This window comes from Eriocheir sinensis, unplaced genomic scaffold, assembly GCF_024679095.1.
Source record: "Eriocheir sinensis breed Jianghai 21 unplaced genomic scaffold, ASM2467909v1 Scaffold1525, whole genome shotgun sequence".
NCBI lineage: Eukaryota > Metazoa > Arthropoda > Malacostraca > Decapoda > Varunidae > Eriocheir > Eriocheir sinensis.
In genome coordinates this window covers 1-61,463 of record NW_026110879.1, presented here as the reverse complement: position 1 = coordinate 61,463, position 61,463 = coordinate 1, and the positions used below count along the sequence as shown (strand labels likewise).

Sequence of the window (61,463 nt, the reverse complement as noted above, 5' to 3'; positions counted from 1 at the left end):
CTGATTTCCTGAGAAGTAGAAAATAATGACTTAGGCAATTTCTTTACATATTTTAGATGTGTCACTGCTTCAGTTTACCCCTTGCTTGAGTTGCTGGACTTTTCATGGACTGTTTTGTGATGCTGGTGATAGTTTTACACGGCCTCTACACCCTGAACGGGAAAACCACCACCCATGAAAACCTGGTTAATCTTTGCTGTGGCCTTGGGAAACCCTGGAGGCGGAGGCTGAGTGGTTAGCATGTGGACCTGCCATTCACGGTGCCATGGACAACGTGGGTTTTAATCCCCACGCTACCACCTGGGATTTTTCAGTCACCACCGAGTGGCCTAAGACTACCCACATGCTGTCCAGAGACCACACACACACACCTGTCACCCGTCAGTCAGTCCAGTGAATCAAGAATGAGTTCCGGGGGGCAGCATGAGCCAGGCATAACTGGCGCCACTATAAAAAAATTGCCTGTGCCATGATGGGCTTGGGCCAACCACCAGGCCCTTGAAGAAAGCCTACCGGCGCTACAGACCGAGATGTAAAAAAAAAAATATATATATATATATATATATATATATATATATATATATATATATATATATATATATATATATATATATATATATATATATATATATATATATATATATATAGCGTGATTTGTAAATATTTGCAGGTAACCACTGAGGAAGTCAAGGAAACACGAGAATCTTACATCTTCAGGGAAAGATACAGGAGTGAATATATATATATATATATATATATATATATATATATATATAGATATATATATATATATATATATATATATATATATATATATATATATATATATATATATAATATATATAGGTAACTCGATTTACCCGAGTATTGTGTCCTTGAAGAAGTCATGGAAATCAAAAACAATGTAAATCAAACAAGAGGTAGGTTTCTATCGAAAAATAAATATTCACTTCATTCAGTGAATATATATATATATATATATATATATATATATATATATATATATATATATATATATATATATATATATATATATATATATATATATATATATATATATATATATATATATATATATATATATATATTAGTTGCTGGACTTTTCATGGACTGTTTTGTGTTCCTGGTGATAGTTTAACATGGCTTCTGCATCTTGAATGGGAAGACCACCCATGAAAACCTGGTTAATGTTCTCTGTGGCCTTGGGAAATAGTTATAATGGGAGACTGGTATGTTGAGGAATGTGGCCCTCTATCCTAGTGTTAGGAAGTACAAGGAGCCACAGAGACGTTAAATATATTAATACAGACTTAATGACTTTTACTGTATCATGATTGTACAGGACATTAATTTACTCTCTCTCTCTCTCTCTCTCTCTCTCTCTCTCTCTCTCTCTCTCTCTCTCTCTCTCTCTCTCTCTCTCTCTCTCTCTCTTTATTTAAACATCAAGATACTATGGTATATATAGGCCAAAGGGACAGTGAAATTGTCGTCAGGCTGGGGATGACCTCTGTCCTGAGGTCGCCTATCTTAAAGCACTGTTGTGTTCAGGTGGATGTGACAACAGAACCATCTCGTGTTTCGCGCTATCCGAGTTTCATGATCCACGAGTTTCGCGGTTAGTCCTAAATTCTTATCATCCTGACTTTCACGCATTATCACTCAGAGTTTCGCGCTGCCTTGACACGTATGTGTCACGTCTACTTACCATCGGCGTCACGCACGCTACCTTTAAAGGTAGTAACACACTGGATGTTTTCCTCCAAACATTGTGGCTATGGAGAAAGAGAGAGAGAGAGAGAGAACGGGTCGTTTTGAGGCCACAGTTGAAGGCGGCTGCCTTACGATTGGCTGACAGTTCTGAAAACACGCTTGTGATTTGCTGGTCCGATGATATCATCGCCGACGCTCACCCTATCAGCGGCTTCACTGCTTTAAGGCGGTGTCACGTACAATGGCCGTTTTCGTCCAACCGTTGGGGCTACGGGCAACCCCCGTAAGCCCAATCGGGAGCAAGTTCACGGTTATCCGTAAGCTGGTGTCACACAGTGCTTTTTCATCCCACCGCTTTGCCGCCACCTAGGGCAACCAGCAACTCCAACTTTTCCTGGTGTGCGTCACACCTGGCCAAGGTTGGTTGCCCGTATCCACATCCACAACGTAAACAAAGCACTTGCCCTATATCAATATGGCGCCATCTGGTAAAGTAAGGGCTGCCACGGCTTGTGCTGCCATTACCCAAGTTATGGACTTGTTGCTGCAGTTAAATGGAAGGAAGAAACAGTTGTGGGGGTGGCGTGTCTGTGGTTCCTCCCTGCCAGTTCTCATTGTCACCACTGCGCGTGTGCGGCCAACCCACCCATCTAGACTCAACCACATAAACACATGGATCGAATAACAACACACACACACACACACACACACACACACACCAGACTCATTAGGAACCATTGCTGATGTTTCTGACATACAGAAACGACTTCACCATTTCTTGAGTGTGTTAGAACGTATCTGGTGACACACTCTAAGAAATGGCGAAGCCATTTTTGTTTGTGAGAAACATCTGCCATGGTTCATGATGAGTCTGGTGTGTGTGTGTGTGTGTGTGTGTGTGTGTGTGTGTGTGTGTGTGTGTGTGTGTGTTGACATGTTGTTGCTTGATCCACGTGTTGATGTGGTCGGAGTCTAGATGGGTGGGTTGGCCGCTCACGCGCAGTGGTGACAATGAGAACTGGCACGGAGGAACCACAGACACGCCACACCCACAACAGCTTCTTCCTGCCATCTAACTGCAGCAACAAGTCCATAACTTGGGTAATGGCAGCACAAGCCGTGACAGAACTTACTTTAGCAGACGACGCCATGTCAATACAGGGCAAGTGCTTTGTTTACGTTGTGGATGTGGATACGGGCAACCGACCTTGGCCGTGTGTGACGCACACCCGGAAAAGTTGGATTTGCAGGTTGCCCAAGCTGCCGCCAACACGGTGAGAAGAAAAAGGCCCAGTGTGACACCAGGTAACGGACAACCCACAACTCGCTCCCGGATGGGCGCACGGGCATTGCAATAGCCACAACGGTTAGAGGAAAATGGCCAGTGTGACACCGCCTCAATGCAGCAAGGCCGCTGACCGGGTGAGCGCCGGCGATGACGTCATCGGACTCCTAGTGAATCACAAGCGTGTTCTCAGAGCTCAGTCGTAAGGCTTCATCTGTGGCTTTAAAACGACCCGTTCTCTCTTCCTGTTTTCTTCCTTTTTCCAAGGTATGTATTTTGAGATAAAAAGTGAGTAATAGAGGAAAAAAAAGTGAGCTCCGGAGGGCAGCATGAGCCAATTATAATAGCGCCACTATAAACAGTTGCCTGCGCCATGACGGGGTCGGGGCCGATCATCAGGCCCAGATGCATAATCTACCGGCGCCACAGCCCACATGTAAAAAAATAATAAATAAATAAATCTCCACGGGGCAGAACAGATAAACACTTTTTCAGTGTTTTCAATACCTCGAGTTTCGCGCGATACCTTCGGAACGAAGCGAGCGCGAAACTCGAGAGGGTACTGTGGGGTGGGTAAGTGCGACTCCAGGCATGGGCCGCCACCTTCACCTGCTGGGGGTTCATTGCCCTAATGCCCACTTCACCTGTGAAGGTGTTCCACAGGTGGGCCGTGGCACTCGTGAAGGCCCACTGGCACCTGGCTGTGCGGCTTCTCGGGATTTCAAGGAGGAGGTCGTTAGCCACCGCCACTCTCGTGGTGTGCTGGCTTCTCCTCCAAGGGACCCATAGTGCCGCCAGGTAAGGTGTATGTTGGACCTGGGCCTTGTGTAGGACTGTGATGGCACTGACCCTTCTCCGGTGCCCGAGGCTGTCGAGCATACAGCGGGGGGCGTCCTGCTGGTGATGTAGCTGCTGTCGATGTTGCCACTGCCACCACTGGTGTCCATGTGGTCGCTGCTGCTGAAGGCTGCTGGCATCGCGGATGAGTCGCTCTGCACTCTGTCCAGCAGCGAGAGGTGACATTGGGCACTACTCATCCAGGAGAGAGGGGAGTATTCCATGACGGGCCTCACCTGGGCTTTGTACAGCCTCAGGAGGCCGTCTGTGTCTTGCAGGTGCCACATGTGACGCAGGAGGTTGTTTTCCTTTCCTTTTTTCTATTTTTTTTTTTTTTTACGTTGCGGCCTATTGCGCCGGTAGGCTTCTTTCTGGTGGATCCTGATGGTCGGTCCAAGGGTTCTTTCCGGTGGGTCCTGATGGTTGGCCCAGCCCGTTCTGGCGCAGGCGAGTGTTTATAGTGGCACCATCTTGCCAGAGTGTCACCCTCAGGGAGGCTCTGCGCGCCACACACTCCAGGTGGCGGTCAAAACTGAGTCTGGAGTCGACCTCCACACCCAAGATGTTGATGGAGTCCTTGATGGCCAGGGTGTCGTCCCCAAACTTCAGCCGTCCCTGTAGGAGTCTGGCGTCCTCCCCCAAACGCAATATGACCATGGCCTGGGTCTTCTCGGCAGCAAACTTGACTTGCCAACGTCGTCCCCAGGCCATGATGTCACCAAGATGGCGGTTGGTGGCTTCAATCACGTCTCTCTCTCTCTCTCTCTCTCTCTCTCTCTCTCTCTCTCTCTCTCTCTCTCTCTCTCTCTCTCTCTCTCTCTCTCTCTCTCTCTCTCTCTCTCTCTCTCTCTCTCACCTGGTGTATCTCCTTGACAAAGCCCGGCAGGTCCTTGAAGTTCTTTGGGTCGATGGTGAAGTCATTGCGGTCTTTCATGTAGTCAATATCATTCCACTGAGTGTCCTGAAATCATTGAGAATATTTATTATTATTATTATTATTATTATTATTATTATTATTATTATTATTATTATTATTACTGTAAGATTCCTGCCTGATACTCGACCTCTTTCAAAAGGGGTGCCAAACCTGGAGTATTTTTAAGTGTCTTGGCGCCTCAGTTCACCTGTTTGAAAAGCCTCTCGTAGAAGTTGCTGGGTGATAGTTTCATATAACTTCTGCACCATGAACAGGAAAACACCACCCATGAAAACCTGGCTAAGCTTCTCTGTGGCCTTGGGAAATAGTTGCTGGACTTTTCATGGACTGTTTTGTGATCCTGGTGATAGTTTTACCCGACTTCTGCACCAGGAACAGGAAAACACCACCCATGAAAACCTGGCTAAGCTTCTCCGTGGCCTTGGGAAATGGTCGTAATGTGAGCCCCTTACGTTTAAGAATATGGACCAGAGTCCTTACAGGTAGAAAAAAAAGTCATCACTCTTCACATGAGAACTCTGGATAGTGGTAGCAGTTGGTGTATGGCAGAAACAGCTCATCACCCATTAGTCCCAGCCCTTACAAGTGAAAAAGTTGCCCTTCTTAATATCAGATCTCTGGATAAAGGACCTACAGAGTGAGAGACTGATCAAAACTTGTCCCATACTGCACCTTCACAAGAATGGTCATCGGGTTCAAAGATGTATAGAAATGTGAAAGTGGGGATGAGGGAAGGAGTTCTGAGCCAAAATCAGCTCTTGAATTAGACCAGCAGGAGGAGGAGGAGGAGGAGGAGGAGGAGGAGGAGGAGACGAAGAAGAGGAAAGGGAAGAGAAGAACGAGAAGAAGAAAGAGAAGCAGAAGAAGTAGAAGAAGAAGAAGAAGAAGAAAGAGGAGGAGGAGGAGCACGAGGAGGAGGAGGAGGAGGAGGAATAGGAAGAGGAGAATAATAATAACTAAAATTTGCGGATGAACCACCTAGTCTGGACCCACCATAGGCTCGGTGTGGTCTGACTATCTATGTAAACCTCTCTCTCTCTCACACTTACAAAGGGTATCCCAGCCTCCCGTGTTTGCTGCCAGACTCCCGCGTTCTCTTGGTGGACCCGTAGCAAAACCTGCACTGATGGTGGCCCAGGAACCAACAGGGTGGCAGGAAGGGCTTGCCAACCACCGCTGTGTACCGCCGCACCACATCATTGGGAGTGGGCCCCTGGAACACACACAGGTCCAGCACCCCTCCTATTGCCCTGTAGGTGAGGGCTGGCAGGGGCTGGACCACTAGGTCTGTAAAGAGGGAGATACAGTATTATTAGAGGTTGTTTGTGTAGTTCATTAGGTGGAAAGTTAGTTAATTAGTTTACACACACACACACACACACACACACACACACACACACACACACACATATACACACACAAAATCGATGATCCTAAAGGCATGGCGGATTTACTAAACAAAAATTTCCAGCAAGTTTTTACTAATGAATCAATATTTAACGAGCCACAAGAAAACACGATAAATGTTCATATGGAAGAAGTCTCAGTAAATAAAGAGGAGATATATGAGTTGTTGGGGGAGCTGGAAGAAAGGAAAGCTGTAGGACCGGATGGAGTCTCGGGGTATATATTGAAAGAATGCAGAAATGAGTTGGTTAGACCAATATATGACATCATTAACTGCTCAATAACAACTGGTACAGTGCCTAAGAAGTGGCAGAGGGCCGAGTCATTGACCAGTGTAGCATGTAAAATAAGTGACAAAGTGATAAAGAAACAATGGATGAGATTTTTAGATAAGCATAATTTAATCACAAGTAAACAGTATGGATTTAGAAAAGGGCGCTCAAGTGTGACAAACTACTGAGCTTTTACTCAAGAGTGACAGACAAAATACAGGAAAGGGACGGATGGGTTGATTGTGTCTACCTGGACCTGAAGACGTTCAACAAAGTTCCACATACAAGACTGCTACGGAAACTAGAAAATAAAGGAGGATTGAAAGGGAAACTGAAGAACCTACATAGTTGTAAACACACACACACACACACACAGAAGGGAAAATGAGAAGGGAGTGGCAGAAGGGAGAGTCAGGTCAGTGCTTTGGTCAGGATATGACCTGACTCACTTCTGCCCCTCCCTCCACACACCCTTCCCATTTCCCCTTCTGTGTGTGTGTGTGTGTGTGTGTGTGTGTGTGTGTTCATATAATCTAATGGGGAAGGAGAAAGGGAGGAAGAGTGATAGAGTGAGAGATAAGACTAAAGATGGGAAAGAGATTAAAAGCGAGAGGTAGGGAGGGTCAGGTAAAGGTGAGGAAAGAGGGGGAGAGAAAGGGTGTGAGTGGGAGGGAAAGAGATTAAAAGCGAGAGGTAGGGAGGTTCAGGTAAAGGTGAGGAAAGAGGGGGAGAGAAAGGGTGTGAGTGGGAGGGAAAGAAGAAAGAAATGAGAAGGAAGGAGAAAAATACGGGGACGGCGAGGAAGAAGAAAGAAAGGAAGTGGGGAGGAGTGAACCAGGGAAAAGACTAACGGCGCAATAGGCCGCGACGGAAAAATGAAAAATAGGTGGGTGACGTAAGTGCTTATTTAGGTGTGTTCCTACTTACGTAGATTTATATCGTTTTCATTTTTTAGGCTAGAAAATGCTTATTTTACCGCAAAATCCCGCGATATAGCGAAAAATCCATACAATACAATATACAATTATACCATATACCATACAATTTAAAAATCCGCAATAAGTGAACCGCGATATGGCGAGGGATTACTGTATTACAGATTAATAATTGTAAAACTCCCGACACACACACACAAGGGTGGCGGTACAATCACCTCTGTCCTGGCCCTGCGTGTCTTCCATGTGGTGTGGCTGTTGTTGCCCGAGCTGAAGAGGATGCAGGAGGAGGGGTCTGGGGACATGAAGACGGCCCGCTGCGCTAAATCACTCATGTAGGCGGGACGGTCTGACCCGCTGTAGCCTGTAGCAGGAAACAGTGAAGTGACCAACCCCGCATAAAACAACAGGTCATATTATCAAACATATCGTCACCCTAGCACACACAGTTGACAGGGCTTTCGGGAAAGTTGTGGGCCTTTCCAGGGGTAGTCTTATGACCCTTTTGGTAGTCTGATAAGCCTTCTGTAACATGAACTCTAAAAGGCACTCATGAGGATGCATTTTACCTCTTTTTTGGCCTTTAGAAATAAGTGATGTGAGAGTCGGCAGTGTCTAAGCATGCCGACCACTGACCTAACTAGCAGTGGTTGTAAGAACTAAAATGCTAAAGCTATGGGAAACATGGTCACAGTACAGGAGCTGAAAATAAGTGATGTGAGAGTCTGCAGTGTCTAAGCACACCGACCACTGACCTAACTAGCAGTGGTTGTAAGAACTAAAATACTAAAGCTATGGGAAACACATTCATAGTACAGGAGCTGATATCAACCCAAGCTTATATAACAAAGAAATCCCACACCTTCAGCTGACTGGCACAAAAATTTATAGTGTTGCACATGAAAGCCACACAGGCCTAAAGATGAAGTGAATCAAGAAAGCCTGAAGTGGCTGCCTCAACCCTTCCCTTCCCTCATAACAAAACCCTCCACCTAACCCACGGCTGCCAGTGTGCCCAGTCTCCACGTACAGAAGGAAATATTCGCTGTACTAAAATGAGAAAGAAGAAAAATAAGGAAAATCGTGGCAGAACAGACTGAAAAGGAAGAGAAGGGAAGACGTGGGAAATGAGACCAAAAATAAAGGCAACAGCTCAAGGGCAACAAAGGGAGATAAAACAAAAAAGAGGCCCGGTAATCGCTGCTCACAGAGAAGCAGGCAGAGGGAGTGGCCAGAGGAGGGGTCAGTTTTGGATAGCAAGGCATCCTGGGCCCGGATCCACAAAGGCTTAGTTCGTAGTTTTGAGAACATCGAGATTCACAAAGCTCGCGCACCAATAACTACCAGCTAATCGATGACGTCACGGGTTAACACGCGGATCTACAAACGTTTACCGCGCTCTGTGTGATGCTAAATTTGTTGTTAAATAAATACTGCCTCGGAGCTGACAGTAACGCTAACAATATTATCATATTTACGTATAAATTCTTATAAATCGCGTTTTTCAACTTGAAATATAACTTTGCGAGTAGAGGAGGCCATTTCTTTATAAAATGTTGAGATATGCACCCTTTGAGAGGTATATGATAAGTGTGGGCGGTATGGCAACACCCGGCGGGGGGATTGCCAGACCTCCCTCCTCTGCCTGCTGCTGGAGGATGGCTTGGCGACGAGGAAAAGTTGCCGAACTTTATGTAATTTCTGATTTACTAGGGAGAATTTTGCGTTTTCCTTCTATATGTAGATTCAGAAAGCGTTAATTTACCCATACATGTCAACAGAACGATCTTACAATATATAATAGCGAAGAAATCTGAGGCATATAGATGCCCAGGCTCAATTCTGCCAGGCTCAATTTTGTCGATGACAGGGGCCTATATTTTTCCTTCCGTCATCATTAATGAATCTCAGGTGTCGCAACTTGGTGTGAACATGCCTAAGTATTCACCTCTGGAAATATATTGATGTATATGTGATTGGTATCCTATTTTCTGAGAAAAATGAATGTGTGATCATGGGTGTCAGTGCTGCTCTGGAGGATGAAGCTTGGCGACGAAAGCTGCCGAACTTTATGTACTTTCTTATTTAATGAGTCAAATTTTGACATGTTTTTGGTCATCTTAATAAAGTATGATGATGATGCTAGCTCTAGACGCCATATCAGTCGAAAAGAACCCCATACACGAGCTTGAGCTAAGATAACAGAGGCATGTGGATGCGGGCTTAATTTTGCCCAAGGCTCAATTTTGCCCGTGACACCGCCCCCATCCGTGGAGGGACCATGGATCTTCGTCAGGTGACAGCTATCCCATGAGTTGGGCCGCAGATATGGCAAGACAGTCTTAATTTTCCTATTCCTTCCTTCCGTCCTTCGTTCTGTCTGCCTCGATATCTGTCCCATATTTCTATTTGCTTTCTTCCTGCCTCAATCTCCTCCGTATCTTCTTTTCTTCATCTTAAGCATGTTCATGGTAATAAGACATCGAACAGCACAGTTACCTTGACGTAAATGTGCAGCAAATAACGAAATAATTGGGTTAAGATTCGTTTTAGGTCCGTGCCAGTATCTCATAATATACTTTATGAAACATCACTATCTCTTCATATATCTTTTCTACAAACCTTCAACAGTCATGGAAACATGGGCGTCCTGCAGAAAAAATGCAGGGGGGGCAATGTTGTCCTGACTCCTGAGATTGCTGTCCTGGGGAGGGTCTGAGGGAAGTGTCCCCTCCCGTTGAAAAAATTTGCTTATTCCAGGAAAGAGCTTAGATGCAAAATGGTGGCACTTTTTCATCTGACAGAGTAGCTCAGTTACATTTTCTCCGGTAGAGAAAAATGAAGAAAAACAAATATTTCGGAAACATTATTTTACAACAACTACATTATTCTATCAATTAAGAATTAACTCTACATGAACCAACTCAGACTGGAGATATTCAGAAGCTTCGGGCATGTCTGATACAAACGAAACATCGACATAGAAGCTAGAGTCTGTTCTTTCATTTTATTTCATTAACAAAACTCATGCTAATTTTCAGCTAAACTAGCTTATGGATTTTAATTAAATTTTACATGGGCTCCTTTGGAGCATGTTACATCCTAATACTAATAGGAGGCAGTGTTTCTTCGTGCGTGGCTGCGTGGCTGCGTGCGTGCGTGCGTGCGTGCATGGGTTCGTGTTCGGTTTGCAGAAAGTGAGGCCAGCTGCGAAGACAATAATGTACAGGCCCGTATCAGGAACACCTATCCCAAAGCAGTTTTTCGTGCGCACTGCTCTTCACATAGACTGAATTTGGTGGTTCATGATCTGAATGCTGTCGCAAATGTGAGGAATACGACAGGAACTGTGAAATCTATCATTACATTCTTCCGTGACAGTCCCAAGCGCAGGAGACTGGTTCCAAATATACCTTTGTTGTGTGAAACCAGATGGAGCGCAAAGTACAAAGCATCCGCATCTTTTCAGAGAACTTTGTTGATATCTATATGTACAACTGGAACAACTGAGGCAAACCAGCATGAGTCACAGAGTACGCGTCAGACAGCGCATCAGCTGAGGTGTGCAGCAGGAACCTCAGTATTCCTCATCTGTCTGAAGATCATTGCAAAAAGTACTCAGCGATGTGTTGGAGCCAGTGACCCAACAGCTACAGGCAGTCGACATGGACATGATGGGAGTCCAAGATCATCAACCTGTTGAAGAAGACTTTCCAAGCTCACCGGGATGGTGCAGACCGTGTGTTCTCAGAAGATGTCATCCTGAGGTGAAAACGCAGCAGAAAGAACTTGGCATAGGCGGCTATGCCTCGGCGATGTGCACGCCAGGTCCACCGGTCGAATGTAGGAGGCTCCATGGAGAGTACTATCGCCGCACCATCTATGTCCATACAGATTCCTTGAGTTCAGTCCAGTCTCTGGAAAGTCGCTTTGGTGAAAGTAACACGCCATATTTTCATTTTCGCACTACATCCGAGAGAAATGCAACCAAACAGAAAGAGGTGAATTCAAGCACATCGTTTCATCTGTCAAGAAATGTATGGCATTGACAACCTTTGTAGAAGAAGCTCTAACATGGTATGATGTGCAGAAGCATAAGCCAGTGGATGGCAACTCACTGGTATGATCGAGCTGGTGAAGCAGACCACTCTGCTCCCTGCTGTGCGCAAGGCTATCCTCATTGCACTGACTCTGCCTGCAACATCATGTACTGTGGAATGGTCCTTCAGCACACTGCGCAGGGTGAAGACCTGGTTAAGATCAACGATGAGTGCTCAACGTCTGTCCGGTCTCTCTGCATGCTAAGTGTCCACCGCGACAAAGTGAACAGCCAGAAGACTGAGCTAATGAACAGGGTCATTGACAAGTTCGGAAGAGATCCTCGACGGCTCCAGTTCCTGTTCTGAGAGTAATAACCTGGCCTAGCTGAATGAACTGTTGAGTAATCTTTTATGTTTTTTATTCATTTTGCATTTTCCAAGTAATTTTTTCAAAATTTTCAATTTGTGTTCCGAGAGTAGTAATCTACTCTAACTGAATGAACTGGTGATAAATGTTTTATGTTCTTTTATTCTCATTTGTATTTTTCCATGTAATAATTTTTTCAATTTTTTTTTTATTTTTTTTTTTTTTCTGAGGGGACAAATACTTACGCCCCTTGCCCCCCTACGGACGCCCATGCATGGAAACGCTCTGAAAATCCAATTCAAGGACTTTTTTACTCTTGAAAATATGGGATAATGCTTACAGAAAGCGCGTCGCCTCCTCTGGTGCTGTGCCGCAGCGACGTTGCAGCCAGTGTTGCGAGAAATACCTCCTCGCTGAAATAAGTCACATATATACACTGAGGGGGGGCGAGGGGGCGCAGCCCCCCCGTTAGTAGGTCGTGAAGTTCGGTTGGAGTAGTTTAAATATGCTCCCCGACCCTAAGCCCTCTGCGAGCTATTTTGCGGCTGCGGTGGCTGCAGCGTCGCCGCGGCCAGCACCAGAGGAGGCGACGCGCTTTCGTAAACATTATCCACTATTCTCAAGAGTAAAAAAAAAAGTCCTTGAATTGGATTTCAAAAGCGTTTCCATGATTGTTGAAGGTTTGTAGAAAAGATATATGAAGAGATAGTGATGTTTCCATAAGTAGATTATGAGATACTGGCACGGACCCTAATGCGAATCTTTACAATAATTGAATTCGTAGATTACGATTTAGTACAGTTTGCCTTGCGCCAAGAAAGGAAGAAAAATAGGAAAAGAATGGGTTTCTTGAACCAGCAGCTGGAGGGGGCTCCCTAAGATTGGCTGACGGTTCTGTAAACGTACTTGCGATTCGCTGCAAGGCCAATGACGCCATCAACCAATCAGCGGCCTCGCTGACTTAGCGCGCCTCTAACTACAATCTAAGGTTTGCTTTGTGAATCTGACACTAATGTCGGTAGCTAAATCAATAGTGCGTAGTTATGTTAGATCGTAGTTATTGAGTCTGTTTGTGAATTCGGGCCCTGATGCATGTAACACTACCCATATAAGTCTGTGTGGTCTGTGCCTGCTAACTTACACTTCTTACAACTTATATCACTCACTCAAGTCTTACCTGTGCAATAGAGCAGCGGATTGGTTTCGTCCAGCGGGTTCAGCAAACTGTAAAAGGTCGGGAGACTTTCCGGTTCATTCTTCTGGGCATCAATCTCTGAGGCCGTCACTCGCTGCTCCAGCAGGATCCCGTACCTGATTGGCCACACCCTCCTCACCTGGCGGAGAACACAAATTATTATCATTATTATGAGACCCAGAGCAGGTAGGGAGGAGGAGGAGGAGGAGGACCCTAACAGCTGCCTGGTCAGCAGCATCCAAACACCCAGTGAACAGTGAAGTAAGTGACCCAGCATAAAACACTCGGTCACATTATTAAACATTTCAGCGTTCAAGTTCGCACAACTGACAAGACTCGTCCTGTTCTTATCCTTGGAGCAAAAATACCTGTCAACATAACGAACCTGACTATCACCAACAACAAGAACGACCGTCGGGTTCTTGTTGTTGGTGATAGTCAGGTTCGTTATGTTGACAGGTATTTTTGCTCCAAGGATAAGAACAGGACGAGGGTGTGTTTCCCAGGGGCAGGGGTGGGCCATATATCAGACAGGATTGAGGCGTGTATGGCAAGCAGGATCGAACCCCATTGTCTTCTCGGCTGTGGCGGAAACGACGTTTCTCGTGTGCCAAGCGAGGACCGGTTCAGGCGTTTTAGAGAATTGTTAGGCAGGATACGTGACGCTGGTGGGTCACCAGTAGTGTGTGGCGTCCTGCCAAGGAGGGGCGTTGGCGATGGATGGCTGTCCAGGGCGATAGCAGTGAACAGCAGACTTGCTGAGCACTGCGAGCGCAATGGGTGGCTGTTCGTCGACAATTGGGACCTCTTCTTTGGCAACGACGCCCTCTACGCCCGTGACGGGATACACTTGACGTTCAAGGGTGTTGAGGCTCTCAGACTCCCTTGAGCGAGCACTTGGTACCCTGAGGGATTTTTAGTATAGGCGAGGGGAGGAGTAATGGGAGCAATGGGAGGAGTAATGGGAGGGACATCTAGCTCATAATATAACCAGGCAGCTTAGAAGTAATTCTAGAGGAGTAACAGAGGACGGGCTAAGAATCTTCTATACTAACAGCAGGAGCCTCAGAAACAAGATAGACTTACTAAGGGGTGAAGCTTGTTCAGAAAATTTTGACATAATAGCGATCACTGAGACATGGATAGACTTTGCTAATAGAAATTTTAGGTCAGAATTTGAAATAACGGGTTATCAGATGTTTCACAAAGACAGAAGGGGTAGAAAGGAGGTGGAGTTGCGCTATATGTTAAAGACTCACTTAAATGTTTAGTTAACAACTCAGTCAAAACTAACATGGATTCAGAATCAGTTTGGTGGACGTTTACAAAGGGAAAGAAAACTAACTCTAGGGAGTTATATACAGGCCACCCAACCTTAACAGGCAGGACACGAGTATATTACTACAGGAGATTGGCAGGGCGAGTATGAGAAATGTCTGCGTAATGGGGACTTTAATTATAGGAATATAGACTGGGAAGATCTGAGTGGGTGACCTGGAAGCCGAGGACTTTCTTGAAGTTATACAAGATAATTTCCTTAAGCAGGTAGTTACTGAGCCTACCAGAGGAGATAACATATTAGACTTAGTCCTAACCTATAATGGGAACTTGCTCCGTGAGTTGGAGGTGGGAGAGTTAGGAAATAGTGATCACAGAACGGTTCGTTTTTAGGTTAGACTGGGCGGTAACCCGCGATCCAAACCCAGTGTTAGTGCCAGATTTAGAAGAGCAAACTACGAGGGGCTTCGAAGACATCTTGAAGGGGTAAACTGGGATAATTTAGGGATTCATGAGGGCCAGAACTGCGGATTGGAGAGCCAGGGAGAACCAGGTAGAAATGTCTTACAATAATTTAGTTAGAGTAATAGTAGAGGGCAAGAACAGCATATACCACAGCGAACACTTAGAAAAGAAAACAATGATCCTAGTGGATGACTCGTGGACTAAAACATGAGATTGGGTTAAAGAAGGAATTTATCAGAAAATAAAGAATGGGGAAACACATCTCAGGGGCCGGTACGTCGAACTATCTAGATTAGTTAAGAAAAACACCAGGATAGCAAAAAGAACTATGAGATCAAAGTAGCAAATGAGGCGAAAAGTAATCCTAAGGGCTTCTTTCAGATGTATAGAACAAAACACGGGAGAAAATTGGACCGCTGAAAACAAACACAGGGGAGCTAGTAGAAAATTACGAAAATATGAGCACATTGTTGAACGACTACTTCCTTTCAGTATTCACACAGGAGGATCGAACGACTATACCGGAAAGAGTTCAGGTGTACGAGGGCGGGGATGGCGATAAATTGAGGGATATAATCATTACCAGGCAAGTAGTTCAGGATGAGATAGATAAGCGTAAGAAGAACAAGTCGCCAGGTCCTGACGGGATATTTCCGAGGGTATTAAAGGAGCTAGGTGATATAATCAGAGATTCCACCAACCGACATCTTTAAGATGTCGGTAAATACTGGCTATGTGCCGAGCCTATGGAAAGTAGCTAATGTGACGCCGATTTTTAAAAAGGGGGACAGGTCAGTTGCTTCAAACTATCGCCCAATTAGCTTAACATCCTTAACATCGGTTATAGGGAAGATGCTGGAGTCCATAATAGCCAGGAACATTCGGGAGCATTTAGAGAAACATAGCTTAATTCACGACTCGCAGCATGGGTTCACAAAAGGTAGGTCATGCCTCACCAATCTCTTGTCCTTCTACAATAAAGTATTTGAGGCGGTTGACAGAGATGAAAATTATGATGTAATCTATCTTGATTTTAGTAAAGCGTTTGACAAAGTTCCTCACCAACGACTGTTGTTTAAATTACAGGCTCACGGAGTAGAGGGTAAAGTTTTGAACTGGGTCAAGGCGTGGCTTAGCAATAGGAAGCAAAAGTGCAAATCAATGGTAAAAGATCTGACTGGGGATGTTACGAGTGGGGTCCCACAAGGTTCGGTATTAGGTCCACTTTTGTTTATTATTTATATCAATGACTTAGACACAGGAATTAGTAGTGATGTTAGTAAATTTGCAGATGATACCAAGATCGGTAGAGTAATTGAGTCGGATCAGGACGCTAGTATTCTCCAAGGTGAACTCAACAGATTATATGACTGGGCGGATAAATGGCAGATGGAGTTCAATGTAGGGAAGTGCAGTATTCTGAGTGTAGGTAGGAACAACCCTCACATAACTATTGCTTAAATGACACTCTCATAAGTAGGTCTGGGTGAGGGATTTAGGGTCTTAGTGAGCTCTGATCTCCGTCCAAGGGCACAATGCATTCAAGCTAGAAATCGAGCTAATAGGGTACTGGGATTTATTTCAAGGAGCGTAAGCAACAGAAGCCCCGAAGTCTTCCTCAAACTATATTTAGCATTAGTTAGACCTCATCTTGACTATGCGGTTCAGTTCTGGTCACCCTACTATAGAATGGATATCAAAATGTTAGACTCGGTGCAGAGGAGGATGACTAAGATGATTCAGGGTTGAGAAACTTGCCATACGAGGAAAGACTCAAACAGTTAAACTTGCATTCTCTAGAAAGGCGAAGGGTGCGTGGAGACATGATCGAGGTTTATAAATGGATGAAGGGCTTTAATAAGGGAGACATTCATAAGGTTTTGTTGGTAAGAGAACCGGGTAGGACACGAAGTAACGGGTTTAAACTGGATAAATTCAGATTCAACAGGACATAGGCAAAAATTGGTTTACTTATAGGGTGGTGGATGAGTGGAATAGGCTTAGCAGTCATGTGGTGAGTGCCAATACAATTGTCACATTCAAAAATAGACTAGATAAATTCATGGACAGCGATATTAGGTGGGGTTAGATACACGGGAGCTTAGGGTCAAAGGAGCTGCTCGTACAGGCCTACTGGCCTCTTGCAGACTCCTGCGTTCTTATGTTCTTATGTTGTGAGCCTTTCCTGGGGTGGCGTTAGGACCCTGGTGGTGTTGTGACCCTTCCTCTGTACCATGAACGTGGAAAAACACTCATGAGAATGCGATTGATCTTCTTTGGAAACAGCTGATGTGAGGGATGGCAGTGTCTGAGAATACAGACATGAGCTGCCTGTTCAGTGGCCCCAAACACCAACACTGTGCTGCAAAAGTCTGCTAATCTGGCTTGCAGGGAACAAGCTTCATGCTGGATAACCACAAATGCCGGACCACTGGATATCTACTGTATGAAGACACTAAAGCTCCATCTCAGGAACCTCAAGACCCAATCTCACTGCAAACAACTTCCAACTACTTCCTCAAGTACAAGACCATCTCATGCCCCTCAGGCCCACTCACCGGGCATGGGAGAGCAACAGAGTAGTGGTCTCCCTCCTTCTCCGTGACGAGGGTTAGGCAGTCATGCTCCACGATGCAGCGACTCGCCTGAAGGAAACCTGCACGGAAGAGATAAAGAACGGCATGAATCCCTGACTTTTGGACATGACGTGCTGTGAGTGGCCATCATCAGGGCTGCTGGTGATGGATATATAAGGAAGACACTATTATGTTGATACTAGTTTTCTTAAAGCTACATTGCAGACAGAAATAATGATGTGGCAAGAAATAATGTAAAGAATTCTGTGAAAGTGACCCACAAATCCACTCTCAAAATAATACTTTGGATGTTGAAGTGACTGAGAGGTGGCTTGTCACTTGTTGCACACACTAATTAATATTCAAAGGTACCGTAAACAGGGGTGACTTCGGATACGGGGTGACTTCGGACAAAAAGTGGATAAAAAGTTGACAAGTTGATAACTCGTAGCCAGTTGCAACAAGCTAGATGAATTTAGTATCAGAATTTGTCTTTTGCCTTATAGTTTTCGAATAAGAATGTTGTTTTCTTGAGACATGTTTCTGTTTTGAAAACCAGCACAATGTGTTTTTGAAATTTTTAAAAATTTACCCCCCTTGGAAAACTTCTGGCAGGAACGATCTGTATCACACACATCATCAAAACTAGAGAAAACAATCAGAAACATGCTTAACTAGAACAGTTAGAATGATTTAGGGGTGCTTAACATATCCTACACACCTGTAAATGTCACTTGAATGGAGGCATGTCAAAAAATGGCTCAAAATGGGGTAACTTCGGACACCTAAATATAACTACACATTGTGGGTGACTAAGGCGGGGTTCCCACTATTCCGTTTTCACGGATCCGTCGACCGTCAGTGACGTCACCAACGGAGCCCGGCGCGGAGCACGTCCAGAGATGAACTCAAGTTAACTTTTGGGTCCGTAATGGTGGTGGTGGTGCCAGTCCAGTGATGCTGAATGTTCTACACATCATGAAAATATGAAGTAGAAGTACTTGGCTACAAAATAACATATACAAGAATAAATTTCTAGTGAAATGCATCATGATAAAATATGATAAATGAGACGTAAAATAGTGTGCACTTCAAAAAGCCCTTGAATGTTGCCCTGCCATTATAAACATTTCTTGTGGTGATTATGTAATCATTAAGCTTCCAAAAAAAACTAAAACTGTGCTCTACATCTTATAGTTTTTTTGTAATAACATTTTTTTCAAAATTATTGACCATTTTTTTACTTCCCTGCTACTACTGACCTGAAATGTGGAACTTCTTTCCTAAGACTTTTGCCATTTCTTTTCCCCCCGGTACAACAGTGTCCGAAGTAACCCCCGGAATGTGCGAACAGGCTCAGATACGTAAACCCAATGAAATATAGCCACTGTCTGAAGTCCCCCCAAGGGTGTCCGAAGTCCACCAGACATGGTGACTTTGGACACCCATATTTTTTCACGTAGCACAAAAACTTTTAAGTTTCGTGAAAATGTTGCACCATGTAATGATAGCCCTTAACAATACAGAGTAAATGCACACTCAGCATAGATCCTAGGCCTAGAAACAAAAATTTCATAAGGAAAAAACCTTGAAAACTGTCCGAAGTCACCCTGGTTTACGGTAACAGAGGAGGGCATCAAGACTCCTCTTCACCCAAAACTGACCTCTCTTTTGGCCTTTATTCGGAGCGTACAACGGGGGTTTTTTAGTTGTTGTTGTCTTTGTTTGGTCAAATAATCAAAGAGCAAAGGCTACCTGTGGGTTCTTGAGGGACAGGTTCTCCCAGCAGGGACGGTTGGTCTGGGCAGGTGTAGAAGGTGGCAAACATGGTGTGTACCACAGCTGAGTCGCGGGTTGACAACCTAACGGGACGCCACTCGGCCAGCCTGAGCTTGGGACCACACCACTCTGGAGCCACTCACGTACAGCTCCTCCTCCGCCAGCCCATCCTTGCTGTGCCAGATGTCCCACCATTCCTGGAGAAAGGTTGTGGCCGTCAGGCAACTCATCAGGCACTGTGTTTGTCCCCCCTTGTATTTTTCTCCTTTATATCCATGTCTGCTCACCAAGGCTCTGTATCATGTTTCTATCCTCCTTTGACCTACTTTTATGAACCTCAATGATGATACTGATAATGAAAATAATGATAATAATAATAATAATAATAATAATAATAATAATAATAATAATAATAATAATAATAACAATAATGATAATAATAATAATAATAATAATAATAATAATAATAATAATAATAATAATAATAATAATAATAATAACAATAATATCAATGACACCACAATCACCTTTCCAGTTCCTTGCAGACACAGGGCAAGGAGTCACATATGAGCTCAGTTATTATTAAAACATATTACGAACAGTAATAAACATATGAAAGTAACTCATGACAGAGAAGACAGCCTAATAACATAAGCCAACTATTGTCCAGATCCCAGCAAATAACAATTACTGTATCCCTGACAATGGAAACTGTTTCTGAGCACACCCAGCTCTGGAATTTCCTGTGGTTACTGGTTAAAAAGGGTGTGATTCTATAGTTTGCTCACCATGACATTTATTCTTCCTTACAAGCCTCTTCTGTCCTACTGTCAACTGCCTAGCTGTTTTCCTGTAGGGGTGTTCTTTGCATACTGAGCTGGGCCGGACACTGATGGGGTTAAGCGACTGTCATTGCCACTCAGGATTTGTTATATGCACTGATGCCTGCTGTAAAGTGAGGATTCTGCAGACTTCTCCATCCTCTACCAATACTCTTTCACATGCCGACATACCTTGGAGCTGTTGATGGACACTGTGTTGAGTTGCCTGAGGAGCTCCATGTGTGGGGGCACCTGGCTGGGCTGTGGGGGGACAGGCCAACTTCCCCCTGGTGGTGCTCTAAGTACTCCCGCCCAAAAGGCACAGTCCTGGGCGTCCCCACACGAGATCATGATGCTGGCTTCATCCAACTCATCCAGACTGAGGACACCTGGAAGCACGCAAGAACACTCAACATTTCTGACCAGAGTGGCGTCTAAGGCTCTCCCCGTCTCATCAGCTCCCCTCCTCTTGCTGACAGTCTTCTACCTCTTAAATTCAACCACACTGTTGCAGCCTTTTCTGTCTTCTATCATATCTTCATGCTGACTGCTCTTCTGAACTTGCTAACTACATGCCCACCCCTCCCATGGCCCCGCTACACACGACTTTCCACTCTTGCTCATCCCTATACTGCCCAAATAGTGATTGTGTGATGCGTCCACGGCCTCCCGTACCATTCTTAAACTAACAGTCCCCCCGTGCACACACACACATATATATCATTACAAGGTGTCAATTATTTAAGCATTATGTGTCTCCCTTGATCTCGTTCGTTTTTCTTGTCCTGTTTTTTATATGCTGCTGGGCAAAATAAAACGGTATTATTCTAGTGTTTGCCCATACTCACCCCTCGCAACCAAAACTGGCTAGGGGGCCATTGAGACTGCGGGGAATGCGGTGGTATACATGAAATGCGTCGCAAATGCATAGTTTTTGAGTTATGGGGGGTTGAAAAATACCCTAGATGTAGGGAAATTCCTTACAATTACTTAGATGTAGGGAAACTTCGTACATTCTGGGATTTTTTTAGAACGTACGGGAAACCACACAATTTCACTCACTCTCCATACCAAAAGAGAGGTCCGAGGGGGGCGAAGCCCCTCTTCACAGTATTATGGTCATAATGAAGCATCTAAACGGTAAGTAATTTACGTCATAAGAATCTTTCAACCGTCATATACGACTATGTATTCACTTACTGGTAGCACGTACGAACGCGTGAAGGAGGTTTGGTATCTTGGCGTCGTCAGTAATGTAATAGCTAATGTTGAAGAAGGGGACGTAAGCATTTCTTTCAATGCCCCTCAGTTAGCTGTTAGGTCGTAAAGTTTGGTTGGAGTATGTTAAGAGGAGGGGGCGCAGCCCCCCTTGGTTAGCAGGGGGATCGAGGGGCGCAAAGCCCCCCCCGTTAGCAGGTCGGAAAAATCAGTAGGAGTAGTTTAAATATGCTCTCCCACCCAAATACCCCGACTTCCCGCGGGTCGCCCAAGATCGTTGGGGGAAGGGACTGGATCTGGATCCGCTACTGGCGCCGCCTTCATATTATGGTTGAGGGACATGTATTTTGTTTTTTAACTATGATAAATGGAGGCGTATTATCGTATGCTGGAGGCGCGGAGTCAATAGCCACAATCACCTTGTATACTGGGAACACAAACCCGTGAAGCAGATTTAGAATATGGTCAGTCAGGATCCACATGTTCGAACAGCTCGGGCAGGAGGTTCGAGAGCCTGCACTTGGTGTAGAACCTGCAGTACTGTTTAAGACGCGGTGTTGGACGGTTCACGGTTAGCCGGTGGTTTTGTTTGTGTCAGTGATAAACAATGAAGATACATCATGTTTGGTGCCACGGACGCTGCTATCAGGACAGAAACCTTGCGATGAGGCGACAACCTACTGGCACCGGTGCTAGAGTGGGCATGAGTGTGATGTAGGCGGTTTATGTAGGCGCAGATGGCCTCTGGCGCCACGCCAGACGGTGGTGAGATGAGCATCGTTTGGTGGGTTCACTACGCTTCTCTCCCAAAACAAGCTTGGAGATCCAGTGAGAATGCGTGGTTTCTGTATGGGGAACACTAAATTCGTCGCAAACACTCATTTAAGTGGCGGTGGGACGAAAAAAATCCCTAAATGTAAGGAATTTCGGTAAAACTAGGGAACAACTACTTCTCCCCCTCCACCACCCCAGCCCCCCCTACCCCCCAAGACAAGCCTGGGGAACTGTGGGGAACCTGGGTTTGGGGGGGAAGCCAAAATCACTGAAAAATGGGCTTTCAAAATATCCCTAGAAAAATCCCTAGATTAGGGAAAATTCCCTGTTCTTGAAAGTAAGGAAAATCCCTACCGTATACTCACATGCGTGGGCTAATCGCTAACCATCCCAAAACAGCCCTGAGCCATGACTCAAGGTCATCCGGGACTCGGGCTGAACAGGCCCGGCCCTCAGCACGGCAACCGTTGGGCTGCGCGTTCTAAAAAAAAAAATAACCACGCGTGGTGGACCTGGTCTCACATGCGTGGGCTAATCGCTAACCAAGCATATCATCGCTAACCAAGTGTACCATCGCTAACCAAGTGTACCATAACTAACCAAGCATACCATCGCTAACCAAGCGTACCGTCGCTAACCAAACGTTTGTAGAAAAAATATATGAAGACCTAGTGATGTTTCATAAGGTAGGTAATGAATGCGAGTTATTTTGCGGCGGCGCCGGCGCCATGCGGCAGCGTTAGCTCGATTAATCCCTTTAGGGAACTGTGGTTTTGGTGGTCGTTAGCTCGATTAATCCCTGTAGGGAACAGTGGTTTTGGTGGTGGACGGCCAAATCACTGAAAAATGGGCTTTCAAAATGTCCCTACAAAAATCCCCAAAATCGGGAAAAATCCCAAGTCTCTAAAGAAAGGAAATTCCCTAACGTATACTCTTGTAATCTATTCCTATATATCGTAGCAGCCGCCGCAACGGGTCTGTTGACGAGTGTAGGGCCTGTAATTGGATGGTCAGCGTAGTTGAACCCCCACCCCACCATCCCAATCGTAGTCGAGCAACTCTTGGGAAATGTCATGTTTCATAATTACATATGGTACAATACTGACGGTTAACCCGTCCACTTCTTGTAAGTTGATGCTAGATCATTTTTACCGAGTAGTTTAAGGTACAAAATAAAACAGATTTGTGACAGTTGTCATCCAGATCAAACTGACGCTCCTGCTGTTAACTGACGCGGGTGTGACCTACCGACTGCTACGTATGACCCTGGCCTCCATTTTACTCAAACTCCACTATAAGTATCGCGCACTGAATAATATCCGTTTGTTTTCTGACACGTGCTTGTCACACCATGTGACACTTGACACGCCCGTGTCTTTGTTGGACCCGGTACTGGGATAGTAGTCGGTCCTTTTGTCAACCTACATGCACACCAATAAAGAGGTTAAATATACTCAGTTAACACTTACCGAAAGGTAAAGTAGACGGATATTTTGAGGGAGTGAGTGTCGGGCCTTCCATCCATTGTGGTGGCTTGAAAACAACTGACTTCAGGAACCCGCCGTTAGGTGCCGGCACTGAAACACCCTCGCGCAGTAACATTTTACGAATGTATTCCTTTAAAATCAGAAAATACAAATAGCTGCGGCATTAGTTGCTTTAATATAGAGAAAAAAATAACGTAAAACTCTTACAAGATAGTTTTTTTCTCCGAAATCGTTATAATCCATGCGCGTTTTGGATATTACAGACTTAGGGACTAGTTTCTGTGGTGTAGTATAAGGCAGCTAAGAGGCTCAGTCTGCCCACAGAGCCCTCGTGTCATACAACAACACTGGACTTAGAAATTTTCCAGGCACCCCCACATAATCAAGCCGTTTACGCAGTAAATTGGTACGACCGGGAACTAAAACCTTCACAAATGTGAAGCAAAAGAAGTATCCCATGCAGTACCCATGCTATTTTTTTGGTATATTAGAAGCAGTTGTTAGCTAGAATTTCCCTAGATCTAGGGATTTTTTGCCCCCCTCCCCCGCAAAAAAAAATATGCGATTGCGACAGATTTCGTGTCCCCCACCCAAAACCCCGCATTCCCACAGGTCCCCAAGCTTGTTTTGGGAGGGAGGGGGGAGTATGGGCAAACACTAGAATTTTACCAATAAAACTATTATTATTTATGTTTTAACACCCGTTGCACTCTACGGCGTGACACCTTTTCTGACAGAACTCAGCACCCCATTCACCTGTCCTAATTAGCCCTACCTATGGGAGTGGACGTCTCAGAGGGTTAAGTTACTTACTTTGTTGAATCTCGTCGACTACGGACACAGCTGACAGCTTCCCACTGGCTCCTCTCCTCTTTCATTTGGTTGAATATAGAAGAGGGGAAGGAAGGCTCGCTCGGAGGCGGTGGGTGAGCGAAGCAACGCACCCCTAAAGGTATGCACGTCGTTAGTAGTTAGGGGTCTTAAGGTCGGGCACCGTGCGTTACATTAGGGCACAAGTGTCGGGTACAGTTGGTCTTGATGACTGCCTGGTCGGGCCAGGTGGTGCTGGGCCGCAGTCTTGGCCGCTCTGCACACCCGTGTCTCGGCACCAGAGGCCTCCTGCGTCATCACCGCCGCCAGTCACTCCAGAGTCACGGCAGACAGCAGCAAGCACAAATGTTCTTCTTCGTGGGTGTTTTATGGGGCTAGTTAGGCTGTGGGCCCACAGCCTCTAGAGCCCCGTGCAACTGTTCTTCCCGGCGCCAGGCGGCCAGGCGTGAGGAAAACGTGGCCTCCTACGAGCCTCGGCGGTGTTTGTGTCTTCCCAACGGGACGCTAATCTGCTGCTGCTCGTTCTGTTTCATCGTTGCTTATTTTATCGTTGCTGAGTGGTGTGCATATGAAACTTTTATTCCCATTATTTGTTTGTTGTTGATTTGCATCATCACTTTGTGGGAGTATTGGGTCCTCTCCAATCACTGGCTCAAATTTAAGATCAACGGGACGGAGGTGAACACCGAGGAAACGCGTAGCCCAATAGTGCAAGGCAAGTACTCTATACTTGCCTTGCAATAGTGCAGGCCCCAAGCTGTACCTGTTCCTTTCCTTCTCTACACACAAACAGACACACACACGCGGCACGGCCCCAGCAAACAAAAACAGAGCGGCCCTCCGCAGGCCTTACGTATGTCAAACCAGCGGCCCTCCGTAGGGTGTTGACGGAGGCCCGATGCCAGTCTTGCTCATCGGTACTCCGGAGGGCCGCCAGGGTTTCCACAGCCAAATAAATCTTTACCCTGGAATTTTGTGAAATTTACCCTAAATAGCCATATTTTACCCTATATCTCTCTCTCTCTCTCTCTCTCTCTCTCTCTCTCTCTCTCTCTCTATATATATGTGTGTGTGTGTGTGTGTGTGTGTGTGTGTGTGTGTGTGTGTTATTGTGGTTAATAAGTAAAAGTAAGTGGATTTGTTACAACACACATAGGCAACTTTCCTACTCTTTACTTGTAAGGGAATTTTTTCTATTTCGTTTTATATATATATATATATATATATATATATATATATATATATATATATATATATATATATATATATATATATATATATATATATATATATATATATATATATATATATATATATATATATATATATATATATATATAATTTGCAGGAAACTTGCATAATTTATAAACAAAATATGAAGAGAAAAGATTTACACCATCAATATGTTTTAATGATTGAATATAAATCCATCATCTACAAATATGTTCCTGACCACATGAACATTTTGCTATGAACACAAAACTTTGTTCTCTTTTAATTAAATTCCAATAAAGAAGTAAAGATGTACGCACCTGTAACTCTGCATAAAATCAAACTTGCATATGAACAAAATATCAAAAGAAAAGATTTACACCATCAATATTGTTTCAATTATTTACCATAAATCCGTTTATAAATATGTTCCTGGCCACATGAACATTTTGCTGCTAACACAAAGTAAATGTACTTTACTTTTTTACACTGTTATAAAACTCCACAAGCGGCAACAAAATTCGCTTTCCACCCCAAAATAATAATAATCCATGCACAGTAAAAGCACAATATTACCCTTATCATATACCTTCCCCCAATTCCCCTAGATTTTGCTTATTTTAGGCTTACCCTAAACTTTACCCTAAAGAGGGTCCAAATCCCCTAAAATGGGGTATTTTACCCTAAAGTGAAAACACTGAGGGCCGCTTACGGAGGGCCAACGTGATAATTACTGCCATAACCCGCTTATAACTAAATATATATATATATATATATATATATATATATATATATATATATATATATATATATATATATATATATATATATATATATATATATATATATATATATATATATATATATATATATATATATATATATATATATATATATATATATATATATATATATATATATATATATATATATATATATATATATATATATATATATACATATATATATATATATATATATATAAATATATATAATATATGTATATATATATATATATATATATATATATATATATATATATATATATATTGTCTCACCAACACCGGAGAGTAGTTCAGCATGCTCTCTAAAGACAGATCCTCTCTTTATCCACACCACACTACATTCACACAACATATACACCTTTTCCCAAAATCAAATTTTCAAAATGGCGCGCATACACCAAGCCTCGGAGTCCCCGACTGGGGGGCCACAAATTCCCCAGGAGGACTCCCTTCTGGTTGCCGACCCGAGAGGTGTCTTGATAACTCCTCGAACCTCTTTCTTCTCAATTTCTGCAACATTCGCGGTCTTCGCTCTAATTTTCATTCTGTGGAACATCATCTCTCCTCCTCTAAACCTCACCTTCTCTTCCTTACCGAAACACAGGTTTCTGAGGCTACTGACAGCAATCTCTACTCTGTTCCCTCCTACTATCTCTATCCTAAATTTAAATCCAAAGCTGGATGTTGCGCCTACGTGCGCAACGACATCACTTGCTCTCGTGCCCACGACCTTGACTCTTCTGAATTTTCCACCATCTGGTTAAGACTTCATTGTCATTCTATTACTAAATACATCTGTGCTGTTTATCTCTCACCTAACTCTACCAACTATGTAAAATTCTTTGACTATTTGAATTCTAAAGTGGAGCACATCTTGACCCACTCTCCCTTCGCTGAAATCTCCATCCTAGGAGATTTCAATGTTCACCACCAGCTTTGGCTTTCATCCTCTTTCACTGACCATCCTGGTGAACAAGCCTACAACTTTGCTATCCTCAACGACCTAGAGCAGTTGGTCCAGCACCCTACACGTATTCCCGACCGTCTTGGAGATCGGCCCAACATTCTAGACCTCTTCCTTACCTCAAACCCTTCTGCTTATTCTGTCAAACTGTTCTCTCCGTTGGGCTCCTCCGATCACAATCTTATTTCTGCATCCTGTCCTATCGCTCCTGTACACCCTCTGGACCCACCGAAGAGGCGATGCTTCTGGTATTTTGCTTCAGCTCGGTGGGACGACCTGAGGATGTACTTTTCCGATTTCCCGTGGAATGATTATTGCTTCCAGAATAGAGACCCCTCTGTGTGTGCTCAGCGCATCACAGAGGTGATTGTCTCTGGAATGGAGGCATACATTCCTCGTTCTTTCTCTACTCCTAACGCAAAAAAGCCTTGGTTTAATCACGCTTGTTCTCGTGCTGTCAATGATAGAGAGGTAGCTCACAAAAGGTACCAGAGCCTTCAAACTAATGCTAATTATGAACTTTACATTTCTGCCCGAAATCGTGCCAAATCTATTCTCCGACTAACCAAAAATTCTTTCATTAATAAAAAATGACAAAACCTTGCTTTCTCTAACTCTTCCCGTGACTTCTGGCATCTAGCCAAAAATATCCTCGAACTTCACTTCTTCATCTTTCCCTCCACTCCTCAGTCCTGACGGCAACACTGCCGTCTCATCTATCTCTAAGGCTGAACTCTTCTCTCAAACTTTTTCTAAAAACTCCACTCTGGACGATTCTGGGCATATTCCTCCTACTCATCCCCCCTCTGACTCCTTTATGCCTGTTATAAAGATTCTTCAAAATGATGTTTTCTATGCCCTCTCTGGCCTCAATCCTCAGAAGGCTTATGGACCTGATGGAGTGCCTCCTATTGTCCTTAAAAACTGTGCCTCCGTGCTGTCACCCTGCCTGGTCGAACTCTTTCGCCTCTGCCTGTCAACATCTACCTTTCCTTCTTGCTGGAAGTATGCCTTCATACAGCCTGTACCTAAGAAGGGTGACCGCTCCAATCCCTCAAAATACCGTCCTATAGCTTTACTTTCTTGTCTATCTAAAGCTTTTGAATCAATCCTTAACCGGAAGATTCAAAAGCACCTTTCCACTTCAGACCTTCTATCTGATCGCCAGTATGGGTTCCGCAAGGGGCGTTCTACTGGTGATCTCCTAGCCTTCTTAACTGACTCTTGGTCATCCTGTCTTAGCCGTTTCGGTGAAACCTTTGCTATTGCGCTGGACATATCAAAAGCTTTTGATAGGGTGTGGCACAAATCTTTGCTTTCCAAACTACCCTCCTACGGTTTCTATCCTTCTCTCTGTTCCTTTATCTCCAGTTTCCTTTCTGACCGTTCTATTTCTGCCGTGGTAGACGGTCACTGTTCTTCCCCTAAATCTATTAACAGTGGTGTCCCACAGGGTTCTGTCCCATCTCCCACTCTTTTTCTGTTGTTCATTGATGATCTTCTTTCCAAAACGAACTGTCCTATCCATTCCTACGCCGATGATTCCACTCTGCATTACTCAACTTCTTTTAATAGAAGACCCACCCTACAGGAACTTAACGACTCAAGGCTTGAGGCTGCAGAACGCTTAGCCTCAGACCTTACTATTATTTCCGATTGGGGCAAGAGGAACCTGTTGTCCTTCAACGCCTCAAAAACACAGTTTCTCCACCTATCCACTCGACACAATCTTCCAAACAACTATCCCCTATTCTTTGACAACACTCAGCTATCACCTTCCTCAACACTAAACATCCTCGGTCTATCCTTAACTCAAAATATCAACTGGAAACTTCATATCTCATCTCTTACTAAATCAGCTTCCTCGAGGCTGGGCGTTCTGTACCGTCTCCGCCAGTTCTTCTCCGCCGCACAGTTGCTGTCCATATACAGGGGCCTTGTCTGCCCTCGTATGGAGTATGCATCTCATGTGTGGGGGGGCTCCACTCACACAGCTCTTCTGGACAGAGTGGAGGCTAAGGCTCTTCGTCTCATCAGCTCTCCTCCTCATAGTGATAGTCCTCTATCTCTTAAATTCCGCCGCGATGTTGCCTCTCTTTCTATCTTCTATCGATATTTCAACGCTGACTGCTCTTCTGAACTTGCTAACTGCATGCCTCCCCCCCTCCCGCGGCCCCGCTGCACACGACTTTCTACTCATGCTCATCCCTATACTGTCCAAACCCCTTATGCAAGAGTTAACCAGCATCTTCACTCTTTTATCCCTCACGCTGGTAAAATCTGGAACAATATTCCTTCATCTGTATTTCCTCCTGCCTACGACATGAACGCTTTCAAGAGGAGGGTATCAGCTGGGCCCATACTTATAAAGCTAACACTTCGTCTCAGGCTCGTCTTAAGAGCCCAAAACGGCCCTGTGGAATCCTATATCCTGGATGTTAATCTGAGACGCGGCGCGAGTAGCAAAAGTTGGTCCCGGGCAGGCATAAATCCTGGGTCTTCGTCTGAGGCAGCGACCTTCAAATGTAAACATTACCGGGTGTTGCCAGACAGCCAGCGTGCCTCATCAAATCGTTTTACATTCAAACGCTCACTATAGTCTTACAAAACCATATTATTATGGATATGATGTACTTCTATTCAATACTTTCACCATTTTAAGGAATCTTACCCATTAGTTTTCATATGAGATAACTGATCCCGCCGTTGTTGTCAACTTTACTTTCCCCACTACCCGTTGCGGCTGGAGCCCCAGCTAGGGTACACACTCACCTCTGAGACGAGACATAAGTCAAACGCCTTACTTCTTTATAAGTATGGGCCCAGGACATCTCTCCTCCCGAATTTGACCTTGCCTTTGGACACCTCTTTTGTATCTTTTTTAGGATCAGCGAGTAGCGGGCTTTTTTTTATTATTGTTTTTTTTTTTTTGTGCCCTTGAGCTGCCTCCTTTCTTATAAAAAAAAAAAAAAAAGTGAAAGACCGATAGTATGAACACAGAATAAAATTGGACCCAGTATACTTCCCTGGGGGACTCCTCTTTGCAAAAGTTTATGAGTGGAGAACGATTTATCTATTTTCACACAGTAAGTTCTGCTCTCAAGGTAACTCCTCAGATAATCCAACGCGCTACGCTCAATTCCAATATTCTTGCAATCCTGAAGCAATAGACTGTGCTCCACCGTGACAAACGCAGCACCCAAGTCTAACAAAATCAGAACACCACACTTCCCTTCATCCATAAGCACAAGCAAGTTGTTTACCACCGAACAGAGAGTAGTTTCAGTTGAGTAAAGCCTCTTGTAGGCAGATTCATTATCCGGTAAAGCCTGCACCACTAGCAAATGCTCCATTAGCTGATTTAAGATCACATTTTCAAGTATCTTAGATAGAAACGTCAAGTTGGATACTGGTCTAGAGGAACTAAACACTGTGGGTCCAGTTTACCTTTAACGATAGGTTTCACGATTGCCGCTTTCTCACTCTCAGGGAAAGTCTTGCTTTCGATACTAGTGTTAACCATCACAGTCATAATATTTAAGAAATCACTAAAGTTTCCACTCTTAATGATGTCACTTATCGGCAAGGAATCACCATCACAGTACGTCAGGTTCACCTGTGTATGATAGTTTTCACCACAGCCACATCCACTTGTTGAAAGCTTGTTAACTTTATTTCAGGGACTGGAGTTTCCACAGCGGATCCATGGTAACCGCGGTCGCCTCTAAAGTTCATGATAACTCTCTCAATTTTCTTGTCAAAAAAAGTCTAAAAACTTATTTGCCAGCAATTCATCCGAGAAACCATCCGGAAGCTTGTTAACCTTTCTGTTTCCAGTCAAACTGTCAGGCACCTTATATAATTTATTGATGTCAGGCCCTGCCTCCACAACCTTATTCCGATAGTATTCTCTTTTCCGTTTTATCACAAGCCGGTTTTCTTTGTTTCTCGCCTCCTGGTATGCTCTTCTTGCCTCATCTGTTTTTTGCCTACGCCACAGTCTTTCTTTTTTCTTCTTCTCTCTTTTTGCCCACAGTATTTCCGCATTAAACCAAGGTGCATGATCTCTCAACACTATCTCCTTTTCAATCAGAGGACAGAGGCTGTTATACTCATCTTTAGCTAAACCATTATATAGCTTAACCAGGCAGGTAGCACAGTTTCCACGTAACACCGAGCCATGTTCACAGATTTCACGACAATTAATAGTAATTTCCTGTATCACAGAGTTAATCAATATTTCTGGTTGAAAATTCTTTCGCAATCTGAACGTAATCTTTTTTCTCTGCACTGCTTCCCTCACGTATGAAATTTCAAAGGTTACCAATTTATGCACCGGGGATATACAACATATTTCATCAACACACACCCCTTACACTAGATCACCGTCTGTATCGCTGAAAACCAAGTCTAGCACATGACCCCCTAAAGAAGTCATCTCAATGAAGGCCATGGCAGAAGAATTTTCAGGATCATCAGTCCATAGATTAAAGTCACCACAGATGAACACATTTGCACTCACCATATCCACAGGCTCCAAAAATGTGCGAAATTCATCAATAAAGACCTCTGCTCTTGTATCCGGAGGTCGATACACCTCAATAAAGGTGCATTTCCTTCTATCAATTTCACGGATGACTTACACTAATTCAAAGGTATCCCACCTTTCTGATGCTTTTCTCCGAATCTTCTTAAAAGAATTCGAAGGAAAGATCCCAACACCACCACCCCTTCTTGTCTCCCTCGGAACATGTAGAGAGGTTCGAGTTACTGGCGTCATCTCACGAATCTTGGCGACGTCGTAGTCATTTAGCCATGTCTCAGTTATCGCTAAAATGTCAAGATCGATCCTTTTCTTTGATGAGATCACGGATATCTAGTTTTATTTCCCACAGACTGAACGTTTAGCAGACCACATTTAATCTTTGTATCTGAGGAATTAGTAGCCATGATCCGTTATGTTACGAATTCTCTCAATATCAGTCTGAAAAACTACACAACACTGGTTATTCGCCGAGTGATTAACTTCAGACTTCTTGTACCTCACACAATTTATACAAATGCTCTCAGTCCCGGGGCAGTCTTTGGCTTTATGCTCTCCTGCACATTTATAACATACTGGGTTCTCACCATTGGCCTTGGCAGTGCATTTGGACTCAATATGACCATATCTCTGACAATGATAACATAATATTGCATGGTATCTGTCTCCCACAGTATACACCCCCCATTCAAGTTTTGTTAAGAACATAAGAACATAGGGAAACTGCAAGAGGCCGGGTGGCCTACACAGGGCAGCTCCAGAATCCCCCGGCCAGTACTCACGATGGGTGAGGTGTAGTTACAGGGGTTACAGGTAGAGGCTTGATCCTCGTTATACCGGCGGTACTATGGCACGCATCCAGTACCCCGTCACCTTACTGCACCCACACCTCACTGCCACCTGTCGTCCTCTTCCATGTAGCTATCCAGTCTACTCTTAAAACAAGCTATCGTCCCTGCACTAACTATGTGATTGCTGAGTCTGTTCCATTCCCCCACCACCCTATTACTAAACCAATGCTTGCCTATATCTCTCCTAAATCTATACGTTTCTAATTTAAATCCATTACTGCTAGTTTTATCCTGCTGGCTAATTCGCAGTACTTTACTTATATCGCCTTTGTTGTAACCCTTGACCCATTTGAATACTTCTATCAGATCTCCTCGCACTCTTCGTCTCTCTAGTTTAGAAGTTTCAGCCTATTTTGATATGGGAGGTTCCTCAGCCCCTGAATCATCTTGGTCATCCTCCTCTGAACTGATTCTAGCAAGTTGATGTCCATTCTGTAGAGGCAGCTCCTTTGACCCTAAGTTCCCGTGTATCTAACCCCACCTAATATCGCTGTCCATGAATTTATCTAGTCTATTTTTTAATGTGACAATTGTATTGGCACTCACCACGTGACTGCTAAGCCTATTCCACTCATCCACCACCCTGTTTGTAAACCAATTTTTGCCTGTGTCCCTGTTGAATCTGAATTTATCCAGTTTAAACCCATTACTTCGTGTCCTACCCGGTTCTCTTACCAACAAAACCTTATGAATGTCTCCTTTATTAAAGCCCTTCATCCATTTATAAACCTCGATCATGTCTCCACGCACCCTTCGCCTTTCTAGAGAATGCAAGTTTAACTGTTTGAGTCTTTCCTCGTATGGCAAGTTTCTCAACCCCTGAATCATCTTAGTCATCCTCCTCTGCACCGATTCTAACATTTTGATATCCATTCTATAGTAAGGTGACCAGAACTTAACCGGATAGTGAAGATGAGGTCTAACTAAATCTAAATATAGTTTGAGGAAGACTTCGGGGCTTCTGTTGCTTACGCTCCTTGAAATAAATCCCAGTACCCTATTTGCTCGATTTCTAGCTTGAATGCATTGTGCCCTTGGACGGAGATCAGAGCTCACTAAGACCCTAAATCCTTCTCGAACCCAGACCTGCTTATGAGAGTGTCATTTAAGCAATAGTTATGTGAGGGGTTGTTCCTACCTACACTCAGAATACTGCACTTCCCTACATTGAACTCCATCTGCCATTTATCCGCCCAGTCATACAATCTGTTGAGTTCACCCTGGAGAATACTAGCGTCCTGATCCGACTCAATTACTCTACCGATCTTGGTATCATCTGCAAACTTACTAACATCACTACTAATTCCTGTATCTAAGTCACTGATATCAATAATAAACAAAAGTGGACCTAATACCGAGCCTTGTGGGACCCCACTCGTAACACATCCCCAGTCAGATCTTTTACCATTGACTGAATTGTTAACTAAACATTTAAGTGAGTCTTTAACATATAGCGCAACTCACTGAACTGCCACACACTACTGGCGACCCACCAGCGTCACGTATCCTGCCTAACAATTCTCTAAAACGCCTGAGAAGGTCCTCGCTTGGCGCACGATCTATCATGGTGCTTGTAGATTAGCTCTCTAACCATTGGATCACATTTCAGGATATAATGTGCTGTGCCACCGCCAGCAGGCTTACTAAAATTTTTCTCAATTTTCCCCTCAACTCGTGGAATCGAGTGTAGGAACTCATTTTTTTTAAGCAGTGTCTCAATTATCTTATCCCCAGTCTCCTCCTTGTGCACATTACGATCTTTGGCCTCAGTTTTCCCACACTTTTAGTCCTGACTTTCTCCACAGATTGCAATTTTTGGGCTGCCTCATTCCTCATATCCTCATCATCAAAGTTCATTATAATATTACCTCCAATAGTAAATCATGAGTCAGTAATCTGAATGCCAAGTAATGCTTCAGAAACTTCACTTTTCAACCCTGTAGCCTTTTTATCTTGTTCCGAGGCCTTGACAACAAGTAAATTCTTCTTAACTTTCCTCTTACGTTTGGTGACCTCAGCCCAAGTTGCATCTGCTGACTCCACATGTTCAGCCCGCTGCAAAACGTCCGCCACATCCTGCGCCACCTCCCCCAGCTCCTCCTTCACGCTGACCGCTTGTGACTCAACTTCTTGTTTCACTTCTGATATTTCCTTAGATAATTCCAGCTTGAATTCTTCCATTTTTTCCACAATTTTGGTAGCCAGAGATGCTTTATGAAGGCATGGGTTGCAAATCCAATTTACTTTAGATATATTTTCCGACTTAATTCCAGACAGATGAGCACACTTCACATGACACCACATAGTGCACATACAGCACCCTATCAACTTATCGCATGTGGGATCAGCACAAACGTAACAGAACTCCACCGAGTTCTTGGCTCGGCCAGCCATGTCGATTCAGCGTTTTCGCGAGCAAGGCACAGCACCTCCGACCCGCGCGGCGACTCACTACTCACTCTGCCATAATTGTTTTAGCATCCTTATTCTTTATCCGCTTGTTGGACTGAGTAAGTGACCTTTGACCTGATGAAGTAAAGTCTGTGTCCACCTCTGCCAGCCATCGCTCGTCAGCACCCCTGACCAGTCCTCCGGGACCCAAGCCACTCAGGGGACAGAGTGGCCTCAACGCCTAGCCTCGCAGCCTCAATGATTAGGTATGTTAGTGCGGCTTACTCGCATTGGCCTGAAAACTATGAGACTCCTAACTTGTGGGCTGAACTAAATCATCGCCTATTCGACTAAGTGCTTATAAAGTGCAAAAAGCAGCCCAGATTCCGATAAGTAGCAATATTACTAGATTTACTAGCGGCTTCTCTTGTTACCGCCGATAAAAGACTGTTGAACTCTTAATTAACTTCCATAATAAATCAAACTATCGCCTAGTCGACCAAAGCGCTTATAGAACGTAGCAAACCTAAACTCCGAAAAGTAGGATTGATAGATTTTAGCGATTAGCACTTCCTTTCACCTACGATAAAACAACAAGCGATTGGACTCTTAACATCTAGTATTTCCCAAACCTTCATTTATTCGAGTAACACAGCGTAGCAGACCTTACAAATTCCCCAAAACAGTACTATTAGGAGAGCCTAGTGATTACCAGCGCCCAGCCAATTTTTTCCACCAAATTGATAAAATACTGACGGTGACCGCGAGCCTTTAGTAGCCATCGACCTTAATCCCCCCGGAGCCTTGACACCTGTGAGACACTCTGCTGGTCTCAGCGTGTAACCTTTCAGCTTACTCTGTTAACCGTTCCTCCCGGGCTCCCTCCCTGACCACGCCCTGCTTCTGTACTCCGTCCCATCCCTCCGGCGTGGTCTCGGGGGCCCAGCGCGCGAAACTGCTTCTTGCATTAGCCACACCGCTGCTCCGAGGGGCGGCGCGAGGCGGAACTGTCCTGCTGCTCGTCCGTGTATTGAGGCCTCGCGGAAATGACGATTTTTACATCATCTTCCTGTTTTGAATTCCCCTTTTCTCTCCTTTTCCTGTATGTCGTTCATCTGTTGTCATATTCTTTCCAACCCTTTTCCGATTTTTCATTGTGTTTTTTGTTTTGTTTCCTTGCTTCCGGTTTTTTCATAATTTGTAACCAATCGACTACTTATCTTCATAATTTCTCTTTCGGTTCAATGTGAAGGCGTTCTCTGGTCTTGTTTCCCTAATGCCTGGGGGCGAAAGCAAGATCGAGAGAAGTGAGCTGCATTGTATTCATATGATATTAATGTCGAGTTTAAGGTTAGATCCTCTTCACCAGTTGTGATGTAACTTGAGCCTCCCATCGCCTGAGAACGAAGCTCTATATATCTTTGGCTTGAATCGAGCCGTAACTCTACAATTCATATATTTTTCCATTAAGAAGGAAGCTGAAAGTAGAGGTTCAATCCTAGCTGCAGTTAGCCGGTTCAGTGATGTTTCCTGAGTCTTCCATCACCTGGGAACCATGACCTTTATATACCTGGATAGAGTCGAACCAAGTCTCTCCCTTACTTTTTTGACGAAGAGGAAGGAAAGCGTAAAGGTTCAATCATAGTTACCCTTGGCTGATTCACTGATGTTTCCTGAGTTTTCCATCACTTGAAATGTACGTTTTTTTTTTATATATCTGGCTTGAATCGCACCAAATCTCTATAACCTTTTTTTTCTGAGTAAGAGGGATAGAAAGTAAAGGTTTAATGATATTTTCTCCAGGCTGGTCAGGTGATGTTGCCACTTGAGCATTCCATCACCTGATACCCAGGCCTTGAACCGAACCATGTCTCCATCACCCATCTTTTGTATGAGGAGACATAAGGAGTAAAGACTCGATCTGAGTTACTCTCGCCCGGTGGAGTGATGTTACTAGTACTTGAGCCTCCCAACACCTGAGGTCCACATCTTTTCTTCGCCCGCTGGAGTGATGTTACTACTTGTGCCTCCCAACACCTGAGGTCCACATCTTTTCTTCGCACGGTGGAGTGATGTTACTACTTGTGCCTCCCAACGCCTGAGGTCCACATCTTTTCTTCGCACGGTGGAGTGATGTTACTACTTGTGCCTCCCAACGCCTGAGGTCCACATCTTTTCTTCCTTTGCCTTGAATCGGTTTGTATTTATGTTTTCACGACTCACTGTTTCATTTTACATCCTGGCGCTACAAAAACTGACATTTCTGTTTCTTGTTTTGATTGGTTCCCCCAAGGCAGAAATAAACCGTGACTTTTTTTAAAAAATATTCAATACTTTTCCTGAGCGGGATGATAAAAAAACCCTTGTCATTTTTATTTTTTTTTTATTATGGCGGGATGAGCTGAAAAACTTCCTGCACTTTTCATTAATTTTGTTGCGTTGAAGTATTACACAAATCGTGGTACTTCATATTTTTATAATAGTTTGCACCTTGAGCGTTTGTCTTAACTTGTTGCAGCGAGTAGATACTAAAAACACAACTTTGGTTTCCTAACTCTCGTCTTACTCGTTCCGTCAGAGTAGAAAACATGTTATTTTGTTCAATCTACCTCGCTTCACGAACGACTCACTGCAAGCTTCCATAAAAAAGAAAATTTACACAAACTTTCGTTAAAAATCTCCGCCAATACCGGACCACTGCGGGCTTCTCCTTCCTCCCTCCATCCGTCCCATTATACGATTACGAATTCGATTAAGATTATTTCAAATGTTGTTTTCTCTGACTCAGCATCTGTGTCTGTCTGTCAGTCTGTCTGTCTGTGTCTTTGTTAGTCAATCTATCTGTCTTTCTGTCTGTATTTGTGTGTCTGTTATTCGTTTATTTATCCATCTATATAAAAAACATTCCAACTCACCTATCCACTTATTCATAGCCAATCTATCGATCTATATGTCTATATCTATCTATGCATCTATCTTTTTTCCTATCTCTGCATCGATTTATATATTTATCTATTCCTTTCACATTACTGTTATTATTGTCCTACACACACACACACACACACACACACACACACACACACACACACACACGATTCCACAATAGCTGCAGCAATTAACAACACTTCACCATACTACACCTCCCTTCAAAATGATCTCAACACCCTGCAGGCCTGGGCCCAAGACTATTCCGTCACCATTAACAGGAAGAAAACAATAGTCATGCACTTCGACCTGGCCATTACACCTACTCCACCCCCAACACTCAAGCTCGGTGATCACATCCTGGAAACTGTGCACACCACTAAACTACCTGGCATCCTCCTCGACGACAAGCTCAGCTGGGACCCTCACACCAACACTACGATCTCAGTCACCTCATACAGACTGCACATGCTCCGCACTCTCAAGAAATTTGGCGTCCCTACCTCCGACCTGACACATGTCTACACCACATTCATCCTGCCAAGGCTGTGCTACGCCTCTCCACTCTGGTCGTCATCCCTCAACAACACACAAACAAAGAAACTGGAAAAAGTACAGAAGAGGGCAATTATACGCATCATGGGGTCGAACTACACAATTTACAATGAAGCCATCACCCAACTGAACATTCTCTCCATTCTGAACCTCCTGACCCTTCAGCTTCACAGGTTCGGCACCAAGCTGCTTCACAACCCACACCACAGACACCTGCTCCCTCCCGAAGCCCCGAGGCCCCGTCGAGCAGTACGCCGCCCCAAGAAACTGGTCCCCATCAGAGCCTGAACTGACCGGGGCAAGAACAGCACCATACCGACAGTAGTTAGCTTTTTAAATAACTAGCAAGGATAATAACCTGACGTTTTAAGTGTTTATCATGAAGTACTTTAATTTTATGTTATTTCTATTCAAATTTATTTCACTACTGTTGTATTCCATTAACTCATCACATTCTTTTCTTTTATTCATATTCACCTATTTTCTAGTCAACATTGCCAAATTCTCATCACTTAATTCATCTTTTTTTTAACAACAAAGGAGACAGCTCAAGGGCACAAAAAAGGAATAATTAAAAAAGCCCGCTACTTGCTGCTCCTAAAAAAGAATCAAAAGAGGTGGCCGAAAGAGGTCAATTTCAGGAGAGGTGCCCTAATACCCTTCTCTTGAAAGAGTTCAAGTCGAAGGCAGGAGGAAATACAGATAAAGGAAGATTGTTCCAGAGTTTACCAGCATGAGGGATGAAAGAGTGAAGATGGTGGTTAACGCTTGCATAAGGGATTTAGACAGTATACGGATGAGCTTGAGTAGAATGTCATGTGCAGCGGGGCCGCGGGAGGGGGGGAGGCATGCAGTTAGCAAGTTCAAAAGAGCAGTCAGCGTGGAAATATCAATAGAAGATAAAAAAGAGGCAACATCGCGACGGAATTTAAGAGGTAGAAGACTATCAGTAGTAGGAGGAGAGCTGATGAGACGAAGAGTCTTAGACTCCACTCTGTCCAGAAGAGCTGTGTGAGTGGAGCCCCCCACACGTGAGATGCATACTCCATACGAGGGCGGACAAGGCCCCTGTATCTGGATAGCAGTGGTGGGCACCGATCACTTTTTTGCTGTTCCGATCCCCGATCATCCGATCAGTTGGGGCAGCTGATCCGATTCCGATCATCCGATCATTTCTTAAGTGCTGGTGTTCATCCGATCGTTAAAACTTATAATAATTACTATTATTTTTTAAATAATAATTACAAAAACCACCTATTTTAGGCGTTCTGTAAGTAATAATTTCAAATAAGTAATAACTTAATTATTTGCTTATAAATATATTTATTTTTCCTCTTTCTTTTGGTATACAGGACATGGTAAAGAAAAAATGTTATCTTAACTTCTTATTTTAGGCATTTATTTAAGTCTACTCTTTTTATTTAATTTCTGAAAGTATGGTATTATGTTCGCTATTTTAACTTTTGTTTGAAGTTGATTTAGAATTTTGACAAACATTTTTCATCTTGTCGATTCGAATCCCCGTGCTACTACCTGGGATTTTTTAGTCACCGCCGAGTGGCTTAAGACTATCCACAGGCTGTCCAGAAGACCACCTATCATCCCGCTCTCTAGAAGAAACCGCACAAGCGAGTCAAAAATGAGTTCCGGGGGCAGCATGAGCCAAGCATAACTAGCGCCACTATAAAAATTGCCTGCGCCATGACGGGCTTGAGCCGACCACCAGGCCCCTGAAGAAAGTCTTCCGGCGCTATAGGCTGAGATGTAAACAAAAAAAAAGTTACCACATTTATCACATTTACCGACATACAAGAGGTGTAGGGTACCTCATTTATCATATTTACCGACATTCAATGGGTGGAGGGCATCTCATTAATCACATTTACCGAGATACAAGGGGTGCAGGTTATCTCAGTTATCACATTTACCGACTTATAAGGGGTGTAGGTTATCTTATTGATCACATTTACCGACATACAAGGGGTGTAGGTTACCTCATTGATCACATTTACCAACATACAAGGGGTTCAGGTTATCTCATTTACCGACGTACAAGGGGTGCAGGTTATCTCATTTATCACATTTACCGACATACAAGGGGTGTAGGTTATCTCATTTATCACATTTACCGACATACAAGGGGTGCAGGTTATCTCATTTATCACATTTACCGACATACAAGGGGAGCAGGTTATCTCATTTATCACATTTACCGACATACAAGGGGTGTAGGTTATCTCATTTATCACATTTACCGACATACAAGGGGAGCAGGTTATCTCATTTATCACATTTACCGACATACAAGGGGTGTAGGTTATCTCATTTATCACATTTACCGACATACAAGGGATGCAGGTTACCTCATTTATCACATTTACCGACATACAAGGGGTGTAGGTTATCTCATTTATCACATTTACCGACATACAAGGGGAGCAGGTTATCTCATTTATCACATTTACCGACATACAAGTGGTGTAGGTTATCTCATTTATCACATTTACCGACATACAAGGGGTGCAGGTTATCTCATTTATCACATTTACCGACATACAAGGGGTGTAGGTTATCTCATTTATCACATTTACCGACATACAAGGGGTGTAGGTTATCTCATTTATCACATTTACCGACATACAAGGGGTGTAGGTTATCTCATTTATCACATATACCGACATACAAAGGGTGTAGGTTATCTCATTTATCACATTTACCGACATACAAGGGGTGCAGGTTATCTCATTTATCACATTTACCGACATACAAGGGGTGCAGGTTATCTCATTTATCACATTTACCGACATACCTCATTTAACTCATTTACTGACATACTAAGGGTGCAGAAGAAACTTTCATATTTCAAACAATTTTCAAATTCAAAACATACGTCAACATTTACTTTTAATAAATTAAAAAAATAAAAACTCAAGTGGGAGATGTCGCGATAGGCAATCGATAAAGTCACGGTACCGTGTCGCAGCTCATCCACCCTTTGTTTGTAAACAAATCCCGCGCATGCGCAGATTGGATGGATTGACTTAGGATACGTGGATGGCAGATGACACCACACCGGGTTTAAGTTGGATAACTTCAGGTTCAACAAAGACATAGGCAAGAACTGGTTTACCAACAGTGGTGGATGAGTGGAACAGACGTAGAAGTCATGTGGAGAGCACCAACACGATAGACACATGGAGTAGACATGGAGTAGGTAGGAAGACAGCTACCGAACGGGCGCAAGCCACTCCCGGTGAGGTATATATGGGAGGTGAGAAGGGAGCTGAAGCCCTACAAAGACCCTTCCCATGTCCTCACTAACCGTTTCCCTATTGTCTCACCAACACCGGAGAGTAGTTCAGCATGCTCTCTAAAGACAGATCCTCTCTTTATCCACACCACACTACATTCACACAACATATACACCTTTTCCCAAAATTCAAATTTTAAAATGGCGCACCTACATCAAGCCTCGGAGTCCCCGCCTGGGGGGAGGACCACAAATTCCCCCAGGGAGGACTCCCCTTCTGGCTGCCGACCCGAGAGGTGTCTTGATAAATCCTCGAACCTCTTTCTTCTCAATTTCTGCAACATTCGCGGTCTTCGCTCTAATTTTCATTTTGTGGAACATCATCTCTCCTCCTCTAAACCTCACCTTCTCTTCCTTACCGAAACACAGGTTTCTGAGGCTACTGACCGCAATCTCTACTCTGTTCCCTCCTACTATCTCTATCCTAAATTTCAATCCAAAGCTGGATGTTGCGCCTACGTGCGCAACGACATCACTTGCTCTCGTGCCCACAACCTTGACTCTTCTGAATTTTCTACCATCTGGCTAAGACTTCATTGTCATTCTATTACTAAATACATCTGTGCTGTTTATCTCACCTAACTCTACCAACTATGTAAAATTCTTTGACTATTTGAATTCTAAATTGGAGCACATCTTGACCCACTCTCCCTTCGCTGAAATCTCCATCCTAGGAGATTTCAATGTTCACCACCAGCTTTGGCTTTCATCCTCTTTCACTGACCATCCTGGTGAACAAGCCTACAACTTTGCTATCCTCAACGACCTAGAGCAGTTGGTCCAGCACCCTACACGTATTCCCGACCGTCTTGGAGACCGGCCCAACATTCTAGACCTCTTCCTTACCTCAAACCCTTCTGCTTATTCTGTCAAACTGTTCTCTCCGTTGGGCTCCTCCGATCACAATCTTATTTCTGCATCCTGTCCTATCGCTCCTGTACACCCTCTGGACCCACCGAAGAGGCGATGCTTCTGTCATTTGCTTCAGCTCGGTGGGACGACCTGAGGATGTACTTTTCCGATTCCCGTGGAATGATTATTGCTTCCAGGATAGAGACCCTCTGTGTGTGCTCAGCGCATCACAGAGGTGATTGTCTCTGGAATGGAGGCATACATTCCTCGTTCTTTCTCTACTCCTCATGCTAAAAGCCTTGGTTTAATCACGCTTATTCTCGTGCTGTCAATGATAGAGGCAGCTCACAAAAGATACCAGAGCCTTCAAACTAATGCTAATTATGAAATTTACATTTCTGCCCGAAATCGTGCCAAATCTATTCTCCGACTAACCAAAAATTCTTTCATTAATAGAAAATGCCAAAACCTTGCTTTCTCTAACTCTTCCCGTGACTTCTGGCATCTAGCCAAAAACGTCTCCTCCAACTTCACTTCTTCATCTTTTCCTCCACTCTTCAGTCCTGACGGCAACACTGCCGTCTCATCTATCTCTAAGGCTGAACTCTTCTCTCAAACTTTTTCTAAAAACTTCACTCTGGACGATTCTGGGCATATTCCTCCTACTCATCCCCCCTCTGACTCCTTTATGCCTGTTATAAAGATTCTTCAAAATGATGTTTTCTATGCCCTCTCTGGCCTCAATCCTCAGAAGGCTTATGGACCTGATGGAGTGCCTCCTATTGTCCTTAAAAACTGTGCCTCCGTGCTGTCACCCTGCCTGGTCAAACTCTTTCGCCTCTGCCTGTCAACATCTACCTTTCCTTCTTGCTGGAAGTATGCCTTCATACAGCCTGTACCTAAGAAGGGTGACCGTTCCAATCCCTCAAACTACCGTCCTATAGCTTTACTTTCTTGTCTATCTAAAGCTTTTGAATCAATCCTTAACCGGAAGATTCGAAAGCACCTTCCACTTCTGACCTTCTATCTGATCGCCAGTATGGGTTCCGCAAGGCGTTCTACTAGTGATCTCTAGCCTTCTTAACTGACTCTTGGTCATCCTCTCTTAGCCGTTTCGGTGAAACTTTTGCTATTGCGCTGGACATATCAAAAGCTTTTGATAGGGTCTGGCACAAATCTTGCTTTCAAACTACCCTCCTACGGTTTCTATCCTTCTCTCTGTACCTTTATCTCCAGTTTCCTTTCTGACCTTCTATTTCTGACGTGGTAGACGGTCACTGTTCTTCCCTAAATCTATTAACAGTGGTGTCCCACAGGGTTCTGTCCTATCTCCCACTCTTTTTCTGTTGTTCATTGATGATCTTCTTTCCAAAACGAACTGTCCTATCCATTCCTACGCCGATGATTCCACTCTGCATTACTCAACTTCTTTTAATAGAAGACCCACCCTACAGGAACTTAACGACTCAAGGCTGGAGGCTGCAGAACGCTTAGCCTCAGACCTTACTATTATTTCCGATTGGGGCAAGAAGAACCTGGTGTCCTTCAACGCCTCAAAAACACAGTTTCTCCACCTATCCACTCGACACAATCTTCCAAAGAACTATATTCTTTGACAACACCCAGCTATCACCTTCCTCAACACTAAACATCCTCGGTCTATCCTTAACTCAAAATCTCCACTGGAAACTTCACATCTCATCTCTTACTAAATCAGCTTCCTCGAGGCTGGGCGTTCTGTACCGTCTCCGCCAGTTCTTCTCCCCTGCACAGTTGCTGTCCATATACAGGGGCCTTGTCCGCCCTCGTATGGAGTATGCATCTCATGTGTGGGGGAGCTCCACTCACACAGCTCTTCTGGGCAGAGTGGAGGCTAAGGCTCTTCGTCTCATCAGCTCTCCTCCTCATACTGATAGTCTTCTACCTCTTAAATTCCGCCGCAATGTTGCCTCTCTTTCTATCTTCTTTCGATATTTCCACGCTGACTGCTCTTCTGAACTTGCTAACTGCATGCCTCCCCCCCTCCCGCGGCCCCGCTGCACGCGACTTTCTACTCATGCTCATCCCTATACTGTCCAAACCCCTTATGCAAGAGTTAACCAGCATCTTCACTCTTTCATCCCTCACGCTGGTAAACTCTGGAACAATCTTCCTTCATCTGTATTTCCTCCTGCCTACGACTTGAACTCTTTCAAGAGGAGGGTATCAGGACACCTCTCCTCCCGTATTTGATCTTCCTTTCGGCCACCTCTTTTGTTTCTTTTTTAGGAGCAGCGAGTAGCGGGCTTTTTTTTCATTATTGTTTTCTTTTTTTGTGTGCCCTTGAGCTACCTCTTTTGTTGTAAAAAAAAAAAAAAACAAACACCTGATACCAACTACCACTGACGGGTCTGTAGAGGCTGTGGCCCCACAGCCTAACTAGCCCCATAAAGCAACCAAGAAGACGAAGAAACGGTGTCGCGCTGTGCCAGACTGGTGCCTTCAAATTCAGCTTAGCCTGTAATATATAAGTGCACAGCACAGCAGGTTTGATGTGCTGGTCTCTGCTTCCTAACATGGTGTCTCGTGGGCTGTGTTGTGTGTCTCATGTGTTGCATACAGTGTCCTGTATTATTCATTTAGGTAAAGATATATATACCTTATGTCCACATCTCATCCACCTTCCCTCTCTGAACGCCATCAGGTTTTGGGGCTTGTAGGGGTTAAGGTACGTAGATACTAGGTTTGTCATCTTTACTACCCAGCCTAACCCAGCTAATCTTACTTTTTAGACCAGGGAGCCAGGGGGGTCAACCGAGCTGGAAAGGTAACAAATTCTAACCCACAATGGTCCTTGTGTCTGCCCATGCATGAAAATTGAAGTCTGCCAGGCCTGTGATCTGAACATCACGGTAGAGATGGCAGGATGGTCTGAATGACTCCAATGGACATGACAAACGACTTACATTCTGACAAAATTTGGCTAATGTTAACGGTTTGTCTGTAAAAATGGTCAAAGTTGTCTAATTGCCATAAAAAGACGCTATTTGAACCATATTTCTGAACTTTGACCATTTTTACAGACAAACCGTTAACATTAGCCAAATTTTGTCGGAATGTAAGTTGTTTGTCTTGTCCATTGGAGTCATCTGCGACCATCCTGCCATCTCTACCGTGATGTTCAGATCAGGACCAAAGTCAGGGTCTTAATAAATGCTATGGGGCTACAACTTTGACATGACCTCATGACCTTGTCCACCACTGCAGGCCTGGCAGACTTCAGTTTTCATGCATGGGCAGACACAAGGACCATTGCTATGTGGGTTAGAATTTGTTACCTTTCCAGCTAGGTTGACCCCCCCTGGCTCCCGGTCTATATGAAGGTTACGTAATTAACATACAGCAATGCAAAGCTGACTTCATGTACTACAACTTAAGTTTTGTCACTATACATGATGTGGATCTGGACCTAAAGTAAATAAATTATAGGTAAATTTTTCCTTTACATTTACTGTAATATATGAACATAAGTATTTTTTGGGGTGAATTTTGATATGCTTTTAACTGATGTTACATTCTTTCCTGTCATAAATCACATTTTCTAACTGCACAACCCCCTTCGCCCTCCCACCCCCAGCAATACCACTAAAATCAGTCATTTGAAATTAAAAAAAAACACCCAACAAGAAACACAATCAGAACTCACCAGGCCACCTGCCTACAAGGCTGGTACTATAGTATTTTTAATCTTAGATAACGGGGGTTTGCAATGGAAAGTATATATAAAATTGTATAACTACTGGTAAATCTTAAGAATAGCGGCTCCTAGCGGATGCGCTTTTAGGGCACGGTGTGGTGGTAATTACAACATTTCTAGCACGCACGACGGGGTTTTGACAAGCAGACAGGCGTGTTTATGTCACAAGGGGTGTATTTTTCCGCGCGGGCTCTTCCCTTTCTTCACCCTGGAGCTCACAGTCTCATCGCCCATCGACTTAGAAGAAATCGTGAGGCCAGTATGGAAAAATACACCCTTGTGACATAAACACGCCTGTCCGCTTGTCAAAACCCCGTCGTACATTCTAGAAATGTTGCAATTATCACCACACCGTGCCCTAAATGCACTCCCGCTAGGAGCCGCTATTATTATGATTTACTTATCTCCATTATAATGTAAGGCCCAGCACCTCGATAGCTAGCACTAGTAGTACTATGATTGCTAGTAGTGACACTAACACCTCTCAGGAAGCGGAAAGTATAGAAGGTGCCACTGCTGCCTACTGTTGACAATTCAGAGGAAGATAAGGATTATGAGGAATATGCTAGTATTTTCGGTGGTACCGGTGACTCTTCCAAATCTGAACCAGAACCTGATAACTCTGATTTTATAACTTTAATTTCAGTATCAGCAGTCCCTAAGCTGATTGGCAGGGCATCTGGCCAGGCTCCACTGTGAGACTCAACAGCTGCAACCAGGCAGCTGCAATGGACCAGTGGACCAGTGCAATGGACCATCTGTCAATGCTACCTAGATAATACATTTAGGTAGCATCGACAGATGTGTGTGTGTCCAACTTAGCCTTGAATCCTTATATACTTCTTTCATTTACTATCTCCTCATCCAAACTGTTTCATACATCAATTTGTCTATATAGGAAACTACTTTTTGACGTCTCTTCTACAATCACTCATTTTCACTCTCCTTCCATGTCATCTAGTATCTCATGTAACCCATACCATCAAGTTATCAAGTCCCCCCTTTCTCTCCTTTTTCCAACGTTGGTAGATGCAACTTTGCCAATCTTTCATCACATGGCAAGTCCCTGATACTTGGCACAATCTTTGTTGCCACTCTATGAACTCTCCAACATCCTTATATCCTTTTTCTTGTAGGGTGACCACACTACAGCTGCATACTCCAGTCTAGGTCTAATCAGTGATATAATCATCTCTCTGATCATCTCTTCAACCATATATGCAAAAGCCAGCCTTATTCTTCTCAACAAGTTATATGTTTCCCCTGTAATTTTGCTAATATGTCTCTTCGGGGTAAAATTTCCAGTCACTGTAACACCCAGATCTTTTACCTTTTCTGATCTACTCAACCTCTCACCATTCAACACATAATTTCCTTTTACTCTCCTCACACTCTTTCCAAACTCCATTACTTTACATTTCTATAGATTAAACTCTATTTCCCATCTGTAACTCCACTTCAATATCTTGTTCAGATCCTCCTGCATCACTCCACAATCTTCCTCACTCAGCTTTTTTTTAACAACTTGGCAACAACTGCAAAAAAGGCTCATGTAGCTATTCACACTGTCATATTATTTATATAGATTGCAAACATGATTGGTGCCAGTACTGATCCTTGGGGCACTCCACTTTCGACCTTCCTCCACGATGACTCCCAATCTTTTACCAATGTTCTCATCTCTCTATTAATCAAGATATTTTCCATCCATCTCAGCAAACCACCCCTCAGACCACAGCAACCTCCTATGCGGAACTTTGTCCAAGGGGTGTGTGTGTGTGTGTAATTTATTTTCTTTTATATTCTTACTTATCTCAGGTCTGTACTAAAATGTCGCTATTATTTCATGTATACAAAGTTGTTTGTATTTATTTTTGAAGGAAAGAGATTATTTTAGCACAAAGTATATGCGTTAGCTTTTTATTAAGATGTTACTATAATTTAATGTTTACAGTGAGTGTCTAGTGTTTATTTTTTAATGGAAATAATTATTTCACCACAGTATACATATATGCATTAATTTTAGTAAAACATTCCTATTATTTCATGTGTACAAAGAGTTTCAATGTTTATTATTTAATGAAAAGTATTCTTTCACCACAAAGTATATGCATTTTTTTATGTTCCTATAATTTCATGATTACAGAGTTTCTAGTCTTTATTTTGTAAAGGAAAGTATTACCTATTTCACCACAAAGTATATGCATTACTATAAGCAAGTTTTCAGAGGCTGCATAACATGTATTGCTTTTTTCTTATATTGAAAGTTAAGAGGCTGTGAAGAGGCTGCAACTGATTTTGCTATATTTTGTAAGTATTTCTAATAAAACTCAAGTTTAAATATGTTGCTTTTAAACTTTGGTGTATTTACCTAGTGGTATTGTACAGGGTTCGAACAAAGCTTATAAGTCCTGTCTCCATATATATATTCATCCAGTTTCTCTTTAAACGTGTGTGTGTGTGTGTGTGTGTGTGTGTGTGTGTGTATATATATATATATATATATATATATATATATATATATATATATATATATATATATATATATATATATATATATATATATATATATATATATATATATATATATATATATATATATATATATATATATATATATATATATATATATATATATATATATATATATATATATATATATATATATATATATATATATATATATATATATATATATATATATATATATATATATATATATATATATATATATATATATATATATATATATTTATATATATATTTACGTTGCTGCCTATTACGCCGGTAGGCTTCTTCCAGTTGGGGCCTGATGGTCGGCACAGCCCGTTCTGGCGCACGCGAGTGTTTATAGTGGCGCCATCTTGCACTGGCTCATGCTGTCCTCCGGGCTCATCTTTAATCCTAGAATCTAGAGTCCGGGTTGATGGGTGGTCTTCTGGACAGCATGTGGGTAGATTTAAGCCACTCGGCGGCTGAAAATCCCAGCTTGGTGGCACCAGGCGGATTGAACTCGCATCCTCCTGAACGCGGTGCTGTTACTCTGTCGATTCAGCCACCGCCTCATAACATATATATATATATATATATATATATATATATATATATATATATATATATATATATATATATATATATATATATATATATATATATATATATATATATATATATATATATATATATATATATATATATATATATATATATATATATATATATATATATATATATCAGGCTGGGATTCTGTGAAAAATCTACCACCAGTATCAGTAGTCAGTAGCGAGCCGCGTCCAATCGAGTATCGGTAGATCGGTGAATTTTCAGAAATCTACCGATCGTTATAGATTCAGTATCGTTAGATTAAAAAACTCTATAATTATATAATAAAAAAATGCTTTTAAAGGCCCATAACACACATTTTAAGTTATTTCTCTCTTATTTCGGTTAACTTAAGAATAGAAGTAAATTAGAGTCTTTTAATACATTTTTTAAGTTCAAAAATACATAACTTATTTAATAAATGAATTTCTCCCTCATACAAAACACTCACTCAACACACAGCATATCCTAACCTCTGGTTCGTAACAATATGATTAAATAGTTCACTGACTTGATCAAAACTTTTTTAATGTAAAATAAAGTTTAAAAAAGGAAAATCACTTGAAAAGTTAAAAGCACAAAACGATTAAGTGCTGCTGCCGCGGCGGGTGGACTTAAAAACACTGCCACTTAAGGGGGGATCCTCGATTCAGAAAAACTTTTTTATTATTGCCATTAGAAACTTCCCGTTTTCTAGTATTGAAGAGCATGAAAAGAAATGGGTTTGCCATAAGTTTCATAGATATCTGATTTTTTTTTTTTTTTTTTATAAATATTTTTGTTAAAATTTTTGGGTTTTTTTAAGTTTTAATATCTCTCTTCTAAATACTTGCAGAACATTTTACTTGGCATTTTCTGAAAGTATGATGTATATGGAAACTTTTCATCTTATTTTATTTTCCGTAATTTGTTTATTTTCAAAAGTATGAATAAATAAGTAAAAATATCCACATTTTAAAGAAAACTTTACCTTCAAACGCATGTACTTTATAGAAGCAAGATCAACAAAAATCTTCATTTTATAAGATTAAATTATTCTTTATGTCCCACTAACTGGAGAACTGAAAAGAAAAAATAAGAATTGATGTAAGTGGTGATGAGATATTTCCAATCAGATATCTAGTAACTCACTAAAAAACAACATTTTGAGAAAAATCATGTTTAAAGATTTTACATGTGAATTTCACATAGAAATATTAATCCTACAGTTTTTTTGCACAATACATAACATTTTTTCCAGAATTCTATAAGGAACGTAAAGCAGTCATTGTTTTTGTTTTGGAAACGAAAAAAAAAAAATATATGGTAAATGTTGATGTCTTTTGGTGGTCACTACGGTTCCTTAAAATTTTCTCTCCACCATATCCCTCCACTTTTTCATCCTTGCCTTATCTTAGATCTTTTCCTCCACTTGGAAGGATATTTCATTGATGACTTTTTAGAGTCTTTTCTTTTCTAGTTTGACCTCGGTTCCAGATTCTGATGTCCTCCAAAAGATTTCATGGAGCAAGGAACATCTCAATGTATCCTTTGTTATGTTCCAAGACGGTCATCATGTGGAAAGCAAACATAGTTGTTTGAGCACCATGAAACTTGGTTTTCAGCATCTTTCCACAGTTTGCTATGGAAGGATTCATTTTGTTTATTTGCGTTCTCCTTTTAAACATCGTGAGAGAGAAAGAGTAGGTTGTGTCAAGTCTATATATACACCAAGCACAAGTTTGAAGTTCACCTCTGAAAAGGTCGTTTTATTTTCATATTTTTATGAGAGGTGGTGAGTCTCTTCTCAGCCAAAGGCTTTCTTATAAAAAACACCAAAGAATCCACCCTTCTGGACATCTGCTATGTTTTTGGAATTTCATCTGTGCTTGTCAGATGGAAAACTGCGCGCCACTCACGCCGAGTCAGTCCTGCATGGCAGCAGCAGCCTCTCGCACCACCAAACTGTCATACTGCAGTATGTAATAAAAACATACTTCAATGGTCTAAATAACGTATAAACAATAAATATACTGACCTCACTGCATATGGCAACAGTACGCACTCAGCGCTGCCTCGTGGGGGTGGGATTTAACAGCGCTGAGACAACTTTAAAATTTAAAGTTCTCGTACGGCTGGCGCGGCACTGAACTCTCCGAGCCCGGGACTACTTGAAACCATGAAAACCTAACAATGACAAATTTGAGCCCAAACCATGATTTGAATCGAGGATACCCCCTTAAAACACTAGGCGATGAGGCTGAGCACGTTGTCGAGAGCGTAGGAGCTAGAGCGTAGGTGTAGGCTACTCGCGTCGGCAGGCCAAACAGAAGGGGCTCCCGCCAAAACTTTTTGGCGGAGCGAGAATCTCTTAGGTCGTGGCTGCCTCTGATTGGCTGAGAACGCCCAGAACGGCCGGTGATTGGCTAAGCGTGATGACGTCAAAGTAATACCTGGAATTTCCTGCTAACTGCTTCCCATAGATGCGCTCGAACGTGTTGAAACTTGTCCGTTTCATTTTGCCGGGGTCGTCTTCTCTTAAGTCTTAACAAAAAAGTCCCGCGCTCGCTTTTTCAATCTACCGATACCGATTGACTGCCAATCATGCGATCGGTAGCGGTATTCGGTAGTTTCTTCAAAATACCGAATGATCGGTATTTGTGGCAGTAATCTGCCGGTAGTACCGATCCCAAATGTCAATCGGTAGTCAGCTCTGATATATATATATATATATATATATATATGTATATATATATATATATATATATATATATATATATATATGTGTATGTATATGTATATATATATATATATATATATATATATATATATATATATATATATATATATATATATATATATATATATATATAGAGAGAGAGAGAGAGAGAGAGAGAGAGAGAGAGAGAGAGAGAGAGAGAGAGAGAGAGAGAGAGAGAGAGAGAGAGAGAGAGAGAGAGAGAGAGAGAGAGAGAGAGAGAGAGAGAGAGAGAGAGAGAGAGAGAGAGAGAGAGAGAGAGAAATTCCAGTCCAGTATCATTGCAAGCGCAGGGGTCCCATACAGCTGGAAGATTCGGGTTAGATCGCATGGGTAAATTTATTTTTTATACATATATGCATTGATACATACATATACATACATTGTACATTTTAGAAGTTTGTTGGTAGCATATAAGTACAGGTAACTCTCGATTTACGCGAGTTTGGTTTACGCGTTTTTTAAATAACGTGGGGTCCAAAATCCAAAGAAATGTTTAATTTAGGCGTTTTTTCACTTATACGCGATATTTTATGGAGTGGCCACCAGATGTCTCACGCAACTGGACTCACACGGCCACACAGCTGAGCTCAGTTCTTCCCGCGCGCCACTTGAACAACAATACCGTACCTGCGCTGCTACGCTAGTACCGGTACTAACGGTACCAACAATACGGTACGGTACCGGTACCAGTCTGCTCGGTACCGGTACCAATACTAGCCAGCCCCTCATGGTGTCCCTCATTTCTTCCTCACACGAGAGAGGCTGAGAATGAGTGCCCGAGTGGATATCTCGGTTCTGGTGACACGCGGCATGCAGCTGTTTGCTGTGTGGGTGTGGTTGTGTGGTTTGTAAACAATGCAAATGGCGGCCTGGCTGGGATTGTGTGAAATAACTCCTCGTACAAGACTCATGATGTACAGTTTCTGATAATTATCATATTTACCCCATTATTCTCACTAATATTAATAATTAATAATGAACACATGGACATTTTTTTCCAATATGATTTTTTATGTAGCTTGTACTGCTCCTTAGTCATACAATCTTAAGCCACCTGTGACATCAAGATCAAGATCATACAAATGGCACCCGACGGAAAAACGGGATAACAGCAAGGCATGGACGATCTTCCACCGATTTAGTCTTTGTATAGTAGTTATTAGATCGCCCTGTATTCTATGGTAACATATTATGGGACAGCTACGGACTATGAAGGATTATAAACAATAATAAAGGTAAGTTTGCCGTTGTTATTGGATAAGACGAAAAACAGACCCTTAAAAACATCTCAAAAAAGAAAAAAATCATAAAAAATTTGTACTTTCAGCGTATAACGCGCAGGGCTAAACTTTCAGGCATTTTTTATGTGAAAAAATGCGCGCTATACGCCGAAAATTACGGTATTTATTTTTCGACAGAAACCTACCTCTTGTTTGATTTACATTGTTTTTGAATTACGCGACCTCTTCAAGAACGCAACACTCGCGTAAATCGAGAGTTACCTGTACAACATAAATCTGGGAGATTTAAATTATCTTAAAAGTACTAATTTTATGTTACTTGAGCGAACATTACTTTTAAAATCTTGTTCATTTCTGTAATTTGGACTGCAAAAAATTACCCTCGAAACAACACTACTTACTTTAGAACTACATGTTCTAACAAAAAAGTAATATACTGGCAAGGAAAAAAAATGTTATATTCATATAACATGTATAATCTTCGTTTATACAGGCTGGTGCTGTAATATATATTTTTAAAAGATACATGGAAACTGGGTCAGGTATTTTATGAATATATATATATATATATATATATATATATATATATATATATATATATATATATATATATATATATATATATATATATAATTAACTAGATGAATTAGATTAGTTACTGTTAACAACAATACATTGAAACTGGTTTACCTCAAATTTATGCGTCTGTTCTTACGTGCAAATTCATCAAGGACTTCATGATCAAGATTTGTGTCACAATAGACAAAGTAAGGCCAGTCCATTTAAACGACTTTCACTCATTGTGTTCCAAAGGTACGTTTTAAGCAAGGGTACTAAAGGATCGGTCATTGGTGGAAGTGCTAACAGGTAGGGTTGAAAAAATTGCAATAAGGTGGAAGATTTTGGATATGTGCCCAATTTTTTGGCACATGCCAATGTCTCAACAACTTGCTTTGACCTCATGAGATTCACGACGCTTCCAATAACTTTGCCCCCGTAGATATTCATCTTCAACGAGATATGCATGTCCATCAAGAAATTTTCCATAAAATTCAACTGCCTCCTTCAGTTCACTAAAATCAGTATCAACTGAAAGCGAGGGAACAAGATTTCCCAACAAAAACTCCTAATGTGTTTAGGTGCAAACCTTTCCCTGAGTTGTGCTATAACAGTGTCCGAAAATGGGAGGAAAATAGCTCTTCTATAGTACTCCTATGGCGTTGCTGTTGGAGGGTAAGTCTTAATTATGTTTCTGATGACCACTGATTGTTCAAGGCTTCTGGATGATATCTCCGTACCTTTCCTCAGCTTGGGCAAAAAGTTGGTTGAACTTATTTCCATCACGATTGGACTGAAATGCATTTATGCAGCTGTGTAGTTACACTTCCAAGAGCACCCATCAGTTCTTGTTGTGACCCCTGCAGCTTTTCTGGCAAGGGTTTAGTGACGCTTAGAACTGAGGTGAGCACTTCCAAACTCATGAGAAAACCTGGGTCACTTATTGCTTTAGATTAGGCTTGGCTGCGGATTTTTCACCTAACGTGTTATTGCAGTAATTATTCTTAATCATTATTTCATTATTTACCTACCTGATTAACTGAATTATCCGGGGCATCAGCCGAGTCAGTGGTGACTTTCTTACACCAGATAGAGTACGTACGTGAAGCGTTTTCTGGCGTTTTGTGACCAAGGAGGAAATATGTAAAGAATGGAAAGGCACAAATCCCAAGCCTGCGTGAATTCAAGAAATGACACACGCTATAGAAAAAAAGTACTACATAAACAGAAAATGAAGTCTATCAATCATAATTTTCAGAAATTTGGAATTTGTGGTCAGAAAATATTATACGGATAACATGAATAGGCTACGGCCACGTGAGCCTACGTCGTCAATGAATGTTTCTCAAAATAGATCACCTGCTCTTATTCAACTCAGCAGCTCCATTGTTCAGGCGCTGAACATACAATAGTTACTCAGCCACTCTACACTGTCCACTCTCAAGCACAAAACGGTCATTAAAGGTAGTAATATAGCGGCAAAGGTCGACCTTACAGGTCCCATACGCGTCTCGCGTCGCCTGCCACTCTCCCCGTCATAGTACAGAATCATATTACATACTCACCACTGTCACCAGACAAATGCACTTGGTGCGTATAATTATATAGTCCTCTAATCACTTTGACTGAGCCTTACACCTAAAATCAAGTAAATATGAGAGGCAAGAAGGCGAGAAGGCACACTTACGACTTTCGTGCTCTCTCTCTCTGCCAGAGCCATCCCAATCTCGTATTCTTCTTCTTCCTGTCTCCCCGCTCCCGCTACAAACACCCCTCCGCCGCTTTCAGTTGACAAATTGACATCGCACTCTGCACACAATTTTATGAACCCATCATTTAACACCTCACTTTTTTTTTTTTCACTCAGAGCACACCTTATATCCTACCATTAACTCAAAACAAAACTTGGTCAGTCGGTGCCACTGAGCTCTCAACTCCACACACACACACACACACACACACACACACACATTCGTAATCGGAATACTAATATACATATTCCTATTATTTTCCTGTGACGTTTATTTATTCATTATCATTTTTCCTTGCAAAAGGGGGGGGGCCATGGCCCCATGGACCCCCCCCTCGGTACGCCACTGTGTGTGTGTGTGTGTGTGTGTGTGTGTGTGTGTGTGTGTGTAATCAAATTATCCTCACGTAGAACACTTCATTCCCTCTAAATAAATTTCATCTCAGAAGTATATAAAAAAATCCCTTTCGTTATGATCATACCAGAATGGGAACACATGCAGGGCTGAAGGACAAAAGGTTACACAGTAATACAATATTCACTTACACCGAGTATTCTACGTGTGACCAAATAAGGTAATCTTCCAAGATATTTTACTTGACAGCAATACTCTTATGCCTTCCTACAACTTCAGCGGTAATAAGAGGGGAGTTCCAAGACACCTCTCTAAACAAATCTGAACCTTTCTATCGTCTTTTTTAACTGTCCTCTTTGCGGGAGCGAACGTTTTTTTTCTTCTTTTTAGTCGTTTGGTGCCTCTTACTGAAAAAAAAAAAATTCCGGCATCGCATGTAAAGATTCGTTTTAGTACCGTGCCAGTATTTCTTTACCTATCTTATGAAACATCACTAGCTCTTCATATATCTTTTCTACAAACATTCAACAGTCATGGAAACGCTTTCAAAATCCAACTCAAGGACTATTTATTGTTGAAAATAGGGAATAATATTCACGAATGCGTAGCCTCCTCTGGCGGCGGCTGCGGTGGCACCAAATAGCTCGCAGAGGGTTTAGGGTGGGGGAGCATATTTAAACCTAAGTCTATATATACCAAGTCAAGTGTCTCTGCTTCAAAACTGCGACCGGTACGCGCAGGAGGCGGTTTTGGGGCGGAGCAGCGGGATGACGTCACTTGGAGCTCCCCCCCCAAAAAAAAAAAAAAAAAAAATTCCCACCAGTTCAGGGGTGACTAAAGTTGGGGCCGTATGTGCACTCTGGATGTGCATTTTCGCCTTCTTTCACAGCGCGTTCAGGCATGCCACTGACGAAAAAATGTCTTTTTTTATTGTGCTATTGCGTGACTGTAATTTCAATGACAACAAACGGCGGTGTGGGGTGTAAGGGAAGGCATGTTGAAGAGATTGATTTAAATTAGTACGCCTTTCCTCGTTTTCTCTAAATCCCTGTTTCTACATTCTCTAGTTTGGCTCCAAGTAGTGTCACGCATAAACCACGCCTAGGCCGTGTCTCCTCCCACAAACCTGCGTGTGACTTGACTTAGTGTATATGGACTTAGATTTAAACTATTCCAACCGAACTTTACGACCTACTAACGGGGGGGCTTCGCCCCTTCGATCCCCGCTTCTAACCAGGGGGGCTGCACCCACCCTTGCCCCCTCCCCCCCCACATGTATATGCGACTTATTTCTGCCAGGAGGTATTTCTCGCAACACCGGCTGCACCGCCGCCGCGACCGCCGCCAGAGGAGGCTACGCTTTCGTGAATATTATCCCTTATTTTCAACAATAAATAGTCCTTGAATTGGATTTTGAAAGGGTTTCCATGATTGTTAAACGTTTGTAGAAAAGATATATGGAGCTAGTGCTGTTTCATAAGGTAGGTAATGAAATGCTGGCACGGTACTAAAACGAATCTTAAACCCATGACTATTTGAGAAAGATTGAAAGGGAGCAGAAACATTAGGGAAGATAAAAAAAAAAGTCCATGCATTTCCTTCTCAGCTAGTTAGGGTTAAAGAAGACAAAATAAATAAAACCAAAACAGCAGGGAGGAGGCGTAGAGAGAGGAACATAATTGCAGGTAATAACATGTCACGAAAAAGCCTGAAAAATGAAATGGGGGATATTAGAGGAACGAAAGACGTGGAAAGAGAACAAGGAAGGGGAAGAGGAAAAGGAGAAAAAGAAAAAGGAAACAAGCAGAAACACACATTTTCGATATATCACTATTGGGAGCAAGCATGGCTACTATCTCCATGGTCTGGAGGGACAATACAATACACACTACTACCCACTACACAGAGGCAGCGCTGAAAGTCCCACATTAACAACAAACTGATGAAACGCAAAGTAACAAAATAATGTCAAGAAGTCTCCCTCCATAATTAAATACCTGGTAATTAGCTGTACACACCTGCGAGTCGGCAAACTGAACTAATTTTGAACGCGTCTCTCCATCCCAGGTGCGTCGTGGGCAGCTTCCCCCTCACCAGCGCCGCGCCTCGTCCTGTCCTTCCACTGCTCGCCGAGACTCGCGCCTCGAACCTTTTTTCTCAGTCTTGCTTCATCCTATCCTTCCATTCGTCATTATTTCGCGCCCTTCTACTCCCTTCAGTAAGTTTTGGTCTTTCCTCATCCACTGCTTGATCTTATTCACTGATATTTGTGCTTCTCAACTTTCCTCCTTTCCCGTACTTCTACTACATTACATTACGAATTCGTGCTTCAGTCACTGACTTAGTGCTTAGTTTTGTTCTTGCTTCAGAATTTCTTTCAACACTAAGTGAACAATAAGGAAACAGTGAAGAAGTAGATTGGAGTAGCAGTAAAGATTTATACCACAACACGCATAGACTGGACATAATAAATTTTTGCCAGACGTAATTACTTTACTGTTTTTTGTTTTTTCCTTTGCTGTGAACAATAAACACCTGCCTCGCCTTCCCGCCCAACCAGCCACACACAAATCAATGTTAAATTATCCTCTTTTTCCAAGTTAATCCCTCACGACCGGTTAACTCAGCATCGGGACATGATCACACACAGCCCAGAGTCATCACGTTACCTTGTCAAGTCTTAAAAACTATAGTAATCACGAAAAAAAATCTAAAAAATATTCTGTAAGTTCACCACGGCACTGCCAATCGTCTACTGAAGTCTGTTCTTACTTCTTACATGTGTTGGTATCCTTCCGCGCCGCCAAGTAGTTACCAATTTCGTGTTGCCTTTTAGACTTTATAGACTTGACCCGTGAACTAGTCTTACAGGTTGGGTGTATTATTAGATCAGGTAAGGCTAAAATCATGAACTGCTCTTTTTCAGAAATGATTTATTTATAAAGAAATTACAACAACGTACGATCATTCAACGTTATCCTAAACACCCACCCACCCACCCACACCCACCCACACACACACACAGGGATTGTAACCAGAGTCAAACCCTTACACTCCTTGGTCGTAACAGAGGAACTAACAAAATTGGGATATTATGTAACCTTACATTGACGGAAACGAAAGCGAAGCTTGTTACAGGGAAAAAAAATGAAGCTTATTTCCACGTCGCGTTTCCTCGATTCTGCATGAAGTGGCGAAGGAAACAACATGAAATATATAAGTGATCATGGTAAGATATAAACTGAGGAGGAGAGATGGTAAATAAATACCAATGAAGTACAGATGATATTTGACATGAACTAGCCAATGGTGGGCTACATGCAATGGTTTGGCTGTGCTTCATTACGCTTCGGTGCCGCCCGAGACTCCGGCTACCTTGACGCTGCCTCCAGCCCCTCCCGCCCTGCCCGAGCTGGTGCCTGCAAAGAGGTTGTTAGAGTAAAGAAACCAATAAAGCTCAGTTGTGAAGGCAAGGGATGAAGTAAGTGACAAATGCGGGGTATAAAGAGCAGGATAGCAGCAGTCGTACCATAACAGGAGTAACATTATCATAATAGAACTATAGTGGCATCAACGTTTAAATAGTCATCACCATCAGCTTATAACAATAAAAAGGTATAGAATTACCAATATTAAAGAAAAATCGACAGGCATTTCCTTCACCTAAACATTCGCTGGAGTAGAAATGCAAAGTATTGGTGGTCATTTGATTTGATATGATTTCACTCAGGCTTAAGATCACCTCGTCTAGACCGCTGGGTCGTTGTGGTCCGAATATTCATGTAAAGTTGTAAGTAAATCAACACAACCCACATCACCCCAACACACTCCCGCGTAGCACAGGCAGTTCTCCCTTACCTTCTTCATACATGATATTTTCGAGGCTGTGTCGCTGCCGCTCGGTGTCCCTGGCGCCCTTGGGTTGCTTCTGTATGTAGGAGTAGCCCACGAAGCCGGCGGCGGCCACCACGAACAGCACCGCGATGACGATGCCAGCGATGCCGCCCCCTGAGAGTCCTGAGTCTGTGCGAGGGAGAGATGGTGAGGAGGAGAGGGAGGTGGTGACGGAGGCACAGGAGGTGGAGGGAGGATAGTGCCACCCCCTGTGAGTCCCCCCGAGGTGTCTGTAGAAAGGAGAGGGAAGGGAAGAGGAGGAGAAGGTGGTAGTGATGGAGGTATAGGAGGTGGAGAGAGGATAGTGCCACTCCCTGTGATTCCCTCCGAGGTGTCTGTAGAAGGGAGGAAACATGGAAACATGGACTATCAGGCAGCAGAAAGCCTGTTGGCTCATTACTAGGCTGCCTGCGTTCAGTGATTTAATCAATCCGTTTGCCATAGGAGTGGCTTGCAGGGAAGGATTAAAGCACTTGTGTACCTACTCTTGGGAACGTTCAGTTCACACCCGTTGCAGCATAGTGGCGATCAATGCGTTTCTTGAAGGAGTTGATGGTCTCTGCGCTAACCACTTCTGCAGGAAGGCTGTTCCAGTGGCGAACAACTCTATTTGAGAAATAACTCCTGCCGATGTCGGTATTGCATCGCTTTGCTTGAATTGTTTTTCCGTTGTTTCTTGTTCTCAGGTTAGTTTGTAGCATGAAGAGTTTGGAGTGATCAACGTTGCTGAGCTTGTTCAGGTACTTAAAGACTTGTATCATGTCTCCCCGCAGTCGTCTCTTTTCCAACGTGAAGAGGTTGAGTCGCTCGAGTCGTTCTTCATAGGGTTTCGTCCTCAGTGATGGTATCATCTTCGTGGCGCGGCGCTGTACTCTCTCAAGTAATTCAATGTCTTTCCTGTAATTAGGAGACCAGAATTGCACGGCGTATTCCAGGTGGGGCCTTACCAGCGAATTATACAAGGATAACATAACTCCCGGCGTCTTGTATTCGAAGTTCCTCGATATGAACCCAAGCATTGTATTGGCTTTCTTACAGGCGGACTTGCAGTGTTTTGTTTGTTTCAAGTCACTGCTGATGGTGACCCCGAGGTCTCTTTCCTCTTGCACAACATGTAGTGGTTCGCCAACCATGTGGTATATGTGGTTGCTGTTTCTGGATCCGATATGCATTACTTTACATTTTGTAGTGTTGAAGGACATCTGCCATTTTTCCGACCACCGAGTGATCAGGTCCAGGTCTCTCTGGATAATTTCGCAGTCTGCTGTCGTGAGGGCCTTCCCACCCACCTTTGTGTCGTCGGCAAATTTTGAAAGATTGGATTTTAATCCTAGTTCTAGGTCGTTGATATATATGATGAAAAGTATGGGTCCCAGCACTGACCCCTGTGGCACTCCACTTGTGACCGGGAGCCACTCGGAGGCCTGTCCGTTGAGTACAACTCGTTGTTTTCTTTCATTGAGCCAGTCTTTGATCCACGCT

General features: G+C 42.9%; 2 protein-coding genes across 3 annotated transcripts; both read right to left on the bottom strand.

The window, feature by feature from the left end:
• Positions 1-4,637: 4,637 nt before the first annotated feature.
• LOC126990288 (uncharacterized) lies at positions 4,638-24,642 on the bottom strand. Of its 2 annotated transcripts, none has more exons than XM_050848852.1 (8): positions 24,196-24,642; positions 20,100-20,296; positions 19,063-19,283; positions 17,290-17,387; positions 12,971-13,127; positions 7,583-7,750; positions 5,822-6,059; positions 4,638-4,796 (listed from the first exon to the last, which is right to left on the bottom strand). In XM_050848852.1, the coding sequence occupies exons 3-8, from the start codon at positions 19,133-19,135 to the stop codon at positions 4,766-4,768; spliced, it is 765 nt and encodes a 254-aa protein (XP_050704809.1). In that variant the 5' UTR covers positions 19,136-19,283; positions 20,100-20,296; positions 24,196-24,642; the 3' UTR covers positions 4,638-4,765. The 2 variants fall into 2 exon arrangements, with proteins under 2 accessions (XP_050704809.1, XP_050704810.1); XM_050848853.1 differs by having other exon boundaries at positions 24,200-24,642.
• A 34,452-nt stretch (positions 24,643-59,094) lies between these two features.
• On the bottom strand, positions 59,095-61,369 carry LOC126990287 (uncharacterized). Its single transcript, XM_050848851.1, has 2 exons — positions 59,946-61,369; positions 59,095-59,506 (listed from the first exon to the last, which is right to left on the bottom strand). The coding sequence occupies exons 1-2, from the start codon at positions 60,421-60,423 to the stop codon at positions 59,430-59,432; spliced, it is 555 nt and encodes a 184-aa protein (XP_050704808.1). The 5' UTR covers positions 60,424-61,369; the 3' UTR covers positions 59,095-59,429.
• Between the last annotated feature and the right edge of the window lie 94 nt (positions 61,370-61,463).

Excerpts from the sequence above, each read along its gene's own strand:
- LOC126990287 (XM_050848851.1), bottom strand. The coding sequence starts at position 60,423 with ATGGCAAACGGATTGATTAAATCACTGAACGCAGGCAGCCTAGTAATG. Across the intron at positions 59,507-59,945 it reads AAATATCATGTATGAAGAAG|GCACCAGCTCGGGCAGGGCG; the intron begins GTAAGGGAGAAC and ends ACCTCTTTGCAG.
- LOC126990288 (XM_050848852.1), bottom strand. The coding sequence starts at position 19,135 with ATGTTTGCCACCTTCTACACCTGCCCAGACCAACCGTCCCTGCTGGGA. Across the intron at positions 17,388-19,062 it reads TGTCCCTCAAGAACCCACAG|GTTTCCTTCAGGCGAGTCGC; the intron begins GTAGCCTTTGCT and ends TCTTCCGTGCAG. Across the intron at positions 13,128-17,289 it reads CTGTTGCTCTCCCATGCCCG|GTGAGGAGGGTGTGGCCAAT; the intron begins GTGAGTGGGCCT and ends GTTCTCCGCCAG.